The following is a 72089-nucleotide window of genomic DNA, read 5'->3' on the forward strand; positions in this document are numbered from 1 at the left end:
TTGAAGACTGGAAAAATGTTGCCTGGTCTGATGAGTCTCGATTTCTGTTGAGACATTCAGATGGTAGAGTCAGAATTTGGCGTAAACAGAATGAGAACATGGATCCATCATGCCTTGTTACCACTGTGCAGGCTGGTGGTGGTGGTGTAATGGTGTGGGGGATGTTTTCTTGGCACACTTTAGGCCCCTTAGTGCCAATTGGGCATCGTTTAAATGCCACGGCCTACCTGAGCATTGTTTCTGACCATGTCCATCCCTTTATGGCCACCATGTACCCATCCTCTGATGGCTACTTCCAGCAGGATAATGCTTCATGTCACAAAGCTCGAATCATTTCAAATTGGTTTCTTGAACATGACAATGAGTTCACTGTACTAAAATGGCCCCCACAGTCACCAGATCTCAACCCAATAGAGCATCTTTGGGATGTGGTGGAACGTGAGCTTCGTGCCCTGGATGTGCATCCCACAAATCTCCATCAACTGCAAGATGCATCCTATCAATATGGGCCAACATTTCTAAAGAATGCTTTCAGCACCTTGTTGAATCAATGCCACGTAGAATTAAGGCAGTTCTGAAGGCGAAAGGGGGTCAAACACAGTATTAGTATGGTGTTCCTAATAATCCTTTAGGTGAGTGTGTGTGTGTGTGTATATATATATATATATATATATATATATATATATATATATATATATACAGTATATATATATATATATATATATATATATATATATATATATATATATATATATATATATATATATATATATTAAATCAAATAGAGGAAATAATTATGGAATTACTCAATGTTTAGGAAAAACATTGGAATTGGTGATATGGAATCACCTTATAATTTGCATTTCTAAAACAAATACCGATACAAGTCTAAAAATGCAAATTCGTGCTTACAGACCTTAACAAGCTGTTGGACTTAGCTAAGTGAAAGGAAACATGGCCCAAACAAGAGTTGTCAATTGAAACAATGTAAAGTATTATAAACCTTCTTCAAGAAGCAAAAGAAGTTGGTTGTTCCCAGTCAGCTGTGTCTAAAATTTGGTGCAAGTATAAACAAAATGGGAAGGTTATAAAAGGAAAACATAAAGGTAGACCAAGGAAGACATCAAAGCGTCAGGATAGAAAACTCAAAGCAGTATGCCTTGAAAATAGAAAATGCACAAAAAAGAAAAACAAATGGGTGGAAACAGGAGTCAATGTTTGTGACAGAATTGTAAGAAATAGGCTGAATGAAATGGGATTTACATATAGAAAACCAGCACTAACACCTAAACATAAGAAAACCAGGCAACAGTTGACTAAAGAGAAGTAAACATGGAGTGTGGATGATTGGATGAATGTGATATTCAGTGATGAATCATGAATCTGCATTGGCCAAGTCGATGATGCTGGAACTTTTGTCTAGTGCTGTTCTATTGAAACATATAAAGATGACTGCCTGATGAAAACAATCACATTTCCACAATTGTTTATGATATGGGGTTGCATGTCAGGTAAAGGACCAGCGGAGATGGCAATCATTACCTCAACAGTCAATGCACAGGTGCACATTGAAATTTTGGATACTTTTCTCATTCCATCTATAGAAAATAGGTTTGGTAATGACCTGGCCTGCAAACAGTCTGGATCTGTTTGCAATCTGATTGAAAATTTATGGTGGAAATTGAAATAAATTGGTCCATGACAAGGCTCCATCCTGCAAAGCTGATCTGTCAACCGCTATTAGAGAAAGTTGGAACCAGTTTGATGGAAAATATTGTTTTTCATTAGTGAAGTCCATGCCTCAAAGAATTCAGGCTGTCATAAAAGCCAGAGGAGAACAAAGAATTGATGATTCCATAATTGTTTCCTCAACATTGAGTGATTCCATAATTTTCTCCTCTACTTGATCTGAAAAAATTATGCCATAAATTAAAATAATGTCATTTTATTTGTTTGAGGGATGCTTCACGAAACTAGAATGTTCAGCTTTTAAACAAAAATTGTTTTGTGTCTGTAATGGGTAAGGGATGGTCAAGTAGGAGGCAGGAATCAGCAGAACAGTCAACATAACTTTAATGACAAACTCAACTTAAAACAAACAATAAACTCAGTGGCCACGTGTGTCTCTCTCTCTACATGGCGTCTCCGGCTTCCCTTTATCTCACTCCCGCTGATGAGTTGACTCAGTGCCGGCCATGCATCCTCACGCCCTGGCCATGCCCTCCTCGTCACAGTGTCGTATCTGTGATTTGTTTATTTGCTACGAAGTAAAAAAACTGGGTGAACGTCTTCCAAGTGTGGTGATTCCTTAATTTTTCCAGGGGTTGTAGACAAAACAAAACTCAATTAAATATTTATTATTTAACACAACATGTTATTTGTAGAAAAGTATACTGTATATCACAGTTGCAGTTTTTATTTTTTAAAGCTGAAAAAGAGTTGGGTAAAATCAATGATTCAAATTGTTATTTTAATGTTTGGAAAGTACCTCTTTGAAACAGAGTGAAGAAAAAAATTGCATTTTCTTTCAGCTTCTTGTCACATTTTGATGAATAATGAAAAGTTCTGGATTACATTTTTGGTACTATGCCTGCATTGATCAGTCATTTTCTGTATACTTTGTGATAAATTAAAAATATGTCAAACATTTGAATTATATATTTAAAATATCCACAAATATAAATCAATTGTGATACTACAGGAGCAATGTTAATATACTGAATAAAGTAGCTCACCCAAAAATCTAAATTGTCATATTTTATTTACCCATGAGTCATTTCAAACCAGTATGACATTTTTCATTCATGAAATACAAGGATGACGGATAAGAGGATTATGAATGTGTCTCTCAACCTCCTAAAGCACCATAATATATTCACCATAAAAGTCATCCATATCACATTTGCACTATGTTTCAAATCTTCTGAAACGCTATGATAGCGTTGTGTTTAAGTCTTAATTAACTGAAAATCTTCCCTTTCACCCATCTGAATCTGACACGCATGCGAGAACATCGTTTACATGAATGCAGCACAGTGAACACAAATATAACCAAATAAGGAGAAAAGGGTAGAGAAGCAATTGCGCACAAACTTAATTGGTTCTTGCATATAATGACACAGCTGCAAATTGAAATGTGTAAAAGGGAACAAGATTTGAGAACGGGGTGTTTGATCATGCCCACACTCTGAGAAACACTAAGTAAAATGATGGGTAGCCAGGAGCTACACACAGCCAATGGGGCATGTGAATGTCAGGGATGTACCTTTGTCTGTGGTCCACACTACAAGTAGCTCATTTAACACAAAGCCCTTTATCTATCTTGTTCTTCTGAGCAAGTTTTTACATTTTGATGAAAGATCACAAAGGCAAACTTTTTCTTTAGTTTTCTGTGTTCTGATGAATTGCACACAATAAGATCAGCAACTTGTATTAGGAAACTAAGTATGGATGATTTTGATTTCATGACTCAACCTGCGCCCAAGTGCAGTGCTTCTCAAGCATTAGTTACATAGAACAAGGCTGCTTAAATGCATGCAGGCTATTACATCTATTTCTGGAAATAATCAGTCATGTCTACTTTTGCATGAATGTCTGTGCTGGTAATATCACAATTATACAGGGAAGCGTAGGGATTTCACAGGCAGATGTATATGAATGTTATGCAAATGCTTGCAGTTTCAGCACCTTGAGTAGGTGTAAGGTCCTGTTTACCAGTCTTCCCTCACGGCCAGACTTCTATATGACAAAAAGTTTTGAAAAATAAATGCATAGTCTTCCAGATTGTGATCACCCTCGTTTATTTAAAAAAAAAAAGTTGTGATTGTGGTTACAGTAAGGCGGGCCGGTCAATAAATATTAAAATATACACTGCTTTTAATGTGGTTCTTGCTTACTAATCTTATCTTTGTCAAGTTTTACCAATATTAAAATTATGCTGGTGAACCCTGCAATCTGGTAAACAGCATAATACTAGTAAAACCCTAATTTGATAACACTGACTTCATGTAAATTCACATATAATGTTTATGACTTGTGTCTATACTTTTAAAACAATGTGTATTTTAATGTTTATTTATTGGCCCCATTAACTTCCATTGTAAGTGCTTTATTGGAACTGCGATTTTTGCATTTTTAAATAAAGCGGGCAAGTTGAAATAATGTTTTGTGCTAATCAACATTATGCCACAAATGCTGCCGATGGCATTTAACTTTTATTGAGCCAGAATTATTCCTTTAAAAGGGTTTAGAAACCAAATTATATTTTACAGTGTAAAAGTGCAGCCACAACAGGTTTGAGCATGAAAACTTACTATAACGAATATATGCAACAGGATAGGATGTAAAGCTGCGAGCTTCTGTTTTAATCAATTATAAGTAAAAAGCACAATATTCAAAATGCGCAATCAATTCGATTAAAATGTTCTGCAGCACTGCAAACCATGCAGCTTTGAAGTTGCCATTTTTTGTATTAAGCTGAGACATCAATGTATGTGATGTTTTGATTCTTAAGACAAAACTTATTTGCATGTTTACTCATTTGCATATATATCAATTGAAGAGAATGGAGCAAAAAGCCTACTGTGACCACAACCTAAAGGAATGCGTGTGGGTAATCCAGTTTGCCGTCCGATATTCCTGTCTAAAATCAGTCAAATCACTGTACTGGAGAGAAAGGATCAGTGCAAGACCTTTTATTTAACTAGGCATCCCACAGAGAAGAGTTGATCCGGTAACACCTTACATTAGTGCTCCCTTTGTTAAGTGTTTATAAAGGGGTTCATTAATGACTAATAAGCCAATTACAAATGCTTTATAAATCATAATGTTGAATAAGGGGGGCCTTGGTAGCTCATCGGGTAAAGTCGCGAGTTCGAATCCAGGGTGTGCCGAGTGACTCCAGCCAGGTTTCCTAAGCAACTAAATTGGCCCGGTTGCTAGGGAGGGTAGAGTCACATGGGGTAACCTTCTCGAGGTCCTTATAAAGTGGTTCTCGCTCTTGGTGGGGCGTGTGGTGAGTTGTGTGTGGATGCCGTGGAGAATAGCGTGGAGGCTCCACGTACTCTACATCTCCACGGTAATGCGCACAACAAGACATGGAGGCAACTGAGATTCGTCCTCCGACACCCGGATTGAGGCGAGTCACTATGCCACCACGAGGACTTAGAGCACATTGGGAATTGGGCTTTCCAAATTGGGGAGAATTTTTTTTTTTTATAAAATATTATTATGTTGAATAAGCGGCATTATGCCTTTATGATATGTGGGGTAAAACAGCTCAATATTTGGCAAGTATTGCATGAAAGTCATCCTTTTCATTCACGTTATTAGAACTGCATTTATTTTTAATGCATTTGTCCAGTAAATTAATTATTAGTCATTAATGAACCCCTTTATAAAACCCTTAACAAAAGGAACATACATGTAAAGCGTTAACGCTGATCTATGTCCAGCCAACGATGTAAATATAAAACCCAATAACTGATAATAAAAAAGTGGATATTATCATGATTTTACATCAATGACAAAACACATAAATACATGCATGGCAATTTGAATAGTTTTTAGCAGAAGAAAAGCAAACTAAAACATAAAAATGTATGCGTATTACAGTTTGTTCGGACATTGCGAGCAGATTTAACATATGACTTGCATTCTTCAGAAAAGAGATCCCTTCCGCAGTCCCATCAAAAAAAGAGAAAATTAATTCTAACTTCTCTACATATGTGCTTGATTCATGTTTCACGGGACAACATTATTGCAAGACATCAGCATATATGAAAGCTGCAGCGAGCAAAACAAGGCTGACACCTGCAGAATCCAGTTATTGTCCTGTGTGATGAGAAATGAGGCATGTCACAGACCTTTATATATATATATAAATGTAGATACACTCGTGAAAAGCTAGAGTGAAGTCATTACATGCCAGTTGTGCAGACATTCCACGTCTCCTCACACATCTGAGTTCAGACTGAGGTTGGCAAGCCGTGGCTCGGAGTTGATCTCATATCTATAATGGTACCCCTCCATATGGTCTCTGCAAGCATCACGGATATTGTACATCCACTTCTTGATCCCTTTCCTGTTGAGGTAAAGAACAAGCAGGAAGATGACCCCGATGAGGGCAAGAACCATTCCCAGGAAGACATAGGAGGTCTCCAGAACACCATTCAGATCTCCAGTGTAGGTGCATGGAAGCTGTGATTGCTCCAGGTGTAGGAGCGGGCTGTTTTTCAGCCCTATTGGGTCGGTACAGGTCATGTTTAATTTGTCTACCGCAAAGTCATGCTTCTTCAACCAGATCAACATGTCTTCAATATTGCAATCACAGCGCCAGGGGTTTCCTGCAAGACTGACTCGCAAATCAGGGATGGAACTGAGCTCTGCCAGTGTTGAGTTTGGCAGCACTTTTAACGCATTGTCCCGCAAGTCCAACTCTTGAAGTGCCCGGCTCCGAAAAGTGCCAGTGCTAATTTCAACAAGGGAGTTGTTCCTCAAATCCAAAATGGTGAGTTCCGACAAACCTGTAAACATGCCCTCTGGAAGGAGCACCAGGTCATTGTTGGACAAATCGAGATGGGAGACCTTAGGTAAGCTGTGTTTGAAAAGATTTGCAAACATATGTACATATGAGCGATTATAAAAGGATCTGCTGAGGTTCAGAACATCAACCATGTTGTCTTGAGGGAAAGCCTCAATGTTAAAATGCATGATCTTATTGTTGCTGAGGTCAAGTAAACGAAGACTTGGCAAGTTGTCAAACACCCCAGAGTCTAATTGCTCCACTTGACTTCCAGACACAAAAAGGTTTGTTAAATGGTCCAGCAGCCAGGGGAAAGACTTGTTGTTTAGAGACCTTATATTGTTACCACTGATGTTAAGTGTGGTGATAATTTCTGGAAGGTTTTGGGGGACTGATTTTAAGTCTTGGTTTACACAGTTCACTGTTGTGGCTTCGCACGAGCATTGGACAGGACATGAAGATGAAGGTGAGCAAAAACACGTCAGGAAGAGTAAAACACAGAGTGTCAAGTTACAAATGCTCATTTGTTTTCTCTCAAGTTTAAGCAAACGCGATAATCCGAGCTGGCACATTTTCGCGCTTTAAAGCAAACGGCGGAAAAGTAATTATCGTCCACAGCAATTAAAGAAACGTTCGTGCTTGCCAGAGGACACTTTCACAGGAAATCTTACATCTTTCTTTGCCTTTGTTCTTTCATTTCTTCCCGGGAAATCTCCCTGGACACTTATCTGTTCCGTTACAGTCGAAAACAAAACAATCAAGAAAAGATGTGTCTGTTCCAAGCGCGTCAAATCCACACATTTATATGATCACTTTAATTTTTTATCAAGTCCTCTTAAGGATACGAAATGTTTCTTGCTATGAGTTTCACCAAAAGTGGCGTTGAATCCCAAGAATAAATCGTGTCCAAAATGATCCAGTAGTTAATAACGTTCTTGGTATTTTTAAATGAAAATGAGATCCACAAACTTGCCGTGTTTCATCTGTAATGTTCAGAACTCCTCTGCACTGATCACTGAAAGAGATTCTGTCGCCGCCGCTCCCTGAACACTATGGACTGGACCGTACCATTATGAACGTACAGGGCGGCATCGAGGAGCACACAAGTTTAACTAAACCAACGGGGCAGTAAAGTTTTACGAGTGGTACATTCTTTTACAGTATTTTCATCAGTAAATCAACTATTGGTTGCACATTTCTGCTGGAAACATTATGAAACACTAATGCATTTAAATTACTATTTAAAAAACTGAATTATTGTTTTTGGTACTACAGGTAAATACTGAAAAAGTTGAATGTTTTCCTAAAATGCAAGATGCTTTGAGTAGCCTATTTTAATTAGTCAGTTGACTATGAAAGGCGTTCTTTAAATGCGTAATAAAACTTATATTAGCCTATATTATAATAGGTTATATTATAATAATTTGGCACTATTACCACAAATATATTTGTGTATTTTTGACTTTCCCCTCCTTTTCTTGAATATTTATTGTAAATATGGGCTACGTTGAGGTACTTACAATGGAAGTGAATGACCAATCCATAAAGGTTAACATACTATTTAAAAAGTATAACCACAAGACATAAACAATATGTTTAAACATGATTTTAGTGTGATAAAAAGTGTTACTAAGCTTTTCTTTGTAAAGATATAGCCAATTGTTAAGTTATAGCCATGACAATGTAATGTCAACAAACCCGAAAATGACTGTAAAAATATCAAATCTTAAATAATACATGCATTTTAACAGAATAATTAATGTTAGTGCTTTAATGAAATTATAAGATTGACATTTCTGCCTTTAAACCCTCCAAAAATTAGCACCATTCATGTCCATTGTATGTGCTTCATAGCTTTGTTTTTATTTATATACAGTATCTCACAAAAGTGAGTACACCCCACCACATTTTTGTAAATATTTAATTATATCTTTTCATGTGACAACACTTAAGAAATTACAATTTGCTTCAGTGTAAAGTAGTGAGTGTACAGCTTGTATAACAGTGTAAATTTGCTGTCCCCTCAAAATAACTCAACACACAGCCATTAATGTCTAAACCGCTGGCAACAAAAGTGAGTACACCCCTATGTGAAAATGTCCAATTTGGGCCCAATTAGCCATTTTCCCTCCCCGGTGTCATGTGACTCGTTAGTGTTACAAGGTCTCAGGTGTGAATGTTGAGCAGGTGTGTTAAATTTGGTGTCATCGCTCTCACACTCCCTCATACTGGTCACTGGAAGTTCAACATGGCATCTCATGGCAAAGAACTCTCTGAGGATCTGAAAAAAAGAATTGTTGCTCTACATAAAGATGGCCTAGTCTATAAGAAGATTGCCAAGACCCTGACACTGAGCTGCAGCATGGTGGCCAAGACCATACAGCGGTTTAACAGGATAGGTTCCACTCAGAACAGGCCTCGCCATGGTCGACCAAAGAAGTTGAGTGCACGTGCTCAGCATCATATCCAGAGGTTGTCTTTGGAAAATAGACGTATGAGTGCTGCCAGCATTGCTGCAGAGGTTGAAGGGGTTGGGGGTCAGCCTGTCAGTGCTCAGACCATGTCATCCCAGAAGGAAGCCTCTTCTAAAGATGATGCACAAGAAAGCCCACAAACAGTTTGCTGAAGACAAGCAGACTAAGGCCATTGATTACTGGAACCATGTCCTGTGGTCTGATGAGAGTTCAGATTGTGTCAAGCGTGTGTGGTGGAAACCAGGTGAGGAGTACAAAGACAAGTGTGTCTTGCCTACAGTCAAGCATGGTGGTGGGAGTGTCATGTCTGGGGCTGCATGAGTGCTGCCAGCACTGGGGAGCTACAGTTCATTGAGGGAACCATGAATGCCAACATGTACTGTGACATACTGAAGCAGAGCATGATCCCCTCCCTTTGGAGACTGGGCCACAGGGCAGTATTACAGCATGATAACGACCCCAAACACACCTCCAAGACGACCACTGCCTTGCTAAAGAAGCTGAGGGTGAAGATGATGGACTGGCCAGCGTGTCTCCAGACCTAAACCATATTGAGCATCTGTGGAGCATCCTCAAACAGAAGGTGGAGGAGCGCAAGGTCTCTAACATCCACCAGCTCTGTGATGTTGTCATGGAGGAGTGGAAGAGGACTCCAGTGGCAACCTGTGAAGCTCTGGTTAACTCCATGCCCAAGAGGGTTAAAGCAGTGCTGGAAAATAATGGTGGCCACACAAAATATTGACACTTTGGGCCCAATTTGGACATTTTCACATAGGGGTGTACTCACTTTAGTTGCCAGCGGTTTAGACATTAATGGCTGTGTGTTGAGTTATTTTGAGGGGACAGCAAATTTACAGTGTTATACAAGCTGTACACTCACTACTTTACAATGTAGCAAAGTGTCATTTCTTCAGTGTTGTCACATGAAAAGATATAATCAAATATTTACAAAAATGTGAGGGGTGTACTCACTTTTGTGAGATACTGTATATAGAAAAGAAGTTTATTATTTAAACTTATTAAAATAATTTATTGTGGTAATCAACTTTATACCACACATTATGTAGATTGAGTTTAATTTGTATTGAACCCAGAATATACAATTTATATAAATATATATAAATATTTAATTTCAGATTAAGAATGATGCTGTTAAAAAAATCCACAAAGCATTGGCATTATTGTTATGTTTACAATATAGATAAGAATTAATATTGTAACATTAGTCGGTTCTGATACAGTAAAGTATAGCCTATATTTAACATAACAGGAGTTACGTCAGTCATGTGACTCATGGGTAAGGCATTCCTCATAAGCCCCGCCCCAATTGTGCTGACGCAAGAGTGGGGACACACTTGCCAACTCGTCCCGCCGCTTGTAACCAGCATATGCAAAGACCGTCAAACAACCCATCTGTGCAAATAAATAACTTGAATTTTTCCATTAAATAAGAGTTATTCTATTTGTGTCACAGGCGCAAGAAGTTTATAAACTATTAAGACCTTTACGTGCTGTACCGTCCAATAGAATATAGAGATACAAGTAAGTGTTTTCAACCGTCCAATGAAATGTAAGAATACTAGTCTATTGAACCAATCAGAAATTGTTTTACTACGGCGCACCTCCACTTCTAGATATTACTAAACCGACCAACTCTGCTGCAACATATTTACTGCAAAACATCCAGCTGTCCTTTAAATATGTTCATCTGCTGCATAGGGGAGAACACAAACATGTCCTGTTCTTTCATCTAGCGTCAGGTGAGAGACATTCTGTCGCTGTGTGTTTTAATCTGGCAGTTGTTCAGTGCATAGTTCAGCCCAATATGGTTCATAATGATAATGATGATGATGTGTCAGTCACTTACTCACTCAAAGCAGTTCATGACATATCCGAACCTGTATTATATAATGTACACGATCCATGAAGTAAGGGTTTATATCTAACAATTACTAAGTAAAGCTTATATTAAAACTCCATACAGCTTGATTGCAAATTAAATGCTACTGATTGCATTACATTGCTTTAATGAAAGGGGTTGCAGTCTAAAAATCTAAATATCACCGTATTTGACGAATATTTGCTAGTTTAATGGTTCAAAGTCTTGAAATATGTGCCTAAAAGATGTTGGTGCTCTAAATGGCCAGAAATATCTAGAGATTGATGCATTAATACCAAAAGCTAAAACCATTTTAGGGTGTTTCTTTAACTACTTTTTTTGTCCAAACGTTTTTATGTCCCACAGATTGATTTTTATTAATACTAACAAATTTCTACTTTTTTCTTTTTGCAATATTAAGGTCATATTAAAACTGTATTGGAAACTTCAACCACACCTTCATTTATTTTTGTTACTTTAACAATACCTTGAAATCTTTATAATTTTACCATTTTCCCAGACATTCCCCATTGTGTGTGACTCATCATACAGTACAGGGTTCCCACATGGTCATGCAAAAACCGGGAAATATCAGGGGTTTTCAAATGGTGTTTTCCATGCTTGGAAAAGTCATGGAAATGAATGCATTCTCAAAAGTCATGGAAAGTGTAAAGTAAATATATATTTGTTTTAGTTTAAACCACATGAGAAAATTTCTCTTGTGTAGAGCAAAACTTGCAAGCCATTGTTATGCTCGATTTGTTGGTGAATTATTCACAAATTATTGGAAGGATCATGGAGAAGTCATGGACATTCATGAGTAAAAGGTCGGGAACCTTGATCCTAAAAATATAATTACATTTTGAAATCAAATAGTAATCTAAAAAAAGAGAAGAAAAACCCCTAATCATTAAAATGTTTATAATCGAAGTATGATTCATCAATACCCCTATTACGAAATACCCCTGTGACAGTGGTGCAGTAGTGTCTGAAGAGGTGAGCATACTGTGAATTTGTGAATTTTACTTGATTGTAAAATTCATAGGTTTACATTTATAAACAGTACGTAAAATGTGTAAAGAAAAATAAATTGTCTGTTGTAATTATAGTCACATTTGAATTTACAAAATGTTATCAGGGTAAGTTTCTTGCGTATGGTAACTTGATGTTAAATATATGTCTTATGTTCCTTACATTAGGCCACTATGAAAATTACTAATACATACATGATATGCAAAAACTGTTGAGTGTGAAAAAATATGAGTGTAGGAATGTTCACGTTAACACGTTATCTTGTATTACCATATATAGCCTACACCTTAATGTTTATTGGTTTTATTTGTGTACTATAATGTAGGTATAGTGAAATTGTTTTCCTATTTAGAAATATACATTTCAATTATTTGATATCACACACACAAAAAAGACATTTGATATAATTACGTTACTCAGTTGTCCAGCATCTGCAAAGAGCATCAAATACTAGTACTGGTGCAATAACATGCAGTATTTTCACAAAGTTAAATTTAAATGTATATATTTACGTTTAGCAGAGAAATGCAGCACAAATGATGGTTACTCCAGGGATGCTTGAGCATCAGAATTAGACACTGGAAATGTCCCTCCCCTTACTGAAATGGAAAATATGATCGGTTAGCAAATATCCAATCCCATCTGAAATAAACATTCTGATTGGTGGATCAGCTTAGTCCAACTGTCTGTCTTGCCTGTGCCATCAGTTGCACTCCCGCAGCTCCGTGCACATTTAGAGAGAAGCTCTGTACACTTTTTTTTAAATAATAATAAAATACACTAATGATTGACTCAACGGTGCTGCTGCATCGCTTTAGTAGATTAAAAGTTCAGAGTCAAAAGGCTACTCGTTGATCTGGCAGCCATATATATCAATTATTTTAGGTGGGCATTCACTGCGTAAGTCTTGGACTACACTACTGCCTTGTGATGACATAATGTAGTATCAACCGTTCTTCTTCAGACAACAAAAACACTGATGGAGGACACTAGGATTGGAGATATGCTTTTGTTTGGGTTAATAATGGCCATGTGTAGGGTTGGGCATTTTTGAGTAATTTTGTAGTCGATTACACCAACCCTCAAAAAACGAGTAATTGATTTCTCACAAATTAGTTAAATATAACAAGTATGACATGCACGTGAAATGTATATTTTGTTTTATTCACAAATGTTGCAAAGAATTAGTTTTAAAATATGAAAACTTACAAACTATTCTTTTCTTTTGGGTGGGAAAAAATGAAATGAACAATATGCATTAATAATGATTATTTGGTTATTAATAAATTATAGAGCATGGCTTTCAATGGGTGTAATGTGACCAAAAAAATCACAACAGAATTATTTTCATGATTTTGTAAATTCTGCAGTTGTAGTTTAATTGTCATTTGGTGGGATTGTTGTTTAATGAAGTTAATGTTCATTTTAAAAGCCATTCTTTCTTTTCAGGTACCATTTGCAATTATGGAGGCTTAAACAGTGGAGAGTTTTGGGGGGGAAGGAGTCTTTCCCCTCAAAGTAGATGGACTTTTTGGATGGACAGTACACAGAACTGAAGTATTAAACTAAAAGTTAATTTATTTTTGAGACAACTGGAATATATTTGTATGATTTTGTACAGAAATAGTATTTTCTTTAATGCTAGTGTTTGTTCAAAAGGTTTTTTCGAGTGTGTTGCTGACATGGTGGGCTGAGATGAAGTAGATCTTCACTCTGGGGTCACTAGGGTGCCGTGGAATCTCAACACATGCACAATCCTAGCACCCCGAATTCACCTGACAGCGAGAGATGCCTTGAATGTATTCCCTGTTTTCATTTGCAGCTTTGTTTCTAGCAGTCATTTTTCAAGTTTTACAAATTTAAGCACAGACTTGGTATATTTTTGTGGGTGGAGGTGGGTTGTTTTGTGTGTGACTGTGAGGATATAACTTGGTGGTAGGGTAGATAAAATGAGTCTGGGAGACCCAGACTGCACTCCGAAGTGCCGTTCCCTGCGGCATGCGGAAGAGGTGACTGCTGCATTGACCAGCGGTTCAGAGGGGCGACTGCAGGGCTACCTGACTGCCCACTGTCACAATGCAGCAACTCTGAGGGATGCATTCGGACGCACAGCTCTCCACCTCGCTGCCTCTCTTGGTAAGCGTGACCTGCTTCAGTGGCTCCTGGACCTCAAACACGCCGACCTGCTGGTGAAGGATAAAGAGTCGGGGTGGACCGCTCTGCATCGCAGCGCCTTCTATGGGCAAATTCACTGCCTCATGACCCTTGTCAAGGTGAGAATTAGTGCAAATGGTTGCAGAGTGTAACATTGAAACCCTGTGGACTATTACAATTAATTTAGCATACCTTCTTTTTCACCACATTCAATGTTCATTAGTTTGCATAGTTGTCTTTCGTTGATAAGAACTCTACGTATTACAGTTGGGTCCAAACGTCAGAGACCACATCTGGAATTTGTTTTTGTTTTTTTTTTCATTTAAACCTGGAAATTAACAGCAAATTATAGGATTTTGAAAGGTTTTGACATTAAATAAAAATTTACATTTTAGACTCTGCACTGTTTCTATGTCACTAATCAAATTTAAGCAAATTTTTGACACTGACCATGTTAACTCATTTGTGCAAAGGACAGTTTTCCTTTCTTTCATTGAAGCAAAAAAGATGCTCTGAGCGTTCTCAAATCATACTGGATAACATGATCATTGGGTTTTGTGCAAACCTGTTGGGTCTGTGTCAGCTTGAGTGCATACTGTCATTAAAACATGAATGTAAAATTCATGTAGATTTTTAAGTTCAATTTGAGTATTTAATGGAAAATGAATCTTTGTGTTGAAGCATGGTGGATCACTGTCCATTCAGGACAAGGAGGGACTTTCTGTTCTAGACCTCACCATGAAGGACCGCCCAGCCCATGTTGTGTTCCGAAACACTGGTAAGTAAAAACGAGATGAGTAAAACATGTACAGAATCCAGTCAGAAAAACATAATTAACTATAAAATGATGAATGTCAGTTAGTTGTACGTATTTAGGATAAAATGAAAGTATAAATGAACAAATTATCAAATTAAAATTGTGAAATTTTTCTAGTGTGATGATTAAACAACAGATGTCTGAGATGTAATTAAAACAAATATGGCCTGCATGTGCTGCGTGTTTCAAAATGAATAAAACCGGCCACTTATATAACAGAAAGTAGAGTGCATATTCACTGTGAAGTGCCGAGCACGTGCAGACTATATGTTCGAGTTAAAGCACAGCCTTTTGCTGTTTAATAAGCACAGTAAGCCATATAGCGAACTGTTTATCCAGAGGTGAGAAGCTGATGACTGAGAAGGGTTAATTTAGTTTTCCGCTGAAGTAAAAACTAAATTTAACTAGATGCGTGAAATTCAAAAACAAACATGACAGAAATATATATATATATATATTCAATATAGTGGTGATGGTAAGTTATAATAAATTATGTTAATTATAATTAATATATGTGTGTATATATATATATATATATATATATATGTATATATGTGTGTCTGTGTGTGTGTGTGTGTGTGTGTATATATATATTTATATTAATTACATAATATTTATGCAATATCTCACAAGCAAATATGCTGTTGTACAGAATAACATTTTTCATTGATGCTTTCATTAATGCTGTGATACACTGCTGTTCAACACTGTATTTGACGCACACAAAAGAAAGTCCAATGTTGTGCTTCAGATTGTGCTGTTAGGATTTGTATAGAAGCTCTTCATTTGAAAAAATAATCATGTAATGTTATGTTGAAAAGTAGTAAATGTTTTTGAAATAAAATGGCATACTTATTTGTCTTGCTAAGGCTAATTTCACAGCTAGCTATTTTATGTATCATAAATAAAATTAAATAATATTTTCACACTTTTTGTGTAATTTAACAAAAACACACTTTTTGACTTAATTAAACCATGTTTGGAAATGACCGTCATTAAAAATAATCTGCTCACAATCTTATGGTAATTGTCTTTCCTTTTTAGCCAATTTATGCTGTCATTGTACTAAAAAGAGCAGCATGTACATTTTGTAAATTAAATAATTAGTATTTTTGGGTGAACTATTCCTTTAATGAATGCATCTGAAATGGAGCTTAACAATAACTGACTTGCTACTTTAGAAGTTTAAAAAAAATAAAAATAATAATTTCGATCTGATCTCCTTGTAGATCCTACTGAGGTGTACACCTGGGGACGTAACACAAATTTTAGTCTGGGACATGGCAACCAGGAGAGCAGACACCATCCTGAGATTGTGGACCTGTTTTCAAGGTCTGGAGTCTATGTGAAACAGGTACATTTGGTCACTCTCTAACTTTATTTTCTTCTATTAGAATCAGATTCAGGCATGATTCATTCTTGCTGATCAGGCACATAGTGTTACGAAATCCTCCTGTATAAAGCAGCTCCCCAGGGTTTATACAAGGTAGCATGGACTAAAACTCCCCAGGGTTATGTGTGACAACAAGAGAGGATGGTAAAAACAGGGGACTCACGAGTGTTGCCTTGATAACAGGCTCCTCACATGGCACCTCCTTCAAAACAAAGATCTCCAAGGATCCTTACAACCATCTGTGGAAACTTGTCAACCTTTTTGGTTCCCTGTAAATTGTTCTCAAAAATGCTTTCGGAGATGAAAACGATGTTCCTGCTGTGTTGGGAACTCGCAACTAGTGTGTGTTGCAGATTTTCATGAGCCTTTGCTCTGTCCACACTGGCGCTGAAAAATCCTGCTCAAAATGCGGGTGACACTTGACTTGATTTTGTTATCTAATGCAATGAAATTCAAAAATGTTTAAGTGTGACTTTTCCTAAAGACTTAAGTTTCAAGTGTCTAAATGCTTTTTGGGCCCACTATATATACAGTGCATGATTACGTTTAGATGAAATGTGAACTTTATTTGTGAATGCCCAAAGAATGCATACGGTGTGACTTTAAGACACGTTTGTTAATCTAGCCAAAATCTAGCAACAATGAAAGTGTTGAAACTCGGTCCCATAAACTATGCACTGCGAAATTCCTCTTTGCAAAATCCAGTCACCTGAACAGGAATCCACACAATCAGGAATTTTGTCTCATGGACGTCCTGTAGCAAATAAGTTTCCTACACTAATATCACATGTTCAAGTTTGGTGAACTTTGACATGCAAAATCGCAGTGTTGACCAATAAGAAGCTGCTTGTTTTGACTGCGACCTTTGTGTGGCCATAGCTTTGTACATCGCTACGCTATTCACAATGGACTAGGAAATAATTAAGCAGTGATTTTCTTTAAAAAAAAGGCTGCTTGACAATTAGTTTGTGCAGGCATCACACTCTCTTGACATCCGCTCACACCTTTGTCTCTGTGAAAAAGTAAATGTGACCGAGCCTAAGTGATAAGTGTCACTACCGTCACTTCACAGTGATTGGTTGCCACAAGGCATTTCTCAACTCCTCGATGCTCTCACCACTTGCTCTGCTCGACTGTTAATCCCACAATCTTCTGCATGAGCTTGTCATTAAATTAAAAAGTCCACTCACTCTGCACCAGTGGACAGATACTGTAAGATGACCTTAAAGGCATTGACAGACCTCAACCTGAAAGCCGAACTCACGCCAACATCATGCTTTTATCGCTGTATAAATTTCCCTTCTCTCTCTGGTCATATCGGGGGCTCATTTGCATTTTGGACAGATAATCAACGTGCTCATGTGGATGCGAAATGTGATCCAGTAGTGTGGCATAATCCCATTGTCAGCCTTTCACTTGGTATTTTGGGCATTTTTCAAAGGATAAGTCACCTCTAATCTTAGAGGTTGAGATGGACGTTCAAAGTGAAAGTAGTACGTCAACTCTGACAAATTTAGGACGATAGAAAAGACACTTAAATTTTAGTTTTTATGTGTAGTTAGTGTAAAAATGAAATTAACAACTAAATGAAAATACATTTAATTGACTTCAAAACTAACTAAAATGAAATGGATTTAAAAGATCCTTTATATAGGTTTTTACTATATTACTATTTTCTTTTCCCAATATATTACACTTACAGTATACCTGGCTTTCGCCATGATGACTGGATTGGTATTAAATCACAAACTAAAAAAACTCCTAGTCATATTGATATTAGTTGATTTTAAGTTTTTTAGGGCTACTTTAGTAGCAAAAAAAAAAAAGTAAAATACTAAAACTAAGGTGCAAATTGAAAACACTGAAAAACTATAATAGAGACAAAATTAACAAAACAAATTGAAAATAAAATGGAAATAAGTAATAAATGTAAATATTAAAAACTATATTAATCCTTACTTAAAGTTGGCTATTTAATTTCTGAAGTGCAGGGTGGTCCTTTAATTTTATAATACTCATTGTGATGGCAGGGATCCTATTTCCCGACCCTTTCAATGGCCCACCGATGCCCTCTTACATGGAAAGAGAGAGCATTGTGACCTGCCATGCTGTTCTGCAGCTGCTTTCAGTTAAATATTAAAATATTCATTCAGGGATAACATGAGCAGATTAAATAAGTGCTGCGAATGCGTGCGTACGACAGCGAGTGAGCGCATGTGCCAGTCAGGTCTTTTAGCGCATGGTTTGGATGCTTTACAGGACATCTCTTGCGTCTGTTTAGGACTTGAGGAGTGCATTAAATTAGTGATGATTTTGACCTTCGCACCCCTCCTCCGCTGTACTTGATTCTGAGCCAATCCAGTGCTGGCGTTCTCTGTGGAGAAAGGGCAGCGCTGTCATGGCTAAAAGTCAAGCCCACATGATGAACAGAACACAGCTGGTTCATTCTGTCCTGCCGTTTTTATGTCAAGATCTCAATGCTGAAGCTGTCCATGTGGATTTGGCTATTGTTTGACTTGCAGTGGCCCACAAAAGTATTCTGATGCTTAAGCAACGCTAAATGTATGAAATTATTGCATTTCTCAGAACTGACTTTACTTTTCAGTTTTTGCAATGTCTTAAAATGTACTGTATCCAAAGTTTGGTGGATGTATTTAGGCAATAGTTCGCCCAGATATGAAAATTCTATTATTATTTACTCATATTAATGTCACACCAAATCTATATGATGCTCTTTGTTTCCTCCATGGAAAGCAAAAGAAAAAAATATGAAAAATCTTCAAATAGCTTTTTTCCATATAGGGTGTTGGGATTGGCAGTGTTGGGTGTAATCTGATCACCAAGTATTTATTGTATTATTAATATAATTCCACCTTATATTTAAAATTCTTGTAATCAGATAGGTGTTTTTGACTTTCAATCAAGGTAATTACTTTTAAGTACATTACTTGGGTTACAGAGTTTAATGCATTTATGAGTTCATATGTTCATATGTTCTGTGACAACAACAATCAATGAGGAAATATAGACATTTTTAATCGGTAAAAACAAATCGTTTCTGTGAATAAGTAATGTGATTGTTTGAAGTAAATAGGTAAATTAATCGGATTACAATTCCAGAGAAGTTTAGTGGGTTATTTTTTGGGTAACACACCTAACACTGAATAATGATTTTGGGCTGTCAAGCTCCAAAAAGCACAAACCACCCCATAAAACTACTGTAAAAGTAGGCTAGTCTGTATAATTTGTGCATATACATACACAGATGAGCCAAAACATTATGACCACTAACTGGTGAAGCAAATAACGTTGATCATTCTAACAAGGCCACATGTCAAGGTCTGGGTATATTAGATGTAAGCAAACAATCAGCCAATGTGTTGAATGCAGGAGAAATAGTGCAGAGTAAACACCTGAGTGACTTTGCCATGGGACAAATTCTTCTGGCCAGACAACTGGGTCAGAGCATCTCTGAAATGGCAAGACTTGTGGGGTGCTCCCGGTCAGCAGTGGTAAGTACCTACAAACCGGTGACTGTGTTGGGCACCCAAGTCTCATCGTTGTGTGAGGGCAATGAAAGCTATCCCCATTTGGACAGAAGGAAGACCCGAACGGACAGAAGGTCTACTGTGGCATAAGTCACAGAACATTTTAATGATGATTATGGGAGGAATAGGAATGTTTCACAACACACAGTGTATCGCACCCTGCGGCGTATGGGGCTGCGTAGCCGTAAACTGGTCAGAATGCCTATGATGACCCCTGTCCACTGTCAAAAGTGCCTTTGAGCAGTGAAAGAACGTCACCTCGTCGGAGGAGTCCCGTTTTCTTTTACATCACATGGACAGCCGTGTACATGTGCGCTGTTTACCTGGGGAAGTGATGGCATCTTGATGCACTGTGGAAAGCGACAAGCCAGTGGAGGTAGTGTGATGCTCTGGGCAATGTTCTGCTGGGAAACCCTGGGTCCGGCCATTCTTGTGGATGTCAATTTGACACGTGCTACCTACCTAAACATTGTTGCATACCAGGTACACCCCTTCATGGCAATGGCATTCCCTGATGGAAGTGGGCTCTTTCAGCAGTATAATGCGCCCTGCCACACTGCACACATTGTCCGGATATAGTTTGAGGAACATGATTAGGAGTTCAAGGTGTTGCCCTGGCAAATTCCCCAGATCTCAATCCGATTGAGCATATGTGGGATGTGCTGGAGCAACAAGTCCTATCCCCAGTGGCTCCACCTCGCAACTTACAGGACTTGAAGTATCTGCTGCTAATGATGCCAGATACCGTAGGACACCTACATGGGTCTTGTAGAGGCCATGCCTTGGCAGGTCGGCGCTATTTTGGCAGCACTTGGGAGGATCAACAGCATATTAGGCAAGTGGTCTTAATGTTTTGGTCATAATCAGTGTATATCGAGTCTTTTGAAACCTTGCAATCACTTTGTGATTACAGAATGATTTCAGCATGCATTTACATAAAACTGCTCGGATACGATGTGTATTGTGAAAAGCACTGTACAAATAAAAATGACAGAAATTTGGACGTCATTGGTGACAAAACATTGGTTCTTGTATGTCTTGTGACTTATTACTACATCAAAGGCAAAGTTTAAAACGCTTGTTTTAGCTCAATTGTTGATTCATAGGTAAAGAGGCTTTTATGTTGTTGGGGATGCATTAATGTTTACTCTACAAATGTGAGGTCAGATGTGTTTTGGACTACCTCCAAGTGTTGTTTGAGTGGTCGTTTCACAAAATGTTTGCAACTGTATTTAGCTCTGTCTATTTGTGATCAGATCAGGTGCAAATGAGGCCTGTGTGAAAGTCATCTTGAATGATGATGGCAATGCTGTTGTGTTCATTCAGGTGGTGTTGTGCACATTCCACTCTATCTTCCTGTCCCAGAAGGGTCAGGTGTACACTTGTGGACATGGACTGGGGGGACGACTCGGGCATGGTGATGAACAGACATATCTGGTGAGACATTTAGGTTTTGTGTTTCTGGTGGTGTGGCAACTGTATTTCTGCATCTGCTGTCTTTGTAAGATTTTGGTGTCTTTGTTTATAGGTACCCCGGATGGTGGATGGGCTTTTGTCCCATCACTGCTCACAAATCGCAGCGGCCCGAGATCACACTGTAGTTCTGACAGAGGAGGGGTATGTCTACACATTTGGGATCAACACCCACCATCAGCTGGGTCTGGCACCTCCACCTGCATCCAGCCCAGTACCCAAACAGGTCAGAGTCTTGCAACCTGTGCTCAGTGTGTTACAAATAAATAGTTACCTTCAAAGGTTTGTTAATGCAAAACGTCTGTTATTCAAGAAAGTTGCTATAAATAGTGTTTTAAACCTACTGGTTCAGCAAAATTCTCCTCCAACTCTGGCTCCACCATGACACTTGTTGACTTGAAAGAGAAAATTCTCCATAGAATTAGATGGTTCTCACAAATGATCTATATTGTACCTCTTGTGTGAAACATTGAGAATGCAACGCGTACTTGCGAGCTTGCCTAGTTAGAAACGTCTGCATTTAGGTGTTTGTATAGAGTATGTCTATGGGGCAAGTGTACTGTTCTCTAAGCAATATTTATAATTTGAGCTGTAAAAGTGTCAATGTAAATCACCCTTTTTGATGTGGGACATTTTCTAGGTGGATAAAGTTCTGGTTATTTATTACCTAATTCCTGTGGGTGGAGTTTGCTCCATGTAAACAGTGCTTTTGAGATGTAAGAGGCACTACATTACATCCCTATCTGGTATCAATGCACATTGTGAGAAAGGGATTGGCTTTATCTGTATTAAATGATCATGACAAGAGTTAAGTTTAGATATAGGGCTGCATTAGTTAACCTGTACTAACAATGAACAATACTTTACAACACTTATTAGGCTAATCTTGGTTGATGTTAATTTCAACATTGACCAATTGATTTTTCAAATTAAAAGTCATATACATTAACATTAGTTAATGCAATACAAACTAACATAATGTTACTTCTCTTCTTGGGGTAAGGACATAACATAGATGTGATGCCACAAACAGAGTAAACTGTAAACCTGAATTTATTGAAATTGTACATCAAAAAGACTTCGAAATTGAGAATCACCAAAACATTCATGAAGAAAAGAACATTCTTTATGCTGCACAATACGTAGGGGACCTAACAATTAATCAGAAGATTTCAGAATCAGCTTTATTGCCAAGTATGCTTACACATACAAGGAATTTGTCTAGGTGACAGGAGCTTCCAGTCAACAACAATACAAACAATACCAAAAACAGCAGCAAGACATAGGTAATTAAAAACAAAAAAGAACACAAAATAAATAATTATACATATACGTACATACACTCACCTTCATACATACCCACATACACACACGTAGTGCAAATCTAATACAATCTGTTATATAAAGAACAAAAAACTGTATATTATGTACAGAGCAATGTAAGTAATGGCAGAAGTGGATAAGTTGGATAATATAAATTAAAATTAAAATTAAACTGTGTATTGCACATAATTATTGCTCAATGGGGCAATTTAATTGTTCATTAGATGGATGGCCTGAGGGAAAAAACTGTTCCTGTGTCTGACGTTTCTGGTGTTCAGAGCTCTGAAGCGCCGGCCAGAAGGCAACAGTTCAAAAATGTAGTGGGCTGGGTGAGTGGGGTCCAGAGTGATTTTACCAGCCTTTTTCCTCACTCTGGAAGTGTATAGTTCTTGAAGGGGGGCAGGGGGAAACCAGTAATCCTCTCAGCAGACCGAACTGTCCTTTTGTAGTCTTCTGATGTCTGATTTTGTAGCTGCACCAAACCAGACAGTTATTGAAGTGCAGAGGACAGACTCAATGACTGCTGAGTAGAACTGTTTCAGCAGCACTGGTGGCAGGTTGAACTTCCTCAGCTGGCGAAGGAAGTACAACCTCTGCTGGGTCTTTTTCACAATTGAGTCTATGTGTATCTCCCACTTCAGGTCCTGTGAGATGGTAGTGCCCAGGAACCTGAATGACTCCACTGCTGCCACAGTGCTGTTTAGAATGGTGAGGGGGGGACAATGTTGGGGTGTTCCGGCTATGTCTCTGGAGAAACATTCAAAACATCTTATTAAAAACTGTTTCTTTCAGTTAAGGAACATTTCGAAGATAAGAGCCTTAGTGTCAAAAGCCGAGCTAGAGATGATCATTCATGCTTTTATCTCGTCTCGCTTGGACTATTGTAACAGTCTTTTTATCTGCCTTAATAAGAAGGATCTTGGTCGTCTTCAGACTGTCCAAAATTCTGCTGCTAGGCTTTTAACCCACACGCAGTAAAAGGGCACATATTACTCCAGTTTTAGCTTCACTCCATTGGTTACCAGTGCTATTCAGAATGCACTTTAAAATTCTGGTCCTAACTTTTAGAGCCCTACAAGGACAGGCACCCTCATACATCTCTGACCTGATACAGCTGCGTACATCCTCACGTAGTCTGAGATCAACAGGTCAGAGACTATTAGTTGCCCCTTTGCACATTTTAAAACTAGGGGACCGTTCATTCCAAGTTGTTGCACCCAGGTTGTGGAACGCTTTGCCTCCTTCAATACGCTGCTTGGATTGTGTGGAAAAATTTAAAAGTCAGCTAAAAACTTTGCTTTTTAAAGAGGCTTTTGATTAGTTTGGAGGATGGTTGACGCCGGTCTATTGTGTATGTGTTTGAGTGTTGCTTATTTTACTTATATTTTATTTTATTTTGTTTTGTGATTGAGATGTACTTATGAGAGCTGCTTATGCTTTCTTTTGTTGTGAAGCACTTTGTGATCTTCATCTGAGAAAAGTGCTATACAAATAAATTTTACTTACTTACTTACTTACTTCCTCCTAAAGTCCACAATCATCTCCACTGTTTTGAGCGTGTTCAGCTCCAGGTTGTTTTGACTGCACCAGAAAGCCAGCCGTTCAACCTCCTTTCTATATGCAGACTCATCATCATCTCGGATGAGGCCGATGACAGTGGTGTCGTCTGCAAACTTCAGGAGCCTGACAGAGGGGTCCTTGGTGGTGCAGTCATTGGTGTACAGGGAGAAGAGTAGTGGGAGAGCACACATCCCTGGGGGCACCAGTGCTGATTGTACAGGTGGTGGAAGTGAATTTTCCCTGCCTCACAAGCTGCTGCCTGTCCGTCAGAAAGCTGGTAATCCACTGACAGGTAGAGGTGGGAACAGGAAGTTGGTTTAACTTAGTCCGGAGTATATCTGGTATGATTGTGTTGAAAGCCGAGCTGAAGTCCACAAAAAGGATCCTTACGTATGTCCCCGGTCTGTCCAGATGTTGCAGGATATGATGCAAACCCATGTTGACTGCATCATCCACAGACCTGTTTGCTCGGTAAGCAAATTGAAGGGGGTCCAGAAAGGGTCCAGTGATGTCCTTCAGGTGGGCCAACACCAGTCTCTCAAATGACTTCATGACCACAGATGTCAGGGCGACAGGTCTGTAGTCATTAAGTCCTGTGATTTTAGGTTTCTTAGGGACGGGGATGATAACTGAGCGTTTGAAGCAGCATGGGACATCACACTGCTCCAGTGATCTATTGAAGATCTGAGTGAAGATGGGGGCCAGTTGGTTAGCACAGGAATGAAGGCAAGCTGGTGAGATGCCATCTGGTCCTGGAGCCTTCCTTGTCCTTTGCTTCCGAAAGACACGGCACACATCGTGCCGTGTCTTTCGGCAAGATGTGCGCCGTGCAGAGTAATTTAATAATTTTACAAATATTATGTTTAATAATTAGCTATTTATTGACGTAATTTTTTTTTTCTTTGCAATGGACATGACCGTTCGTTAGGCTACTTTGGACATCATTTTAAATCAAAAAGGTACTTTCATTATTTTTTCAGAATATTGAAATTGCCTCTCATCAAAATGTGAAGTGTATATTGTTATTACATTTCGATGTATTCATTTAGCAGATGCATTTGATATAAAATAATAATTTTGATCCTATCACCCACCCCTTAATTAGATATACAGTGGCTAGAAAAAGTATGTGAACCCTTTGGAATTTTCGGGTTTTCTGCATTAATTCATAAAATGTAATCTCATCAAAGTCACTATCACAATGTGCTTACGGTAACAACACAAACAATTATAAACTTTCATGTCTTCATTAAACACATCCCATTAAACATTCACAGTGCTGTGGAAAAAGTGTGAAAGTGAACCCTTTGATTTAATAACTGGTCGACCCTCCTTTGGCAGCAATAACCTCAACCAAGTGTCTCCGGTAGCTGCAGATTAGACCGAACGACGTTCAGAAGGAATTTTGGACCATTATTCCTTACAGAACTGCTTCAGCCATATTATTAGGATGTCTGGAGTGAACGGCTCTCTTGAGGTCATTCTACAGCAGAGATGCCCAAACTAGGCCCCGTGAAATAAAATGCTATTGATGCAGCTTTGCATTGCATTTATTTAGCAGATTGCTGTGCGTGTGCGCGCGCGCGCGTGCGTGCGTGCGTGCGTGCGTGCGTGCGTGCGTGTGTGTGTGTGAGAGAGTGAGTGAGATGAAATTATAAAGGAGGGGAACCAGGACAACTTTAAAATTTATATAAAACAGTTTGCAGAGCCTGAAATTCGGAACGGGATTGCGGCTATTGCGCTCAATTTGATTAATTATCGCAATTTCCACGTTCATGATACGGGAAATTCACGCCCACTTTAAAGTGCAGCTGCAAATTAGACTCCATTTTAGTAAAACAATAGATACAGATGATCAAATCAATAAACTTGTTTTTGTATCGAACAGTAATTCCAGAAGCTGCATGAGTAAATCTGCTCTGTCTCTCTCACTCTCGTGCAGCTGTCAGAAGTGTGAGTGCGCGAAGTGAGAGTGCTTTGTCACATAGTTATTTAACTTAGGTTTATACAACTGTAACATCTTTTCTAACCCTGTTAATTCGACATGCAAATAGCGTTATACCACGTCTCCGTAAGCGAGCGAAGTGATAAAACTATATAGTTTCTGTTTATAATCAACAAAGCTGTTAACATTGCAAGTGCGTGATGAGGAACGCAGCACATTTGCAAGAAAGGCAGAAATAGCAAAAGTACTTTGTGTAATGTACCAGCTATATGATGAAGAGAGATGCTTAAACACCTGTTACATCTCTCATCTCCATCTCTATTTCCATCCAGGGTCAGAAATTAACGGAGGCTCTGGGCGAAATAACATTCCTCTGGAATCTGCTATAGTTCCAAATGAATATATCCATCGCATTCTTCATTTGAATTTTCACTGTACATTATTTGTTTTGTGCCGTCCATTGTGCATATTATGCCGAGTCCGTGGCGAATGCTCACACCATAAACACGCACAGACGGGCACTCCACTTTTCACACTTTGCATCAGTTCGGTGTTATGCTCACATGCTAAAATTATCAAATGCTACAATGTAGTTAATAATAATATTAACAAAAATAATATCTTGATGTGCTAAATAGCATTGATGTTAATTAAACCTTTATTAATGATACAATAATAATTTTACAGAACAATAACCACTTCATATCTCATTGTTTTATTAAATTGGCTTGGAGTTGCTGCTTTTTATTTATTAAAAAAAAATAATAATTTAATAAGCTCCTCATTCCAAATCTGGAGAAATGCTGTCATCTGCATCTGTGTCTGTGCATTTGTTTTGTGGGCTATTAATTTAATAGCCGAAATATGTGAAAGAGAAATTAAAATAGTTTTACTAACAATGCACGTTATGCAATGCCCCACATCTGTAAGTTCTGGGCTCTGACTGGGCCACTCCAAAAGGTGGATTTTCTTTTTTTGAAGCCATTCTGTAGTGGATTTGCTTCTATGTTTAAGGCGATTGTTCTGCTGCATCACCGGACTTCTACTGAGCTTCAGCCAGCACTTCAGCTGGCGCCCAAACAATTTAATCAGTCCACAAAACATTTTCCCAGTAGCGTTGTGGGGTGTCATGTTGGTCTTTGGCGAACTTCAGGTATACAGCAATGTTTTTGATGGAAAGCAGCGGCTTTCTTTGTGGTGTCTTGCCATGGACACCATGCCTGTTTAATTGATTATGTTTAGTACACTCATGAACAGAGATGTTAACCAGTTCCAATGATTCCTTCAAATCTTTAGCTGCCACTCTATGGTTATTTTTTTTTTTTTACATCTTTAGCCCACACCTTAATGTAATTTAATTAATTGGATGCCAGTTTGGCCAACTCCTATTTAGTTTTTGTTGACATCATCAGCCTAGGGGTTTCACATACTTTTCCAAACTACACTGTGAATGTTTGAATGATGTGTTCGGTATGTACAAGAGCAATACATTAGATTGTGATATTAGTTTGTTCGTCATTGTAACAGATGATCAAACCAGATATTACGATTTTTTTTTACAGAAATGCAGGTAATTACAAAGAGTTCACATTCAGTATTTACTGTGTGGACCCCTTGTATTTCCATAGTTCATTACTAAAGCATTTTTGAGGTTACAATTTATTTTTAATCTGAAGGATGAGTAATTATTTTATTTTTTTCAGTTTTCTGTTGTAATCAACATTATGCCATGAATGCTGTTGATTATTGTATTGAACTTTTATTATTAAAGTAATTTCCTATTGACCACAGGTGACATCTAAGTCCCTAAAAGGGAGGTCTGTGATTGGTGTTGCAGCCGGCAGGTTCCACACTGTTCTTTGGACCAGAGATGCAGTTTTTACCATGGGATTAAACGGAGGCCAGCTGGGTAAGACACTTAAGCACTTGTGTCAGATCTTTAGTGGAGCTTGCTAAGGTAATGCATTAATAATATTACACTTATAAGATTAGTTCACCCATGAAAATTCTGTCATTTACTCACTACTAAGCTGCAAGTTGCGCTCTTACATGCAGTTTACAAGAACGAGTAGACCATATGACTTTTATTTAAAGTCTTCTGAAGTCATACGATAGTTTTGCCTGCAAAACAAAAAAAAATTGTAGTCGTTGTTAACTGATATTCATTCAAAATATAATTGATTGTTTCTGATTTAAATGTATAGGGTACAAACTTAATTTGAATTAATAAATTGGACTGGTTTTGTGACTAGATCAACCAATTCATTAAAAATATCAGACTGGATATCAAGATGTATTTTTTAATAATTACTTTCTATGGCATCAGAAGACAAAAAAATATAGCAAACAAGTTGTACTTATATGAAACTTTAATGGTGCTTTTGCATCCTTGTTTAAACTTAAAAGCTCCACATACTTGTCGGAAGAAAGAGTCATTTGAGTTTGGAGCACCATGAGGGAGAGTAAATGGGTAAACCTTTCTTGGGTAAACTAATACTTTAACTGATCTAAAAATTCTCAGGTGTTACTAAAATCCTCTCCATCTAGTTTCATGACATTGAATGAGTTTGTAAATCAGCCTTTGGTTCATTTACCTCTCCCCATATAAAAAGGTTACTTGCTGGAGCCCAACGGAGAGAAGTGTGTGACTGTCCCTCGACAGGTGTCTGCTCTGCACCACAAGGATGTGACCATCGCTATGGTCGCAGCCAGCAATGGGGCGACTGTGTGTGTGACCGAAAAGGGTGATGTGTACCTGCTGACAGATTATCAGTGCAAAAAAATGGCCTCTAAGTGAGTGAAGTTCAGGGACTGCCCTTCAGAGCTGTAGTGGTTTTTGTCAGAATGTTTTCTCTGAAGTGTAAATATTAGAGCTGTCAGAATTAACGCGTTAACACATAATATTATTTAAAGTTTAACGCTTTTTCTTAATCGCGATTAACGCGTTGACCTTTAATGGCGGAACCTTTTGTAATGTGTCTTCCGGAGTGATTACACTGACACACACACACCACAAACAACAAGAGCCCTTCTACCAAGATGAGCCTTCAAGCTTAGCATATAATAGCATAATGTGGGCAGTACTGTCATAATAATGGAGCTCTAAAATACTGTAACATGCTAGTTGATAGTTATGTTCTCTCCTATGAGAGCCATGGAGGTTTTTATCTCAGTAAATAAAAGAATCTCTGACAGCGCTTCCCTGTCATAAAATGATGGCGAAAAGAACTCCTAGCCCTTTTTGATGTACAAAACAAGCCCAGAAGGGACTTTTGATAGAAATCAAGTATTTTCAGCCTATGTGAGGCGCATGGTGAGTTCAGAGTGGCCCTCGACGCTTACGTTGATGCTCTGACGCGAATCATGTACGCAGCTTCACAATTGATGTGGGAAAGTGGGTTGCCACAGTCTGCTGGTAGATTCATATTGTGGAGGATGAGAGATTTAGTGCCTATTGGAATGAATATTAAACCTATTTGAAGACTTATTTTTAAATTACTCAAACTCCCACTTACAGACATAAATTGTGTGTTTCGCAAAGTTTTCTGCCTCAGTTGTTGTGGTGTTGATTCACATTGTTTCTAACTTATTGTACAGAGTGATCAGAAGCATTTTAAATAATTGCAAAAAGCTTCATTGGCCAAAAAAATTAACTTTATCATAAAAACCCAAATTTCACTGTTTTTTGACCCTGGCACAAAATGACCAGCTAACATCATTTCACTAATCATATCAGCAGCACCTGGGAAAGTGTGAACGAGTACTAGTCAGGTGAAATCACTTTCATTCTGATTGTATTATAAGACCAGACTGATCGCTATAAAAGGAGGGAAGAAGCGCTTCCAATCATTGTGTTCTTGTTAGCAATGTTTACCTCTAAAGAAAGATGTGCAGCCATCGTCCCTTTGCATCACAATGGAATATTGCACCTGATAGAACCATTTACTGGATCATCAAGAACTTCAAGGAGAGAGGTTCAACTGCAGTGATGAAGGCTTCAGGACGTCCCAGTGTGTCCAGCAAACGCCAGGACCATCTCCTCCTGAGTCATCTACAGAATCGTGTCACCACCAGTGCAGAGCTTGCTCAATATTGGCAGCAGGTTGGTGTAAGTTCATCTGCACGCACAGTGAGGCGAAGACTTTTTGACAATGTCCTGGTGTTTCTCTCTTGAAAAACATCAAGGACAGTCTGAAATTCTGCAGGAAGTACAAGGATTGGACAGCTATTTTCTCTGATGAAGCCCCCTTCCGACTGTTTGGGACATCTGGAAATAGATAGTCCGGAGAAGAAAAGGTGAATGCTACCATGAGTCCTGTGTCGTGCCAACAGTGAAGCATCCAAGGGAGTGGGCTCTCACAATTCTACCCAAAAACACTGCCATGATTAAAGAATGGTATCAAAACGTCCTGCAAGAGCAACTTATCCTAACGATCCAGGAGCAATTTGGTGATCATTTACATTTATGCATTTGGCATACGCTTTTATCCAAAGCGACTTACAGTGCACTTATTACAGGGACAATTCCCCCGGAGCAACCTGGAGTTAAGTGCCTTGCTCAAGGTCACAATGGTGGTGGCTGTGAGGATCGAACCAGCGACCTTCTGATTAACAGTTCTGTGCTTAGACCACTACACCGCCACCACCACTCCGATGATTCGTGCATTTTCCAGCATAATGGAGCACCATGTCACAAGGCAAGAGTGATAATGAAGTGGCTCGGAGATCATTACATTTAAATTTTTGATCCGTGGCCAGGCAACTCCCCGGATCTTAATCTCATGGAGAACCTGTGGTAGCGGAAGCCCACAAATTGTGATCAACTCCGAGCACTAATAAGGCAAGAATGGATCACCATCAGTCAGGATTTGGCCAAGAAGCTGATATCCAGCATGCCAGAGGTTATGAAGAACAAGGGTCAACACTTTAAATATTGACACTCTGCATATATTGAATGTTTTTGCCAATCAAAGCCTTTAAAACTCAGGAAATGCTTATCATTGTTTTCCATTATACTATAGAAACATGTGAAAAAATAATCTACAAATACTGAAGCAGCAAACTTTGCAAAACACACAATTTATGTCACTGCCAATACTTTTGGCCACGGCTGTAGACTTTGGGGAACGTTTAGTTACTTGAATTAGTGATATTTGAGTGCATTTCTGTTTATACTGTGGAAGGCTTTGTTTGGAATATGTTAAAGCATTAAATTGTTACATATTATTTTGTTTTCTTTCCTAAGATGTAAATGAAAAAAAATGTATAAGAAAAGTATATATGGTGTCAAATTTCACCACTTTCAAAATCTGCGATTAATCGTGATTAACTACAGAAAATGATGCGATTAATCACGACTGACAGCACTAGTAAATATACTGGTCAAGATTTTCATCCAGATTTGATTGTTCTGTTTTAGAGTTTGAAATGTAATTAACAACATGCACTACATTTATCTTTGTGTTGACAATGTCAAAAAAGTTCAGCTGTAAACCCTGTTGTTGTTTCAACTTTCAGACAGTTGAACCTGAAAAAGGTTCTTGTGAGTGGTGGTAGTTTGGATCATCGTGTTGATGCGCAGCTCCTGCATGATGGTGGAGGAGAGAAGCTGGTGATTCTGGCCTTAGATGAAGCTGGCAGGGTGAGTGAGATGAGATGGAAATTCACTTCAGTGTCTGATGTACTCATGTACAGCTAAGGTATTTAGTTACAAACCTGGTCCAAACAACATCCATATGTGGTTTGAAATCTGAAAAAAAAAAAAAATCATTTGAAAAACTATGCATGCATAACGTCGGCGAGATATCATGATAGACATGGTCAGATGGTAAATGTCCAGTTTTTCTTCTCTTTCCACACTGACAGCTACTTTCAGATGTTGTATGATAATTTCTTGGCATTGTGCTGATGCCTACATCATTACTCTACAATTGAGATGCATGACATTTAAAAACACTGTCTAAACAAATGGATCTGAATTTAACACTTCATATTCAGACAGTCATTGCTTGCTTTCTGTCCAAAATATTTATTTTATAGCTGTAAAAGCTCATTTATAGAAGCATGTGTTCCAAGTACTTCTGATTTAATTAATCAAATTCCTTAATGTCATTAATGCAAAATACCAACACCAATCACAATCTGTGAAATTTCTTCTGGTCTGAATGCATAGAACTGTGTGTTGTCAGCATAACAATGACTGTTACTGCAATAGTAATAATATCAACTAAAGGTAGCATGTATAAGCAAAAAACAAAGGGCATAAGATAGAGTCTTGTGGCACACCATCATTTTCCACAGTTGGGTTGAATAGCTTATTTACACAAAGTGGTAGCAGTCAGACAGGTGGGCTCTAAACCAGAGTAATAGTGAATCTTGTTTCCGCAAACACCACTAAAAAAAACATATGAGTTAGGGCTGCACGGCAGTCGTGAAAACTGACGATTACAGCATTCAATTTAAGTCAAAAAGAAATCATGGTATGCATGACACATATTCCACCATCACAGTCTTTGTGGCCCAGATTTTCTTGACACAAGGACAGTCCTGTGCATGCGTCAAACGCATTCTTATTAGCACTCAAGAAAAGTATACTTTGAAAGGCAACACAATCGACCGGGCGCGATACGATCCGGAATGCAGAGTAATGACATATACCACCCCAGGGCTTTAGAGGTGTGCTCTTATGACCTGGACCACTAAGCAACCACCTAGTAATACCCTAGCAACCACAAGAACACCCTAGCAACCTGAAATATTTATAAACATTTAGGTGGTAGAATTGCTCTGCCACCACTCACAAGTTCATGTGTAAAAATAAAGTCTGCACGATACAATAAAGAGAGAGGAGACATTCCTAGTTTGTAGTCCCTTATTTTGTCCTTTCATCTCAATCTTTTTTTTTTTTATGTTGTTCTTTCAGGTGTTTTGTTGGCGCTCTATGGGCACGTCAGTGAAACAGTGTCGCTGGGCGTACGGGCGACAGGTCTTCATGTCAGACATCGCCCTGAGTAAAAACAGCATGATGTTTGTCACTCAAGATGGAGAGGGCTTCAGTGGACAGTGGCGGGGCCAGTACAAGAAAACAGTAGACAAAAAAGGTACAGAAAAAGTCATAATACATGTAACAGTAAATATGTTGGGCACAATATCCATAAAAGAACATTTAAAACAGCATTTTACTAATACTTTTATAATTATTGTGATTGCAGGTTTTAAGTGCTCATATTAATTATGAGACTAAAATTTATTTGTCACATTGCAGGTCTATTTAAAAACTAGTGAAGGCAAAAAGATTGAAAATGTTGAAATGGTGACCATTTACTATTTTAGATATGTTGACCAGTTACAGTACTTCTATATATATATATATATATATATATATATATATATATATATATATATATATATATATATATATATACATATACACAGTGGGTACGGAAAGTATTCAGACCCCCTTAGATTTTTCACTCTTGCAGCCATTTGCTAAAATCATTTAAGTTCATTTTTTTTCCTCATTATTGTACACACAGCACCCCATATTGACAGAAAAACACAGAATTGTTGACATTTTTGCACATTTATTAAAAAAGAAAAACTGAAATATCACATGGCCCTAAGTATTCAGACCCTTTGCTGTGACACTCATATATTTAAGTCAGGTGCTGTCCATTTCTTCTGATCATCCTTGAGATGGTTCTACACCTTCAATTGAGTCCAGCTGTGTTTGATTACTGATTGGACTTGATTAGGAAAGCCACACACCTGTCTATATAAGACCTTACAGCTCACAGTGCATGTCAGAGCAAATGAGAATCATGAGGTCAAAGGAACTGCCTGAAGAGCTCAGAGACAGAATTGTGGCAAGGCACAGATCTGGCCAAGGTTACAAAAAAAATTCTGCTGCCCTTAAGGTTCATAAGAGCACAGTGGCCTCCATAATCCTTAAATGGAAGACGTTTGGGATGACCAGAACCCTTCCTAGAGCTGGCCGTCCGGCCAAACTGAGCTATCGGGGGAGAAGAGCCTTGGTGAGAGAGGTAAAGAAGAACCCAAAGATCACTGTGGCTGAGCTCCAGAGATGCAGTCGGGAGATGGGAGAAAGTTGTAGTAAGTCAACCATCACTGCAGCCACCAGTTCAGGGCTTTATGGCAGAGTGGCCCGACGGAAGCCTCTCCTCAGTGCAAGACACATGAAAGCCCGCATGGAGTTTGCTAAAAAACACCTGAAGGACTCCAAGATGGTGATAAATAAGATTCTCTGGTCTGATGAGACCAAGATAGAACTTTTTGGCCTTAATTCTAAGCGGTATGTGTGGAGAAAACCAGGCACTGCTCATCACCTGTCCAATACAGTCTCAACAGTGAAGCATGGTGGTGGCAGCATCATGCTGTGGGGGTGTTTTTCAGCTGCAGGGACCGGACGACTGGTTGCAATCGAGGGAAAGATGAATGCGGCCAAGTACAGGGATATCCTGTACTGAAAACCTTCTCCAGAGTGCTCTGGACCTCAGACTGGGCGAAGGTTCACCTTCCAACAAGACAATGACCCTAAGCACACCGCTAAAATAACGAAGGAGTGGCTTCACGACAACTCCGTGACTGTTCTTGAATGGCCCAGCCAGAGCCCTGACTTAAACCCAATTGAGCATCTCTGGAGAGACCTGAAAATGGCTGTCCACCAACGTTTACCATCCAACCTGACAGAACTGGAGAGGATCTGCAAGGAGGAATGGCAGAGCATACCCAAATCCAGATGTGAAAAACTTGTTGCATCTTTCCCAAAAAGATTCATGGCTGTATTAGATCAAAAGGGTGCTTCTACTAAATACTGAACAAAGGGTCTGAATACTTAGGACCATGTGATATTTCAGTTTTTCTTTTTTAATAAATGTGCAAAAATGTCAACAATTCTGTGTTTTTCTGTCAATATGGGGTGCTGTGTGTACAATAATGAGGAAAAAAAATGAACTTAAATGATTTTAGCAAATGGCTGCAATATAACAAAGAGTGAAAAATTTAAGGGGGTCTGAATACTTTCCGTACCCACTGTATGTATGTATGTATGTATGTGTATATATATACAGGTCCTTCTCAAAAAATTAGCATATTGTGATAAAGTTCATTATTTTCCATAATGTAATGATAAAAATTAAACTTTCATATATTTTAGATTCATTGCACACCAACTGAAATATTTCAGGTCTTTTATTGTTATAATACTGATGATTTTGGCATACAGCTCATGAAAACCCAAAATTCCTATCTCAAAAAATTAGCATATCATGAAAAGGGTCTCTAAACGAGCTATTTACCTAATCATCTGAATCAACTAATTAACTCTAAACACCTGCAAAAGATTCCTGAGGCTTTTAAAAACTCCCAGCCTGTTTCATTACTCAAAACCGGAATCATGGGTAAGACTGCCGACCTGACTGCTGTCCAGAAGGCCATCATTGACACCCTCAAGCAAGAGGGTAAGACACAGAAAGAAATTTCTGAACAAATAGGCTGTTCCCAGAGTGCTGTATCAAGGCACCTCAGTGGGAAGTCTGTGGGAAGGAAAAAGTGTGGCAAAAACGCTGCACAACGAGAAGAGGTGACCGGAACCTGAGGAAGATTGTGGAGAAGGACCCGATTCCAGACCTTGGGGACCTCGTGGAAGCAGTGGACTGAGTCTGGAGTAGAAACATCCAGAGCCACCGTGCACAGGCGTGTGCAGGAAATGGGCTACAGGTGCCGCATTCACCAGGTCAAGCCACTTTTGAACCAGTGGCTACAGAGAAGCAGCACTGGACTGTTGCTCAGTGGTCCAAAGTACTTTTTTCGGATGAAAGCAAATTTTGCATGTCATTCGAAATCAAGGTGCCAGAGTCTGGAGGAAGACTGGGGAGAAGGAAATGCCAAAATGCCTGAAGTCCAGTGTCAAGTACCCACAGTCAGTGATGGTCTGGGGTGCCATGTCAGCTGCTGGTGTTGGTCCACTGTGTTTTATCAAGGGCAGGGTCAATGCAGTTAGCTATCAGGAGATTTTGGAGCACTTCATGCTTCCATCTGCTGAAAAGCTTTATGGAGATGAAGATTTCATTTTTCAGCACGACCTGGCACCTGCTCACAGTGCCAAAACCACTGGTAAATGGTTTACTGACCATGGTATTACTGTGCTCAATTGGCCTGCCAACTCTCCTGACCTGAACCCCATAGAGAATCTGTGGGATATTGTGAAGAGAAAGTTGAGAGATGCAACACCCAACACTCTGGATGAGCTTAAGGCCGCTATTGAAGCATCCTGGGCCTCCATAACACCTCAGCAGTGCCACAGGCTGATTGCCTCCATGCCACGCCGCATTGAAGCAGTCATTTCTGCAAAAGGATTCCCGGCCAAGTATTGAGTGCATAACTGAACATAATTATTTGAAGGTTGATTTTTTTTTTTTTGTATTAAAAACACTTCTTTTATTGGTCGGATGAAATATGCTAATTTTTTGAGATAGGAATTTTGGGTTTTCATGAGCTGTATGCCAAAATCATCAGTATTAAAACAATAAAAGCCCTGAAATATTTCAGTTGGTGTGCAATGAATCTAAAATATATGAAAGTTTAATTTTTATCATTACATTATGGAAAATAATGACCTTTATCACAATATGCTAATTTTTTGAGAAGGACCTGTATGTATGTATATATATACATACATACATACATACATGCATACATACATACAGTATTAACTTTTATTTTGTATTTTCATTTTAACATAAAATCAATTTTTGACTCAACTGACAATGAATACAGCATCTTAAAAGGCCTTATGATCAATGCTCTGTTACGTCAGATGGCTTGGAGGTGTGCGGTCACTCAGACCGGTCACAGACCGGTGTCTATGAACGGATCCGTCTTGAGAAGCTTCATTACATCCACAGAGCCGTCAGCATTACCATGGATTCCAAAGGCCGGAATTTTGGGGTGCTGCAGGCCGATCCCAAAACCAGGTGCACATAATAATGATTACTAAGGTCACAGCTGTGGACCGCAAAACTAAAACCATGTCTTGGAATGTGAATTGTAAATATTTTAACGATTCTGGTTCCCATTAAAATTCCACTCAATGATTCTGTTTCCATAATGATTCCATTAAAAATTCTTAGTACGTTTAAAGAAGCCCACATTTTTTTACCAAATCTATATTATACCATGTACTTTGTTTATTTTATATATATATATATATATATATATATATATATATATATATATATATATATATATATATATATAAAACTTAATTGGATATCATTTATTACAATACATGTTTGTTCAAAATTTTATTTTTGTCTTCTGAACCAGTTAGTAATTACACTGATTAAGTGTCAAGAACCTTTACAACAAGATTCCTGCACAGAATAAAGGTTCTTCGTTAATTTCTAGTCAAAAATGACTTGCAGTTCCGTGAGTGAGTCAGATGTTAATTCAGTAACTGCTCTGACTGATTCAATGAGTGAGTGTGCCATTTTAGACTGATTAGTCTGTCTGTGACTCATTAGTGCCCGAGCACCTATTGTTCTTCTAGGCGTTTATAATTTTTTTTCCCCAAATAATCGCATTTTTGAGGGCCTAAACATACTCGAAAACTCATGAAACTTTGCACACGCATCAGAAGTGGTGAACTGGGTTTCAGATGGGTTTCAGAATTAGGTGTGGCAAAATGGCACGATAGGGCCACCTACAAACATTCAATGATGTGCGCTTTACGCTACGTTTCACCTACACATATGAAAATCGGTACACCTGTGTAACATGCCAATACCTACAAAAAGGTATCTTGGACCCATGCCCGTAACTCAATAGGAAGTCAGCCATTTAGATTTTTCTCTTCCAATTTTTGCTCCGTTTTGGCCAGTTCCAGGCCTCGTACTTTTAACAAACTCCTCCTAGAGATTTCATCAGATTTACTTCATATTTGATTATTATAATCTAAAGGCCATGGCGATGCTAAATGGCAAAGCTTTTGAGTTTCCACTGCATGGCGTGGCCGTTACAGTCTGACAAATTCCGATGTTTCACCATTAAACAGGAAGTTGTTGTAACTCAAACATACAATGCCTAATCTGCCCAAAACTTCACATGTTTGATAACAGTCCCAGCCTGAACACTTCTATATGCCAATATTCAGTTATAGTCATAGCACCACCTACTGGGAACAGGAAATGACATGTTTTACACTGTGATACACTAAACATTTAAGTGCTAAAAAATGCAAAGAAAATTAGAGTGACAGTCCCCTGGCACAGCAGCCCCAACATGCACCATGCTTGCAGATTTAGTGAGTTGTAATTGCTTCATGCACTAAAAAGAACCTGATCATATGAAAGTTATGAGCAGGTTCTTTTTAGTGCATGAAGCAATTACAACTCAACAACTCAAAGTGAGTTGCTCTCCTTATACATGCTCCCTTTTGGTGATACTTGTTTACTCTCCTCATATGACAATCACTATGTTATGAATGGTGAAGGAGTAAATGAGCCAGCAGTTTTGGACACAGCATATACTTGGATGTGCAAAATGCCATTTGTTCAGCATTGTGGCATGATGGATGTGATTATATGGCTAAATTGAAATATTCTGACATTTTGACAAAATTTGGTCGTCTTTACAGATTCCTTTCATCAGGCTTCTTCTAATTAAACTACAGCCATGTCTTGGAATTTCTGATGGAAAACAAAACAACTTACATTTTCCTACAATCATTACAACGAAACACATTTTATGCAGTTGGAAAACTGATATCTTGGTTCATAATTATGAAAATGCGCCATAGTTCTTCCATAGTATCCATAGTTTTACCAATTATATTTTTAATGGTTCACAGTAACCATGTAAAACCAGGCATGTCTCCTCATTATTATGATTAGTAACTATGGTTTTTCTATAAAGAACTGTAATTTTTGTTATCAAAAATACAGCAGTCTAAATAATTTTTTTCTGAAAGTTTTTCTGCCACAACTACCATAGTTAATACCGTACAGTTTGTGTTACTGCAGTAAATCCATGGTAAAGTTTTTAAGGGTTGTGATCTGAGAAATGAAAAGCCTTCTAATTTATGTTTTCTCCTGTTTTCTTTTGTCAGTGCCATTTAGAATGTGTTTGTTTTAAACTAGTTTCATCACCGAGACATAAGAGTTTTGCAACAGACAGTTCTGTACTGCATTCAAATTCGTTTCGCAATCCCTGCAGTGCATCTCACTAGTTCACAACGCATTTAAAATAGTCCGTGCGGTTGAGACCAGTCCGTGAATTACCGCTCCTGCTCTGCCGTCGTGTGTGGTGCAGCGCCGCTGCAAAATGCATATAGGGGAAACACTGTCATTAATGCAAAACATCAACACCAATCACAAACTGTGAAATTTCTTCTGGTCTGAGGAAATATAAAGCTGTGTGTTGCCAGCATAACAATGACTGTTACTGCAATACTCACTAATAATATAAACTATACTGGGCATGCACAAGGCAAACAACAAAGGGCCTAAGACAAATCCTTGTGGCACACCATATTTTACCATAGTTCGGTTGAATAGCTTATTTACACACAGTGCTAGCAATCAGACAAGTGGGCTCATATACAGAGTAAAAGCTAATCTTTGCTCTGCAAACACCACTAAATAAACATACAAGTGATAATCTGTAAAGTGATTAAAAAGCAACCTAGCACATGTGCAGATAATTATATTAATGTTATGAGCAAACCAGATCACTTTCGCTTTAAATATATTGCTTTAAATATGGATAAGCCAATTGTCTAAACAGCACTTTAGGTGATATTATGATATGCTGACGACACAACTCTATATTTCCTCCAGACTTGATGCAGTCCAGACCATAAGAAATGCATTACGAACATTTTGGCTGAGAAACAGACCAAAATTTAAGCCTTACTCGCTTAAAACTTGACATACAATTGTTTCGTTCACACGTCATTTAGCATTTTTGGGTGAACTATTCCTTTAATGGATTTAAACCACATGAAAATCATTCTGGTATTTGTTTTTTTTAAATGGAACCAATCTTCTCTGAATGTATTCTGAACGCTTGCATTAACTCTCTTCTCTTTCTTCAGCCTGTATGAAGTGCCCACTGTGTCTCCTTCGTCATTCTCTCAACACTTCCAGCGTTTGCTGACCGAAGCCGACGAGACTGACAGCATCCATGACGTGACCCTGCAGGCTGGCGATCGCACTTTCCCAGCTCACAAATTTATCCTATCCATGCGGTCAGAGTTCTTCCGCAAAGTGCTTCTCCCAGAGGGCTGCAATGAATATGCAGCAGATGGAGAGGTTAAGAAAGGAGAAGACGCGGTGGGATGTGACCTGCTGGTGCTGGAGAAGGTACCTCCAGAGATGCTGGAGCATGCTCTTCAGTTCATCTACACTGACTCATGTGAGATGCTGGTCCACAGGGCCCGACCCAGCATCCCGCGCTCCAAACAGTGCTCTGATCCTGAATCGCAGCTGATCCACAGTCTGCAGGCTCTGGGGCTGAAGAACCACTCAGCTCTGGAGGTGTACCATTCCCTTCCTGCTAAGGCCAGCGAGGAAGCAGATAAATCCAAGAGCAAGAGCACCAAATCTGGAAAAAAGTGCAAGAGTGGTAGTGTTGGTGAATTTGGGCATAACCCAGTGAAGATGCTGCAGGGTGTCGCCAGAAAACTGGGCTTGGGAAGTCTCTCATCACGGTGAGATTTAGAGCTGTATTTACTTTTGCAATTATTTTGCATTTTATTATTTTCCTGAAGTCACTTAGTCGCATCATTTGAGCTTCTCATGAGCTTTTTCATGGTTCCTTAAAATTTGAAGTAATAAAAAGTCTTAATTATCATTTTAAAAGGGTCTTACATTTGGGGCGGAAAGACAGGAATTACAAAATGGCCTAATGTGAATAATGAACTTTAAAACACTACAATTTAATCAAATATATGCATGTGCTGTGTAGTGATGGGCGCTTTCGAAGCACTGCTTCATGAAGCTTTGAAACCTTTACAAACCAGCTGTTTCGAACCAATGCTTCAGAGTGCATATCAAACTAAGCATTTCCGCTTTGTCCGTCATACCACTTCAAAACATTTTGAAATGTTCCGCAGTTAGATGCCAGGGGGCATTGATTCAGGGTTTCACTCTGGGATCACTGTTAAATGCAGACTAACTGATGATCTTGAGTCAGTTTAGCAGTAACTTAGGTCCATTAAATCAGACTGATTCAAACAAGAGCTGCTGATTTGAATTCAGTTGTTTTACATTTCCTGTTGATCACCTTGAGGTGTGTTCCCCCCGGAAATATTTCTAAATGTTGTGTTTATGAAAACGACATTTCAGAGAGAGAGAGAAATAGATATTTTGTGATATTTAAAGAGATTTAAAATTGTCTAAAAATCCTTAAAACAAGATGCATTTAATTGAGAAGCAACATATCAGACTTGCTTAAAGAGAATGTATCTTAAATATATGCATCTCTTTTAGGCCCTTTGTTGTTTGCCTTAGTATGATATGATTATACATCACCATTATGTCATTTATATTAAATCAGAACAGTTAATCTCGGTCACAAAACTGAGAAATTAGGATTTCAGTTAGGGTGACAGCATTAAACTTGAACTGATACATTTATCTGAAAACATCTGAACTCTTGTGCTACTGAAAAATGACTAAGTTCGGGCATAAAATTCTGAATGGCGCAAGCTGATTCTTTTTCAATCATATCCATTAGCCAAGCAGCTTGCTGTGATAAGCCAATCAGCTCACATGGTGTAAGCTTTGGTTTGTTTCGAGTAACCAATTAACTTGCGTACTACTCTCTTTGAGTTTTCTCTGAAATCCTCCTCACCAGCTCTAATTGTGCAGCAGCATGCCCACATGATTCACTCAATATGTCTGTGTATTTTCTAGCAGTAGCAAATCTCCTTACTTGCTCTGCAGCAGCAGCGTTAGCAGATCTAGTCCTCCAAGACCAATATCCCATCAATATGTCATACACACTTTAACATGCTAAATCTTTCAGAGTATTGTCATGACTAAAATGTTGTTAAGCTAGGAGTGTCACTACTTTCACCAGCACTCAGCAAAACATTGTAGTTCACACAACCATGCAAGGCATGCAAGCTGATGAATGCTGAATTGAAGTGTTTTCTGAATGATTAGGCTTGATGGGGTGAAGTATGAGAATCAGAAGATCAGTGTGGGGCAGAAGAAGACGGGCAACAAGCCACGATTTAATCAGAAGAAATGGTATGTGTTGATTAATTGGGAAATTTCAATCATACACACTTTACATTGGCTGCAAGTTAAACCCTGCTCTTTATTTATTATGTGGGGTCAGCTTGTACCTCTGTGATGTCACATTGCGGTCGGAGGATGGCAAAGAGTTTCCCTGTCACAAATGTGTTTTGTGCGCTCGGCTGGGTAAGAGAAACTACTTTTATGAGTCAGACTACATGAGTTGTGAAAAGACATGTTTTAATATGCGAGACTTATTGAATTGACTGTATGTTTATCCCTCACCATAGTTAAATCAATGGGTAAGCGTAGACGTGGCCTTTTTTCCCCAAACCTGAATGACTTTCACCTGTTATGATATTCTGCAGATTGTCTAATCTGCTCTTTTCCATACAATGAAAATGGATGGGGCTGTTGAACTCCAAAAACAAACACGCACAAAATAAAAACCCAACTATAATAATATCAAAAGCAGTCCATACAACTTTAGCACTATGTTCCAGGTTTTCCGAAAGTCATACGATCGGACCGATTAATGCTACTTGCTGAAAATCCTTACCCATTTCAAATGTATGGGAAAAGGGGTCTTACATTCTGCAAACTATCATGGTTGCACTGAAGGAAGAAAATCAGATCATGAGCAAATGGCCAAACTATTTCTTTTTTGAAAGGAGTGTGAATTATCATATTGTCATGTTTTTGTTTTGTTTTGTTTTTTACATAGATGGTGTATTTTAATGTTGAATTTTATGCTCTCCTTATTACTTCAGAATATTTTAACAGTATGCTGGGCAACCCCTGGATAGAGGTATGGTTTCACCGTATTCAAACAAACAGCATCATGCTTTACAATGTCTCGGAACTGTAGTGTTTTTCTGTGCTGTTATTTTGATGTATGGTACATGTAGTGATCTCTTCTGCCCACTTCAGGCCACCAGCTGCACTGCACTAGACCTGCCCACCACCTCTGATATCCTGCAGGTTATTCTGGAGTACATCTACACTGACGAGTCCCCGACTGTCAGAGGTTTTACCTTTTATTATATGTTCATTGACGCATTGCTGTTATTTCCTCATTTCTTATTTCGGGATGGGAATCATAGGGATAAATATTGAACAATATTTGGTATATATTACAACTTTCCTAATCCGGTGTTGTTGATCATTCAATACAGAGTCTTTGAATGTGGAGTTTGTGTGTAACGTGCTGGTGGTGGCCGATCAGTTGTTAATCACGAGACTGAAGGAGATCTGTGAGGTTGCCATCACCGAGAAGTGTAAGTGAACACTCTCTGTAGCCCTTAAGAGAAAACAACCTCTGATGGTTAAAGGAAAATTACAATTCTGTCATCATTTATGCACTTTCTTGTCACTCAGAGAATTTTTATTATTTATATATTGACAGGAATAGCCAAACTATTCCTTTAATGCTCCAGTAGGAGTGTTTTGTGGGTGGATGTTGTTCAGAGTGCTGTATTCTGTGCAGTGACATTGAAGAATGCAGCAGAATTACTGGAGTTTGCCACCGTGTACAACGCCGGGCAGCTCAAACTGTCCTGCCTGCAGTTCATTGGCCTCAACATGGTCGCTCTGCTGGAGTCCAAGTAAGATCAAAACCATATATTCTAGATGAAAATGTATGGCGACTTAGAGCTTTTTGCGTTTTGTTTTTTAACAATAACCTAGAGGACACCATTTTTTTTGTAACTAAAATATACTGTTGATGAAAATATGACAGAAAATAATACTTCAAGCTATTAACAGTGCACAAATAGAAGAATAAACATCTAGAGAAACTTCTGTTTTAGAAGAAACCTCTAAAAGGAAATTTAAGGGCCAATACAGGTCACCGGTATTTTAACACCGTGATCGGCCGATATCGATCCTGTCACCAGCGTTTAGTTTTAAGACCGCCACACTTTTACAAATTCTATGCTGCAGTAATATGTTTATGCCCCTCACAGTAAACTTGCATTGAATTTATATTAATTGTAAATGCTAACATTTATTTGAATTGAAAACGGTTATAAATAGTTTCTGTTGTCACTAACAAAGATCAGCCAATAAACACCATGAGAGCATCACACACAGTAGAAATATGTTCAAAAATAAGAGAGATATACAAACTCCAAAACGGCTCCATTTGTTTACCTGCTTTGGCGTTTTGTTGTAACACAAATCGCTAATCAAGCAACTGCTAGAAGACACGCTGCTGTTATTGAAGGTTAACTGTTATTATTGATGAGAGATTGAGAGCACGGCATAATTGCTCAAACTGTCTCTTTCGCTTCATACACCGTCCGACCGTTGCGTCTCATATATGTGCATAACAGATACCCAGATTTGTATTTGCATCTTTATTTGGTGTTCAATTAGTTTTTACATTCATTTGCCGTATCTTTGTCCTCTCTGTCTTTTAACTGTACAGCGAGTCAGAATTATTACCGGAATGACTCTTGAAAATGGGCATCTTTTAAAAATGTATGTTTTTATTCCTCTGTGTTACTCTTGGCCTTTGTTCCTCTGGAAGAGCCTACAGTTCAAACTACTTTCTTCTACAGTGTAACAGAGGTCAAATAAAAACATAATTTTGAAATGTCACTGATTGACAATATTCATCCATAATTTTTATCTTCACTTCAATGCAAATGTGGTTATTTTGATTAGATGAATCAAGTGCTCTAAATTGAAGCGAGGGTATGAGAAGAAAAATGCCACCATATGGAAACATGGTTTGTCAGCACATACATTGTGTCTCCAACACACACATATATGTATATGTGTATATATACTTTCTGAATTCATTTTATATATATATATATGTAGTGAATTCAGAAATAATTCAGACCCCTTCATTTTTAACACAGAAAAATAAAGCATGAAGAATTCAGAAAACAGTAACTTGAAAAGTAGCCAATACTTCAGAAAATTATTTAGAGTGAAACTAAATTATTTAGAGTGAAACTGTATTATTTGAATTGACTAAAATGGCATGATGAAATATTGACAATATTTAAAGGACATTTTCGTCAATAGACTTAAACTATAACTAAAACGAAACACTGTAAAAATGTACTCTGATATGAAAAAGATAAGAAATGATGGTGAGAACATAAATCAGTATTTTTAATTGGTTAATGGGGGAAGATTCATTTGGACCTTGTTTTACATTTAAAAATAACTTCATGTTTTCAGAAGTTTATGAATCTCCTTTCTGTAAAAATGTGTATATAGTGTGATATTCTTTGCTAGCAAACACAATATTTTTGTGTGATCACAAAACTTGTCTTGGACTAATGAAATTCCTTTGTTGTGTTACTGTAGTGATTGTTATTCAGTAGCTTCCTTCCTTACTTTCCAATTCATGGCTTGTGAATTGAATTGTGAATTAAAAAGCAGTCAATTCTCAGATTTTTGTCCCCAACCTTGATATAAACCTCTCCTGTCTATCAGAGCATTGGAGATCCTGAGTGATGATATTCTACTGGAGTTAACTGCAGCTTACAGGAGAATGGTGAGTTGAAATCAACACTGATCTCTGGTTTCTTAAAGCTGCTTCTGACATCAAACTCCTCTGACAGATCCCAGCCATGCAGAGACGTCTCATCACACCATACTCCAGCGCTCCTGATCTCAGTGCTTATGAGGACAGACAGTGGGACTCTGCTGTGGACTGTAAGAGCGGCTCTGAACCCGATCACTCCAGGTATGGCCTCTGCCCCACTGAACATATGAAACAAAGAAATATGCATATGAAAGGAGTTTTCAACATAAAAGAATAGTTTTCTTGTGTTCTCCTCATTTACTCAACCTCATATCATTCGACTTTTACAATATCCAGCTAGTTTGTTTTTTTATTCCATGAAACACAAACATAGATGGTGATTTATATTGTCAAGCTCCAATAAGAACAGAAAACTACCATAGAAATGCAATTGAAGTATATCAATAGTCCAAGTCTTCATACAATAGCATTCTGTGTTGAACCGAAATTCACTGATAATCTTCCCGTTCACTGCAGCTACCAACTCTCATTTGCGCTTGTGTTCAGTTAAAATACGGTTCCTGTTAGGTTTAGCGTCATTGACGGCAAACTCCTTTAGTTCTCTAGACTTCCTTTAGACTTTATTGTACATTTAGAGTGCTTTGTTAGTATAAATCACCATCCGCTTTTGTTGTACAAAGAACAAAAGCTTTCACATTCTGCCAATGATTTGTGTTTTGTAGAACGGTTGGAATATAATTTGTTTTTAGGTTAACCATTCCATCCAATTTTAACTATAATGAGTTATCACTGCGTTTAATCTAGTGACAGTCTGATAAAGAAGGCCAAGATGAGGGTAAAGAGGAAACCACGCAGACGCTCTGACAGCTCCGGTGGATACAACCTGTCTGATGTCATCCAGAGCCCGCCCACACCAGGTCAACTTACTGACCTTACATATAAACCACACTAATTAATATGTATGTGCAAAATTACATGCAAGATGTGTTCTTGTGTTCAAAATTGAAGAAACAAAGTGTTCTCTGCGCCTTTTTTAAAAAACAATTTTCACTTCATGCATTAAATATACAACAATGCAATCAAGGAAGTGAATATTACCTGGAGATGTCTGTCTGTTAGCATTCCCTAAGGTAGTTAATATCAGTCATCTAAATGGAGAATAAGCACAACGGCACACTTAACATTTTGCAATCACAATGGAAATTATAGAGGCTCATTTTAATCATACTTCTTTAATCATACATTGGCTCTTCTGATTTTAAAACTGTGTTTTAAACGGTTCAGGTTTGGGTAATTCAGTTAAGGCCAGTTCAGTGGAGTCTTTGCAGGAGCTCATCGCTTCTGATTCAGAGGGCAGTTATTTGGGAGTGGGCAGCCCCCGAGACCTGCAGTCTCCTGTGTTCCAGGACAGACCTGACACACAGGTAATACCACAACATTTGGATACTATGACAATTCTAATCTCAAACACCACAGCATAGAGGAGCATTCCACACTGTTTGTGATATAAAACAGTGGGTAAAATGTCATCCTCATTTCATTTTCCTACAGTAACAGGCCGGGCTCCACAGGTGGGCCTGGCCCACCGATTCAAAACAAAGCTCAAATAGCAAAGCATCATAATGGTTGTACATCTGGCTTTCTATATTCCAAGTCAGCCACACGATAACTTTATGTGAGGAATGGGACAACATTTTTTTTTATCGTTATTTGTTGAAAATTTTCCCTTCCACTGCAGCTCTCAAATCTAAATAGGATTTCATTTTTGGCTGAACTATTTCTATAGTCTGTAGTAACTATAATTGTTGTTTCCAGGAGGAGAGGCATGGACCATTAGAATTAAAGACTCCACCTGGGACCCCTGTTTTGAAGAATGGTCCTGTGCCAACTCAAGCTTCTACCCCTGAACCCATCCCTAGTGTCAGAGCAAAGTGAGTTGAATGCTTTGTCACTGCAAGCTTCTCCATTGGAGATGCAATAGATATTCTCAATATATGTCAGTGTAATCTTGAATGGATGTTGATCTCACCAGACCAACTGCTGTCCTGGACCTCAGGGCCATCATGGAGATGGAGGCTAACTCCCTGAACCAGGGCACCACATCCAAAAGTCCCAACTCGTAAGTCTTCCATCATGGTAGACCACTTGGATTAAGTGGAAGCAAACATGTTCCATTGCTATGTCACATTTAGACAGACATTACATAATAAATAGGGCTGTGTGAATGAGAAAATCTCAAAACTTTTCAATCTTTTGATGGTATACAACATATATCTTGATATATATATCAAATATATATATTTGCTCTGAAATCATTTTAAAGGCTGTTTTTTTGTTATTGTGGTTTTTTGAAGAGGATCCTTCATGTAAACCAAAATAGCCATTGTTGCCAATTAGATTTTAATCACACAATCATGTTAACACGTATAATCTTTCCGTATGTTTTTTTTTAACTAAAGGATGTCGAAATAATTTTTGTGGTAATCAACAAATGCTGTCGATTGAGCTTTGTGGTGAACACGGAATATTCCTATTATGCTTTCATACTTTCTAGACAAGGATGAATCTCGAAATAAGTTTAAAACGGTCTCTAGAAAACTTTTGACTAAAAATCATTTGAAAATCGCATTAAAATATTTGCTATATTTACAATGTTGTTTCATTGTATGCCTGCAGCATAATCGTCTACAAAAACTGTATATCACACAGTCTCCTCTTCATAAACATTTGCTCTCTTTTTGCACTCATTCTCTGTTTATTGTTGTTTGCAAATGACCGATTGGGCGGCGGCAGCAAAGTGGTGGTGATCTCCGGTAAGCTGTCTCAGAAGCAAAGGAAGATGATGGCATCTCTGGCCTCCAGAGAGAGCACCACAGAGAACACCTCTGCTAAATCACCCCCCTCTGTTACTCCAGTGAAACCTGTGAAGACCTGGTGAGAATCTGATGTCCTGGTCACTTTCCGAGTGATCCGATCACTAGTGGACCGCAGAGACAGATAGGGGAACTGGCTCCCCCAGCATAGCCATACAAAAATTCTCCACTAACTAAAATCTTATAGAGCTTTGGGTTCCTTGCCACAGTCGCCTTTGGCTTCCTCACTGGGTGCTTAAAGACAAATCATTTTTAAAAGCATGATTTTCAATCACGTTTTTTAATTCAACTTCTCAATGAGGACTTTAAGACATTGTGCTGTTTCCCCTTGGGACTGCATTTTTAGGTGAGGGTCTCTGATTTTCATTATATACATGTCTCAGTACACACAAAAATAGCTCTCTGGCTAAACTCGATTCAGTCTTAGACAGTGGTTCCACATGTTTGAAATTCGTTTTCTTAACTTAAAATTACTCTGTAATCTCAACAAACACTTGTGTAGAAGAACCTTGTAGTAGAACTGGGTAAAACCATCAATTAGACATGTCAGTGTAACTCCAATAAATGTCTTTTATATTTGTATGTAAAGTTAGCATGCTAAACACATGCTGGTTGAAAGCACTATAGAGTGTAGTTGAGTAATTATGTTATGGGTTAGCACAACATTTGCTCAACAAAGCGAGCGATCGATTTCATGTGCAACATCTATCTGTCCTCATTGTATAAACACAAACAAGTGTCCCCTTTTATATTCATCTTTCACAAAAACACATCAAATAACACTAAATTCTAACATTTACTCTCCCTATTGATTCCCATGCAGAGAGCATGCTGGGAAATGGAAATCCCCTGTACAGCTTCATCAATGCTACATTAACACCACAATATGTATTCATGTAGTCCCAACTCCAATGGATTAAGTAAACATCCTTTTTAGAAATGTAAACGGATAGAATACAATGGAATCAAGTAATGTTAATAATATTGTTATTGTAGTTATTATTACTAAGAAGATTACTTTTATATAGAACTTTTCCTGTGCTTTAAAAAACCAAAACATATGTACATCTAAACAAAACAAGCCATGATAGGCGTTGCTAGACCCTATGACATGGTGCTTAAGTCCCTCATTTCTTCAACTCCGCTGAATTAGTACACAATTCATGGGGTAACTTTACCCTGTGACTGTGCTTGTTGTGTATTTGTCCGTAGAACATGTTCTCATGCGGAGCTAAAGATTTACATTTAGATAAAACGTTTAGCGATTTTAAATTCAGTAAACATCTCCACTTTCTGGTTTTATTAATCGTTTAAGTATAGGAGAACTTCAAAAAAAAAAAAAGGTTTAGTAAGACAAATGCTGATGGAGAACAAAATGGCTTGTCAGTTCATCAGTGTCAGAAGAAGCTCATTTGAAAATGCCATAACCACAAGAGTCCCTCCCACCAACTGAACAATAATATCAAACATGTCAGATGTAGTTGACAGGGTCATTAACACGGTCTCATTTGTAAACGGTGATTGGCTGATCACATTTGCTCAACTATTGTTTTTTTTTATTATTTAATTTGTTTAACAATCTCCTGAACTATCATTTTGTTTTCAGGTCGACAGCAGTTCAGTCCTCGACCTCTTCCTGTTCCTTCCGGGATCTTCTAGTAGAGGAGGAACACCGTGGGAAACCTCTCCAGTTTCTCCAGTGACTGGTCGGAGTCCAGTGGCTTCTGCAGGACCGGCAACATGTGCCAAAAGAGTTACTTTTAAATGTGCCGAGATCAGCGACCCGGACAAACCAGCAGGGTGAGGAACACATACACAGCAGGTGTTAGCATTACACAATGATAATCGTTTCAAACAGGAGTATGCTCATTTTAGCATGCGAATACTGTTCATTGTACATTGGGCAGTCTTTAAGCCTTTTTGTTTTCATGAGCAATATCTTATTTGCACACAAATGTATTTATAACATTCATAAATGCTCCAACTGTACTCACTTCACATGCTAATATATTTTATACCTGATAGGAATCAACCGTTGAAACCTACTTCTAAGTTTAACTTTAAGAATTCATAAATAATACAAATTTGTGAGGGCTGTTGTTACTATAGTTGTCATTTGGTTGTATTTTCCACTAGGTGGCGCTCTAATACTTTTATCTAACATGACACATGAGTGAACAGTCTTATTTGACCATCTATGGGCTGCTGTAGTTAATGGTGACTGTTAAAGCCACAGCAGGTGTCAGAAATGCAATGTGCATGACCATTTCATCCCTTTTTTTGTACTTAAGGCAGGGTGCTCTATTGAATAGATTTGCTATGCATTTGCTGATGATATATATTTAGGCCTCATGAACTAATACTTTTAATTTGAATGCGCATTAATTTAGTTACGTTTATACCTCTCATCCACACTAAAACAGCGTTTTCCTCCACCGAAAATGGAGAATTTCGAAAATGCTCTCCAGTACCGCATACTTTGGAATACGATAATGTATGTAAACATGGCCTTAGATGTACAGTTTTTCTGCCATTTAAATATTATGTTGACAACCACTGATGTAGGCTGTTATAATGATATTCAGGGAAAATCATAGAAAATCTGGAAAAGTCAGGGAAATTTCAGTAGTGGATATAGTTTTTCCTAGTTATGATCTGCTGTAAAATATTAAATCGGTTAGAAATTGCTTTCTGTGATTTGCAATCTCAATAAAATGGCTTTTAAAAATCCTTATCAGTAGTTATGAGCGACTTAAAAAATAATGGAATTTCATTTGTGAAAAGTGTGTATGTATTTCTTGTATTTTCTGCTCTTCAGGATGTTTACTTACAGGTTCTTACTGTAATCAGTAATAATGTGTTATTACTGATCTGACCAGAGCCTGCAGTATCTCTCTCTCTCTCTCTCTTTCTGCCTGCTGGGGCTGGTTTTTATGACTGCAGTGTTGAAGCAAAGCTTTGAATATTTATCCGCTGCCCATCTGTCATTGTAATCTCTATTAATAAGGGAAAACGTAGTCACAATCGCGCTCTCGTCCCTAGCTCTTGGCGTCATGTGTATTTAGCGGTGCACACTAAGAGGAAGTAGCAGGTTGTACAGGCTAGACAGTCTCACCATGTGTCCCTGCTCTCAGGCATAGACTGATTGTGTCAAGATTGTTTTATTTTATTGTTCATTAAATGTGAGTTGTGTCATTTCTGCACCACTATCATCACCAAAAAGAATTGCAAAAATAATTCTTGTTTTTAAATGGGTTTCTTGAAAACTCCCTCCACATTTAATTGATTGCACAAAAAGATAATCTCACACATACTCACTCCAGTTGTTGAGACAATGTTGTTTCAGGCTGGTCGGGATGCTCAAATAAACGGAACAATATTTTGAAAGCTCAACAGTTACAAGCATATGCATCCGTAAACCATGTTCTCTCTCGTTTTTTTTCTCCCATCAGCCCTTGGGTTTTGAGAGCAGCGAGCAGCCCTCCCTCCACCACTACGGTCACGTTTGCTTCCATAGTGGAGGAGGAAAGGAAACAGGAAGCTGCACTTATCCGCAGCCGCGAGAAACCACTTGCACTCATACAGGTAACAGAGTTTGGTTTCATGTGTATGTGGCATTGGGTCTATACCTGTCAATGCGAGGCATGTTAAAATATGTTAATCACAAATCGAAGCATTACAATATCAGAATGGAAGCACAATTGTTACTGCTCAAAACCATTTCTGAAATGTTTCTGATTAATGCATGTCAACCAAAGCAGATCCCACCATTTGAGCAATTTAAGTTTGAAGTACCTTCTAAATTCAAAGCATGTTTTTGCACGCTTTCGTTTGAAAAAATATCCTTTTTTTTTTATGATTTGAGATACCAAGGTTAGTTCAAGTTCATGTCAAATGGTATAACCACAAGAAACACCATGATATTCATGATTCAGATGTGATTTTACAATATATATATATATATATATATATATATATATATATATATATATATATATATACTGTATAGATATATATATATATATATATACTGTATAGGTATATATTTAATTGTTAAAAAAAACCCTACGGTTTCAACTTTTTTGTAAACGATTGAGATGTGTACACTTGCACGTATTCAAGGTGCAAGGCAAATACGTTATTACTTTTTACTTGCTTACACAATATTAAATCAAATCTTTTGTTGAAAAGGGTATAAAAGTTTATAAAAATGTTTGAAACTAACATGAGTCCAAATAATAATTCTGAGAACTTGGCACATGTGCTTTAAAATTAGTGTTTGCTAAATAAATTTCTCCTTGTCGTTGGACAGCCTTATTTGTAACGAAGCCTTACCGTCTGTTCTTCTCATCTTTGCTGCAGATTGAAGAAAGAGCCATTCAAGACCTGTTACTCCATTACAAGGCTGTTAATAACCCAGAGGAGCTGATACTGGTGGAGAGATCACCACAAGGCCCAATTGCCATCCCCACCTGGAACAAACACTGAAACAACACACTCGTGGCATCACACTCGTGCTCCAGTTTAAGGCTGTATTGAGATGCATTACAAGCAGTGTTCTGTTTTCATCAGCTTTTTATGCAGTATGCATATTTAAAATCATTATTTTATTTCACTGCTTGTTTCGTATCAGCTTTTTTTTCCTTCGATTTATTCTGATTTCTCTTAACAGGAATAAAAGACTGGAATCTGGGGTAGAATCTATTGTTTTTAGCCCCAAAGAGTCTGTCGCAACATGTGCTAGTGTGAGTGTACTTGCCAAAGGATATTTGTAAAGTTTTTTTTTTTTAGTTTTTTTTTAGTTTTTTTTTTTCCCCGTTTATTTGTTTCATGAAATCCAGAGTTGCAATGATCTGCATATCCCAGTTGTGTGTGTGTGTGTGTGTGTGTGTGTGTGTGTGTGTGTGTGTGTGTGTGTGTGTGTGTGTGCACGCTGCAGTGACCAAACAGATCTGTTTGTCTATAACTCAAATTATATAACGTTGTGCAAAGCAGACTCCTCTCACACATTGTAACAATATGAAGAAAATATGATCAGCCTTGAAAAGCAATAAACATTTTATTATGTTGCTCACAAGGGCTGTTTGAAGGAGCTGCTTTTAAAAGATTCATTAACTTCCTCTGCACAAGAGGAGCTGAAATGTGCAAATCGGCTTTTTATGTACTTTTGCTTCCTCATGCAACCTCCATAAATATTGATACATGCTCATTTTTGGGTCTGGATGTAATGGTCTTTACTGCCAGAACATGACTGGTTGTACAGAAAGACATTTTTTTTTTTTTGGTTATATCTCTTTCATTTTATTTTATTTTATTTTACTAAATGTAGAAGATCATCTTTGCAGTAGCAATAAAGATTTGAATTTGTGCATCAGAACCTGTATTGTGTATATTTTATCTCTTAGACTGAGTTTAAGTGTTTAATAGATGGCACCATTGCCCACCCACTTTTTTAGCCATCTGGGTCCCAAGTATTTTTCTCATACATTAAAGATTTAATAAAATCCTTGAGAAAAAATGTAAGCCATGAACCAAACCAACCAGTTCCGAGGTGAATCACAACATTACAAACGTTGATTTGAAGCAAAAAAGTATTTGAAAATCAGACAAAAGTTCAAGACTGTACTTCACGTCTTTAATGGAGGGATGCATTACAATCCCATTGATCATTGTGAATGACTTCATTGAATTAAAAACTATGGAAAAATATAAAACTGTTGATTTGAAGTTATCAGTATAGAATCAATATATTTTACTGTAAAATACTCTGATATTTCAGAGTATTGATGATTGCGTCATTCACAATGTTATTGAAGCAGGTGGCCGCTTCAGAGAAGCTGCAGAGACATTCCTCCTTTGGCCATTTGGGCCAAGACCATTACAGTATATTATTAGTGTCTTGTTTTTAAATTCAACGCATTGGTTCAAAAATTGCATCCCCAGTTTGCCAAATGCTGAAGCTGTAATTGTCATTACTAATCTTTGCCCAATTTAGATGCTGATTCATTGAGTTCATGGCATAAGAAAATGAGTTAATTGTGCCAATACCATGCTCAAGATTGCCCTTACAAGTCTCGCAAAACATCCTCCGTGACTGTGTCTGCCTGTTGTTGCAGATGAGTTGACTGGTTTTACAGTTGTCTGACAGAGAAGATTTTGTCTCGAGTGATGTCACCCTTTCATTTGTCAAATTTGCGCTCATGCAGTCATCTCAAGCTCAATCTAATGAATTTGATGTTTGGTGTGATTTGATTAAGCAGAGAGCCCTTTCCTTGCCAGCAAACCCCTCTCTTTGCATTCGTTAGTGTCATCAGGACATTCAAAAACAGTCATTAACATAGTGCATCAGTTCACCTCTCCATAAATAAGTGCATGACTGTTAAGGGTCCTAATGTACAGTAATTAATGTGACCGTTTAGTTCAAGTATCTGGCAGACTCACAGTGAGGTGAATGATAATCATCTGTTTATCTAAATTGGTCAGATGACATAGAAACCTGCAGGGACCCTTTTGACATCCAAGTATGAGAAAGACTCACTGTGAATCAGGATGGACACATTTATCCTGAGAAAAATAAAAAAGGACAAATTCTCTGGTGCTCCGAGGTTAAGCTATGCAGAATGGGAAATACAATGCCAGTCAAAAGTTTGACACTTGACAATTTATTTCTCATGATCTTTAAAACCTTAAAAGCTTGATTATAGTTGTAGGCAAATTGTTCCAAGTACACATTTCTAGAAAGTTCAAATATAATGAACTGATGTCTTCATCACCATATGTCTCATATAGTACCATTCTCAGCATTCATTTGTATGGACTTACAGAAAGGCCAATTTAATTGCCCTTGCAAAATGCTGATAAACTCACTCCTGTGTCTACGCATTCTATATTAATTTGCCTATTTATTTGCGACATTTCTTGGCAAATGCAAACAGCCTATGACAGGAACTACATTAAGCTGTTTTTCACTATTTGGCTAAAAATTCCATGATTCCATCTCTATTGGGTTAAGATCTGGGCTCTGACTGGGCCACTCCAAAAGGTGAATTAAATTTTTTTGATTTAATTTTTTGCCATTCTGAAGTGAATTTACTTTGATGTTTATGGTCATTGTCCTGCTGCATCACCCAACATCTACTGAGCTTCAGCTGGCACAAAGCCGACCTGAAATTATCCTGTATGATATCTTGATAATATTGGCAACTAATTTTTCCTCGATGATGGCATGCTTTCCAAACCCTGAAGCAGCAAAGCAACCACAAATCATGATGTTACTTCCACTTTTACCTCATTGAGCATTCTGTGGTGTGCCCATGAAGTCATCTTGACTGGACAGCCTCTTCTAGAGAGAGTAGCCACAGTACTAAGTTGTCTCTGTGGACAGATGAATATCTAAACTCATGTAGATAGCTTTTCAACCCTTTCCAGCTTTATGCAAAGCAACAATTCTTGATCGTAAGTTTTCTGAGATCTCTTTTTTGAGAGGCATGGTCCATGTCAGCAGATGCTTCTTGTGGATAGCAAACTCAAAATGTTTGAGTGCTTTTTATAAGTTAAAGTAGCTCAAACCTGGGGGACACGTGACGCCATGCGAGAAGCAGAAGTGTGAGCTACAGCTCTGTGCACTTTGCTAGTTTTTTTATTATTTTTATGTTATAATCCGGTGAGATTTGATACAGCCAGTTACATACTTGCTCTTTGAGGTAAACATGGTAAAGAAGTCAAAATCCTCAGACTCTGTAGACATTAATAGACATTTACATGTCCAAGCTGAGGCCTCTGGCAGCCCTGCGAGCCGGGGACTTTATTTGGAAGGCATGTCGGGAGAAGAAATACAGCGTCAACTGTCCAACATCTCAGAGATGCTGACAAAGGTTGTTGCTGACTTGGAGGATCTCGCTGTAATACGTCGGTCGATTACGGCGAATGAAACAAAATTCTCTGAGTTGGTCATAAGAGTGACAGATATTGAGAAATGGATCGATTATCTGGAGTCATTGGAAAGGGAATTATCCGCTAATCCACCTGTGTCCAAAACAGACTTGGAACGCATTTTGGGAAAAAGCTTTCTTGGAAGAATCACAATATTTTCTTGTTCCCGAACTTTGCGAATTTGACAAGATTGTAACGTGATCAGTTAGTGGAATGTAAGAAACTCTTACATCAACGGAAGATCGCTTTTGCAAAAAAAGCCGGCCAAGATCCAAACCCGGCCAAACTGGGAATAAATACCATAGACGGCATCAAAGCACTTACATGTCCCAAACTGACACTCTCTTTCATAAATACATTGGAGTGAGGAAGCCATTTGATGTTTCTTATATTAGTGGACTGATTCGCTGTTCAGTGACTTGATTGTCTGAGGAAGCTGGGCGCCATTTTTGTTTCTTTTTGCATTTGCTTCGCCTAGCGGCTGGAGTTTGTTTTGTGGAATGACACTTCCTTTGAGAAACTTTTGCATTGACGGAAGATCGCTTATACACTGAAGTTCCGGCCAGATTAATAATGGGCACAATACATGGTAGCTCTGCCGTCATTGGTGTGTGAGTGTGTGTGTGAATGGGACACATTGTAAAGCGATTTGGTAACCGCTAATGTTAAAAAAGGCACTATGTAAGTGCAGACCATTTACCATTTACAATGGATGAGTGCAAAATATCTACATGCTCACATAAAGGACATCTTTTATAAAGTTGACAGACAGAGTAAGTCATGATATATTTTTTCATGTGGCCTCTGAGTGAGTTTGGCTCTTGATCATCCGAGGAACCGGGATGCCTGTTTTGTTTCTTTCCGTGCTGGAGTTTGTTTTGTGGAATTACGCTGCTTAGGGACAGTTGTGGATCATTCCGTTCGATCTTTGTGCTTATGCCTCCTGTTGGCTGGAGTTTGTTTTTGTGGAATATTTTTAAGGGACGTAAGAATGATTACGTCATCTGCTGCACTCATTACAACTGGCTCACTGAACAATTGTTTGTCTGTCCAAGGAAACTGAACAGCTTTATATTAGCTGTAATTTATTTTGTGGAGGAACAGACCTTCAAGACAGTTCTGTGAATGAATCTGCATGTTCTTTGTGTTTATTCTGCCTGTTGAAATTATTTTCTGTTATGTAATTTTGCATCAATTTTACACAATTTGTGCAGAAGCACCGTACTTGAGCAATCCAATGGCAAAGTTGTCACGGGGCTCTCGTAGCCATTCGTGGACCTTTTGAGTTTAGAGGGATGGACGCCGGTTGGTTCTGTCGTGCACATGGTTAATGCGCACATTTTTCTTTTTTCTGTTTGTTTTTTTCGTCGGGGAGGTTCGGGGTTTGTTTTTTGCACTAATGGGGAATGTGGTCTGTATAATATTGTTTTTGACTCACAATTTATTTATTTTTATTATTCAATGTATCAAATGATAATATGAGTAGGTTATCTTTCTCCACGTGGAATGTGAATGGGTTGGGGCACCCCATAAAAAGAAGGAAGGTTATTTCTGTTCTTAAGCATTAGAAATATGATATAGTGTTTCTTCAAGAAACTTTGAAAAAAAATTGGTAAGATATGGGGTGGACATGTTTTCTACTCTCGAGTAAGAGTAGGGGAGTCATTATACTGATAAATAAATATCTACAATTCAAATATCTTAAAGAGATTAAAGATAATTTAGCAAGAGTCATTGTTGTTTTAGGAGACTTTTGAGTTGGGACTATATGTTTTTTCATCAGTTCATAAGATTTATTCTAGAATAGATTTTTTATATCTAAATCCCTAATTTCATCTGTTGTGGATTGCTCAATTGGAAACATCTTTTACAAGCAAGGCTCCGGGGCCAGATGATTTTGCGCAGAATTTTTTAGACCTTATGCTACAGAATTGGCTCCACTTTTGTTAGAAGATTATACGGAATCATTAAAGAATGGAAAGCTTCCGCCAACCATGACACAAGCCCGGATCAGACATAGATCCAAAGCAATCCAAAGGACACAGATCCAAAGGACAAAGCGAGTGTAAAAGTTACCATCCAATTTCCCTGATCCAGCTAGATGTAAAACTTTTGTCAAAAATTTTGGCTAACCGATTAAGTAAAGTTATGACATCTCTTATACATATAGATCTGGTGGGGTATATTCGGGGCCGTAGCTCTTCTGATAACATTTGTCGCTTTCATCAATATCATGTGGTCATTAGTGAATGATCAGTCTGCGGTCGCTACCATCTCACTTGGTGCCGAAAAGGTATATGATATGGTAGAATGGGATTATCTTTTTAAGATTTTGGAAATATATGGGTTCGTGAGTACATTCATTGGTTGGATTAAGTTACTTTATAGACACCCGGTAGCAGCAGCACAAATGAATGGATTAATTTCAGATTATTTTACTCTGCATAAGGGAACTCAGCAGGGTTGCCTCTCTTTCCCCATTATTGTTCTGTCTGGAAACATTAGCAGCTACGATAAGAAAGGAGGATGATTATCCAGGGGTGGAGGCGGGAGGTGAGGCGCATAAGCTTCTGCTTTACACAGTTGATATTTTATTATTTGTCTCTGACCCTACTAGATCTATACCTTGCCTCCACAGAATTTTGAATTCCTTTTCTAAGTTCTCAGGATACAAAGTCAATAGGTCTAAATCCGAAGCTTTGGCTCTGACAGCATACTGCCCAGAAACAGCCTTCCAGCCGGGTGCTTTCCAGTGGCCCAAACAGGCATTAAGTATTTGGGTATTTTATTACCAGCAAATTTGTTTGATTTAGTTAGAGTTAATTTTGACCCTTTAATTAAAAGATTTTCAAGTGATGTGCACAGATGGGCTTCATTACATTTATTGATTATTGGGAAGGTTAATGTTATTAAAATGAATTGTATTCCAAAATTCAACAACTTGCTACATTCACTCCCTATAGATGTCCCCCTCTCTTATTTTAAGCAATTTGATAGCACAGCGAAGTCCTTCATTTAAAATGGTAAACGTCCCAGACTACAGTTCAACAAATTACATAGACCGATTGACAAAGTTGGGCTAGGCCTACCTTTTTTTGTCATCTTTAGCCTAGAGATTCAATTGCTTTTTCCAAAGCACTGTTCATGTTTAATGAATCAATTTTAGCTGTTCTAACTTCCACGAGACTGAGCCATTGATGCAACACCCCCTCTCTCCAAAACAAGTCATTTTTATTTGTATAGCACTATTCACAACACACATCATTTCAAGGCAGCTTTGCTAAATACATTATGCTTCTAAAGAAAAAGCAGTATTATAGAAATGTCTTTGAGTCATAATATTGTGATTTAAAAAAAAGCATGATTGTAAATTGTGCCTGAAAATTATTTTATTTATATTTAGAACCCAAGTGAGCAAGCCGAAGGCGACTGTGGCAAGGAACACAAAACTCCATAAGTTGCTGGTTAATGGAGAAAAATAATCTTGGGGAAACCAGGTTCCCTGTGGGGAACAGTTCATCTCTGACTAACAGCATGAATATCATGCCAATATTAGTTATTTATATGTAGTACAAGTCATGATTTAAAATTAGCAATGTTAGGGGCCAATGTTTAAACAAAATGTATTGTATTAATTGTAAGATTAATGACTAAAGTCTTACAATTGACATTCTTAATTACCTGCAGAAGTGCAAACAGTTGGATTGTCTATTGTTATTTGGCTGATGAAGTCTGCAATTAATTAATTATCTACATATTACATTTTAAGAGTATAGTCCATCCTTTGACCAAGGTGATGCAGGAAGAGGTCAGTAAGGTGCACTGCATTTCGTCTGTATGTTTGTGGCAGATTCATTTCCAGTGCAATACATCTTAAATCCAAGTTTCGGGCAGTGTCCAGTGAAGGATCCCATGTCTGATGGTTGGAGATGGCATCAGTTCATCCACTGTGAAGTCCATCATAGTAGACTGAAGTGATATCTGGCTGGCACAGGCTGCAGTTAGTCATCACCACTCAGCATCACGTAGTAGTGTGAGTCAGACATCAGCAGGAACGGAGTCGGACATCATGCAGTACCAGAGCTGGATCTGGCAGGCTCTTGTAATCTCAGGATATGTATCCCGAGGTTAAGACAGGGCAACAAATAGAATAATATTATTGTAGATGCCATTCACCTTAAAACAGGATTATAGAATATGAGATGTGTTTCCGGTTCCTGCAGCATAACTATGAGTTGATAGATAAATTAGGTGTACGTCTGGCTGAAAAGATTAATCTTTAGTCTAGACTAAAACTGAGAGAGTGTGTCTGAGTCCCAAACCATCTTCGTAAGACTATTCCATAGTTTAGGAACCAAATAGGAAAAGGATCCTCCTCCTTTTGTGGATTTTGACATTCTATGTATTATTAACAGGCCAGAATTTTGCTATCTTAGTGAATGTAATGGAATATGGCGTGATAGAAGGTCACATAAGTACTGTGGAGCTTGAACATTCAAGGCTTTATAAGTAGTTAGAATTGTTTTAAATGAATATAGAAATTTAACAGGTAGATAATGTGGTGACTCTAAGATTGGGCTGATGTGAACATATTTCTTGGTTCTAGTCAGCACTCTTGCTGCTGCATTTTGAACTAACTGACGTTTATTTATAGACCTTGCAGGACATCCTCCCAGTAATGCATTACAATAATCTAGTTTTGAGGTCATGACCGCATTAATTAGTTTTTTGGCATTAGAAACAGAAAGCATGTGTTGTATCTTAGCAATAATTCTGAGATGGAAGAATGCTGTTCAAAAACATTGGAAAAGTGTTTTTGAAAGAAAAGATTGCTATCAAATATAACACCTAAGTTCTTTGCTGTGGAAGATGACGTGACATTACATCCAACAAACACCGCACCAATACCGCTGAAACCAACACAAAGTAAATGGTCTGCACTTATATAGCGCATTTTTAACATTAACGGTATTCAAAGCGCTTTACACTGTGACTCATTCACCCATTAATACACACATTCACACACCAATGGTGGCAGAGCTGCCATGCAAGGTGCTAGCCTGCCATTGGGAGCAACTTGGGGTTCAGTGTCTTGCCCAAGGACACTTCAGCATGTGGAGTCTAAACAGACACTTTGGCATGTGGAGTCGTGTGGGCCGGGGATTCGGGATACATTATGTTTGTTGCATTTTTTTTTATTTGTATTCTTTGTGTGTTTGTATTGTACATTTATTTCCTTTGTATCTGGAAATCGATGTTTATTAGAATTATTAGAAGTACCAATACCAGTTAAATTTCACAATTCATTATAATAATTTAAACTAGTTAAATATCTAAAAGAACACACAAATTACAACAATGTCCTTGTTGCATGTTACCTTCAAGTATTTCTTAATTAAAGGTGTTGTAAGCATTTTTTTTCATGGAAAGGAATGCAAAACATTTTCTTTATGAAATAAGTGTCATGAGTTATTTCACCGATCTCTGTGACGGCACTAGACTCTGTAAACAGCAAACAAAAATGTGTATGCAGGCTACGGTCTCTGATGCTTTCTGCCTGTCAATCATTGTGCACGTTCTCATCGTCATGTAGTTGCAGCGAACTATTGATGCTAAATGCCATTTTTATGCCATGTTGCTCACAACAGTTGTCAGTTGAGGGCGCTATTTTGCTGCTGTTGATTTTGACAACCATTTCTACTCGATGTCGGACTCTGTAAAGCTCATTTGGTATCTTTGGTGTGCGGGGTTTTGGAAAGAGGGGGTGTGGGTAATCCAAATGGCTCAGCTTGTGGAAATATGGCTAAAATCAATTACAGCCCCTTTTATTAGACATAGCATCAAGTATCATTCAGGTAAATGAATAATTCAAAACGAAAGGTAACCTTTCATGTTAACACTCCCTTTGTTAAGGGTTATAAAGGGCTTAATTAATGATTAATAAATCATTTACAAATGCATTATAAATCACTGATATGCAGTTATAACAACTTTTATAAAAAGGGCAACCTTCATGCAATACATGGCAATAAGTGAGCAGGTTAGGTAACACTTTACAAGAAGGTTCCATTTGTTAACATTAGTTTAAATGAACTAACAATTAACAATAGCTTTTTGAATATCTCTTGTGGTGTCACTTTTCTTGTCTAATTGATGTCAAAAACATTATGCTACACAAAGTTCTGTATCAACTTCCTAGTCCTAGTTAACTAAAGTCCTCTGCAAAAACTTTTTTTTAAGGTCTTCATTCTCATTCACAGTATTTATCATATAATAAAACCTGATGACCATTAAACCATATTGAACTTTCTGTATATAAGTTTCTAATGTCGGTATCTTAATAAATGCTTTATATATGTCCACTTTACATTAAGGTACGTTTTCATAGTTTAAAAGTTTAAACATTTATAACATGTGATGTAAAATGGCTCACTATTTAGCAGGTATTGTATAAAAGTTACCCTTTTTTATGCATCTTCTTATAACTGCATATTAATGATGTATAATACAATCGTAAATTAATCATGAGCCATTAATGAGTCCCTTTATACGCTTTTAACAAAGGGAACATTAATGTAAAGTGTTACCAAACTCAGTATAGAGTAAATTGAGAACAAAGTTATCATGAGAAAAGAAATAAATTAAGATCAGTGTTTTTTTATTATTATTATTATTATTTTCTTATGAATATTGTTCTTTGAGTACTATTAACAACATAATAGACAGTGACATTTATTAGTCTATTAGGCTGCGTTTACAGTGCAAATTCTAACGCATACAATACAGCTATCTGATTTATTTTCATTTGATATTTTTGTCCTGCCTGTTTACATTCATTTTAGACATAACTGAATGTGTTGACATGAGAAGATGGGCATTTTGGCCCCAAAGTGCATTTGACGGTGGATATAAATGCTTTTGGCAGCATAATGGTATATAGTAACTGTACGTCATACATCATGTATAGCAGCAGTGCAAACCAGCTAAACCCTCTCTTTACACTGAAATCATTTGATGGTCAGACAGCCATGCAAGGACCACACTTACATCATCTAGAATAAACTACCTAATTTCCGATAGATCTATCATGGGAAATGGACCTTCACATGTGATGGATTGGTCCAATTCATCTAGTCTGTCATTAGCTATTACAACGCCATGAGAAAAGAGCAGTTGTGGTATTAACAGCAGCTAACAGGAATATTACATTCCTTCTTTCTGCGAATCATCATCAAAAGTCCTCCAGGGTTCATTTCCACACCATTTGATCATTACAATATCTATTCCTTGAATTTCAGTTGTTTGAGATAACTTGATAAAGATGTTTAAGAAATTATAGTAATTGCGCTCAAAACAAAATGCAATTTCTAGAGCTGGGCACTACTAGAATATCTTATATTCACTATTAAAATTTTCATGACTTTTTTATGATTTGATTGACTTTTCAAAACCTGGAAAGCACTAAACGTGTTAGCGTTTTAACAACAGTTGTTTCCAAGCACTCCCGGGACTAGCCCCACAGTGATCAAGCACGAAGCAATAATAACCAGGAAATCTTCCTTGAGAGAGCACATTGAAAACTTTGAGAAGAACCAAAACAAAGAGGAAACCCATCCCTGATTACCATAAGTGCAATGCCAGCTCCACACAAATGACTCAGTTCAGACAGCAGGCAACCACTTGTCTAGATTTCATCATCAGTTCAAGTGTGAAGACACACTAGATTAACCAGCAGTGGCAATTACTCAGGGCCAGCAAAACCTGCCTAATGCCTAATAAATAAATATTTGTTTCATCCTTTCATTCATTTACCTTTTTGCAATGTATTTTCAATCGCTTTCCACTAATTTATCTACAAGCGAATAGCAAACAACAAAATTTTATCCAATCAGAATTTATTTCTCGATTCTTAAGGGTGCACTATGCTTGGTGCGAAGTGGAGTTCATTTGACACCAGAGCTCGGGATAGTTTGGTTGGTGTAAACGTGTTTTTTTTTAACATGGGTGCACACCAGTGAACCGCGCACAAGTACACTTGAAAAGGTGTTCTGGAGTACGGTTCATGTGCCCTACTGTACTTTTCGCAGTTGGTATGAAAGCAATACATCCTACATCACAGAGGTGATACAAATAATACAATGTGAAAACAGACCTCCAAAATTTGTGCCAAGAACCGAGTACACATGTGCACAGATCCCAGCATGCAGGTTGTGTACTTCCAGGGGATCATGTGCAAGCCGAGCAACTGCCATTGAGATGAATAGGAATGCAAACAGATGGCTTTCTCCAGGTATTATAGACCTTGTTGGATGACATAACCAACCAAATCCCAAAACGAATTCTTATGTGGTGATAACAGTTATCTTAATTGAAATTAAAGGAGCAATAAAGTTGTCATAAAAGGTCAACATGTGTTCAATACATTTCCCTTGGACAGTAATGGTGGAAATGTTCAAAGGCTTTTTTTTTTGTACTGTAACTTTATGTGCCTATAAAAAATGTACTTTACAAAATAAACCTACCCTGATAAATACAGTATTCACTGGAGTTAAAAAAAAAGTGACAACAAGCCCTGGTCTCCCCTATCCTCTAATTAATTACCGAGTCAGTGGCACTTGACAGGCCATTTTAAATAGACTGTGACCAAACCCAACAAGAGTTCAACAGTAAACACATTTGCACATTCATTTGATTTGCCGGCATGTTGTCAATCTCTACTCTACTTTGTTTCATAGTCGATCCAAGTGTTTCATTGCAGTGACTCAGAGATGTGACCTGTAACAGTGAATGAGCTGTTTACTGCTGGAGACTCACAGTCCTTATCTAGACACATCAGACTTCCCATAGTCAGTTATTGAACATTACAGCACAATTTCACATGAGCTTATTGCTTTATTACTGTTAACAGACTGAGGCTACAGTAAATATGGACAGGTGGTTGGACCCCTATGAGGGTTTTTCTACCATGGTAATACCATGGTATTCTTAGAAGTACCTTAAGAGTACCATATAAAATAAATTTGTATACACTACCTGTCACAGTTGAACACACTTCAATTTAACCTCCTGAGACCGAACATGACTTGCTTTACATTTTAAATAATACCAAGCTATAGAAAGTCAGATTTTTTAATCAAATTGCTTATTGTGTTTCCAGGAGTGTTGGTTGTTTGTGTTTTTGAGGCGTTACAGACATAATGGCTGATTTTCTGTATGGCTGCTTTGGAATAATGTGATTTGGGGAAGCACTAATAAAAAAAACCTATACAAATAATAAATATGTTTTATGTTTTTTTTTTCTACTTTGGAAACCATATCTCAGTGTTCTCTCTTTGCACTGTCAAACAAACAAGTGATAGCCAGTACTGAATCATTTTACAAATCAGAAATATGCATAATTAATTCTGATTTAAAGTAATGGCCAGCATCATCCGATCACTGCCAACCATGTTAAAATAAATGTATTCATTATACATTCTGAATCTTAATTACTGATTACCATTGTCTTACGTTAATTTTGATTAATTTGGCTTTCCATATGGAACTACCACAGTATAGAAAAAAAAAATGTTCTTTCAAAAGGAAATCTAACTTTTTATATTAAAGTTAGATTAAAAGCGTTTAATTTACAATCTATTCTGACTATTTAAAATACATCTTGAATATCTGTACTAGATCTACTTGAGGCTAAACCATGATAATATAAAAATCTTTTTTTTTTTCTCAAGTCAGAAACACCTATGCACAATAAATAAAATACATGCATTTATTTATTTGTTGGACAATTACAATTTGAATATATAGCTGCAAGCAGCAGTTCAAGCTATAAAAGTCCATTAAGCACATATACAACCAATATTAAGAATTAAATGGACAGTCCATTAGCATCCAAATCAATGATAAAGTGCCTTAGTTTTTCAGAACCATCATGTTAGCTAGCAACACGAATGGCATTTTTTACATTCATGACTGTTATAGTGCCACTAAGAGGCAGAGGTGCGAATTTTTCCGCCAGAGGTGAGAATGATGTCCTACATAAATGTCCAAAATTTGGTGATAATATCACCAATATTTCCTTCAAGAGTTATAAACATGTAAGTAAATGAAGAGAGATTATCTGGAGTCTCAATATCAATAATTATCAAAAAAAGTTTGAACTTTCGATTCATCGTCACAATGGTACGCCAAAACGTTCAAAGTGGACAGATAATCTTTCCTCTCTGGTTTGGTTCTGATCGGGTGAATGGCCTAGGACTAGTTTAAAATTATAATTTTTTTTCTTTTTTAAATCATCATAAATATTTAACAAATGATTTGATTCACACCAATGCGTCATGAGGCAAAATTGTTCAGAATGAGGAAATCTATCGTATGGCATGAAGAACTAATGTCTGAGTGAAACATAGCAGTATATACAATGATTTACATACACACCTCCCGGTGGCAATTTTTTTTACATTTTGCACAGACCTCTTGGGCCAAGTTACAAATAGGCCTACCACGTTTGGTTCCGATCTGCCTTTTCCAACCCTATCTAATAGTTGCCAAAATTTGATTGGTTAATGGCGGCCAAGTTTTTCATGATAAGAGAATGCCCTCATAAACCTTGATGGCACCTTGGACAAAGACACAGTATGCAAAATTTCAGAATGACCCCCATACATATGTGTACCAAATTTGGTGATAACATCTTATTCCGTTCAGAAGTTATAACTGTTTTAGTAAAAGTGGCCAAGCCCACTATATATGTTTTGGCTTACCATTTGACAGTGAATCAAAAGTTCAAAATTCCTTTCATAAGTTTTCATAGTGGGACTCTGCTGAATCTTTCTGCAGTGGTCGGACAAACGACCTAGAACTAGTTAATTTTTATCTATTTTCTAACAATCCAAAATTGTGGGAAAACAAAAGGGTGGATCAAATATTTAATTCCAAAAGGCCATACAGTTCAAGAGTTATGGCCCAAAATGTAAATTTTGTTTAATTTTGTTCACTGTAGTGCCCCCCCTTTGGCCGATCAGAGTGCATCCATGTGTATGGCTAGCAAGCCAGGGTACTACTATTTCCCAAGGTCTCAAGTCTGTAGGCCTTCTGGTTTGGTGTGCACAATCAGTTTTAGGGAATAATAATAATAATAAATAAAGCTGCAAGCAGCAAAACTGGGCCAAGCCCACCAACATATGTCATGCATGAAAGTGTCACTGGGCAACACTGATTAGACTTTAAGAAAAGGAGCTTAAAAAAGGTAGAATTGCAAAAATTATAAATGATAAAATTTTGACCAATAGGTGGCACAGTTACCAAATTTATATAGTGCGGTCAATGTGTGGTCATTATAAAACACAACGTTTCATAAAAATACAGTAATGTGTTGCAGAGATATATCCACAGATGTTTTTCGGCGACTTGCCATCAAATTCGTTGGTGCACTATTCGAGAACCATTTTGTCTATCGAAAAGCTTTTGAGAAATTTTTGCCGTGCGTGTACATAGATGATAGGTCAAATCTATCAAATATTATAAGCATTTATAAACATTTCATACATTTTTTATCACAAACTTTAAAAGTACCCTCAGGGCACAATGCTGATGTTGCATACCAAGTTTTGTAACCGTATGCCAATGCGTTTGTAAAATACAGCCTTTTACAACAAAATTCTGATTGCCCAAAATGGCCGACACAGAAAAATTGGGTATCATTTCACTTATTATGCCACAAAGAATCTAAAGAGACCTCAAGTCATTATAGCAAGTTTGGTATCAATAAGAATTGGCATGGTGAAGTTACAGCCTCACGTCCATTTTGGCGTGCTCCCCGTCAAAGTCTTTGAAGCATCATTCGAGAACAGTTTAGTCTATCAAAAAGCTTTTAATAACTTTTTGTCCCCAGTGTCCCTAGATGATACACAACAAATTTTGTGTGAATCAGAGTTATGGTCTAGGAGGAGTTCGAAAAAATCTAGTTAGATTTAAATGTAAATGTAAATTAGACTCGGCATGAGCCAAGGAATCAGAGACAATTTTTATTATGGCCCAAAAGGTATGAGCATAAACATAAGTGCAGTTTTGAACAGTTGGTGGCACTAGAGCTTTGGAGATACAAACCACAAATTTGGGTCAGTTACAGTTCAGAGTGTCCTCTATCAGTGTGCCAAATTTAATAACTTTCCTATGTACAGTTCTATGGTCTGCCATAGACTTCAACGGCAGAAGAAGATGAATAATAAGAACACTAATGAAGACAATAGGTGTCTTTGCACTTTCAGTGCTTGGCCCCTAATGGCACTTTTCCACTGCACGCTACAGTTTGACTCGATTCTACTCACTTTACTTTTCTGAGTTTTCTTTTCCACTGCTGTTTAGTGCCGCCTCAACGTGGGTGGGATTATAGGCTGATCGTCATAGTTGCGCCGCCTCTACTGCCGTGAAATCATCTTAAATGCGATCTTAAACAATAAACAATAACACAACCGCTAGCTGTTAGCTACTAGCTTATTGTGCTGCATAAAGCAGTTGTTGCATGATGATTTTACACAAGTGTAACAGTTAAATTGGCCTGGTTGTTTTAGAAGCAAGCTTCTAGTAGCTGGTCAACTAAATAAAGGGAAGCTTTGAAGCAGAGTATAGATTTAACGTAACAAAATGTACTAACCTCCATTGTGGAGTCCAGGGCACTCTCCCTCCCATTGCTCGCCGGTCTAGATAGTGTCCATTTGGTCGAACCACTTCCACTTATACTTGATGGTTCTGTAGTCACTTTAAAAAAAGTTTTTTTTTAACTTTTCCCTACACTGTTGGTCTGGTGGTAGCCGTGTGCGGCCAACAGCTGAGACACTTTGTGAAAGACTTTTTCATTTCGTTCATCGCTAACGAGAGGAACGTCAGCACCTCGTTTATAAACCACGGCATGGTTTTACACACAGCCATTTATTTTTACAATTCGAAAGTCGCATGAACAAATGATACTGCTAACAGTTGTAGCTAACTTTAAAACTTCCAGTGACGCTGGTAGTGACGATTCTCTCAGACCAATCAGTAATCTGCACATTTAGTATCGGCTCGGCTCACTTGGAACCTCGACCGAGGTGGTACTCAAAAAAGTATCAGGTACAAGGTTCTATCCACAGTGGAAAACCCCAAAAAGCGAGCAAAGTCGAGTTGTACCATTCAGTGGAAAAGCCCCAAAATAATCCTTACAAATACAATAGAGTTTCAACCCTTCGGGCTTGAACCCCTAATTATTTAGTGAGGCCTTTCTTACATGAGGCTGAATACAGATATGAATATGTTAGAGGTCAGTTATAGGATATGTATAATTACTGTCATCTCTTCTGCTGCAGGTAGACCGGTCTTGCTTGCGAGGTTTAGCCTGTGTTAACTTAAATGGGATCAAACAGATTTAAAGGGCTGGGTGACTGCAGTGACGCAGGGATTTGTGTGCAATGACATATCCTGTGTGACAGCTGTCCCACTTTGACACTGAGCCTGGCCTCAGCCTCAACTAACTTGAGCATCCACTTTTTTCTTTTTGGCTTATGAATTTTGGACATGCCAGTTGTGTTTTTAAAACTGAATGCTCAGTAAACAGTGCACAGATGTCCTGTCTTTATATTAGATCAGTTTAATAGGAACTGTTTAAGACCATGGTTTTACTACAGTAATATTAATAGTAACCATGACTGTAATAACCATAAATGTCTTGTGGTTAGTATGATTTTACTCCAAATACCATGGTTAAACTATGGTTACTTATGTAAAACCATAGTTGTTTTTCACAACGGTCAAGCATGATTTTACTACAGTAACTACAGCTGAATACGGTATTTGAAGTAAAACCATATTAACCTCAAAATAAAAAAAATGATTACCATAGTTTTGGTTTTCCTTTATTATTACTATAGTTTCACTAGGAATATCATGGTGAAAATATGGTTACTGTATTAAAACCATGGTTTCTATCTGGCACCAAGACATTAGTAGCAGATCCTTCAAGTCCTGTAAGTTGTGAGGTGGAGCTGCCGTGTATCAGACTTGTTGTTTCAGCACATCCCATAGATGCTTAATGCGATTAAGATCTGGGGAATTTGGTGGCCAGGGCAACACCTTGAACTCTTCATCGTGTTCCTCAAACCATTCCCGAACAATGTTTGCAGTGTGTCATGGCGCATTATCCTGCTGAAAGAGATTTAGGAATGTGGCAAATTGACGTCCACATGAACAGCCGGACCCAGGGTTTCCCAGCAGAACTTTGCCCAAAGCTTCACATCACTACCAGCTTGTTGTCTTCACAGTGCATCCTGGTGCCATCACTTCCCCAGGTATACCGCCACACGTACAAAGCTGTCCACGTGATGTAAAAGAAACAGGGATTCATCAGACAAGTTGAGCTTCTTCCACTGCTCCAAGGTCCAGCTCCTACACTGCAGCTATGCAGCCCCATACACAGCTGGGTGCGATGCATTGTGTGTTGTGACACATTCCTCCTGTAACCATCATTAACATTTTCAGTGACTTGTGCCACAGTAGACCTTCAATCGGTTCTGACCAAACGGGATAGCCTTTGTTGCCCTCGTGCATCAATGAGCCTTGGGCGCCAAACATCCTGTCACCGGTTTGTGGTTTTTCCCTCCTCGGACCATTAGGTACTCACCACTGCTGACGGGGTCATCACACAAGCCTTGCAGTTTCAGCGATGTTCTGACACAGTCATCTGGCCATAACAATTTGGCCCTTGGCAAAGTCACTTAGTTCTTTACTCCTGCTCATTTCTTCTGCATTCAGCATGTTAACTACGAGAACTGATTGTTCATTTACCATCTAATCTACTCAGACTTTGACATGTGGCCTTGTTAGGAGATGATTAATGTTATTCGCGTCACCTGGGCTGTGAGTGGTCATAATGTTTAAGCTAAAGCTAAAATCTCTATGAATTTGTAATAATATCTAATTAAATGCCCCGATATGTTCCTTTTGACCAAACAAAGATGCTCAAATTATTCAAGCAAGGGTTTATGGGTATTCCCCATAAGCTCATAAATGTTCTTTATTGTTTGAGTATCTATCTATCTATCTATCTATCTATCTATCTATCTATCTATCTATCTATCTATCTATCTATCTATCTATCTATCTATCTATCTATCTATCTATCTATCTATCTATCTCGCTGTCTGTCTGTCTCTCTGTCTGTCTCTCTCTCTGTCTGTCTGTCATGAAGTGTGAATGCACGTCAGTGATGTGCTCTCATTGGGTTGCTCATGTAACAGTGGAGTGTGTAATAGTCGTATAGTGATAGGCGTGCCCTATGAGGCAGTACTGCCATATTACTGTCATGATAATATACTCTCAACCACTGCATGGATTTGTGACACTCTTCAAATCCGACAGAGATACACC

General features: G+C 38.0%; 3 protein-coding genes across 3 annotated transcripts in view; 2 read left to right on the top strand and 1 right to left on the bottom strand.

Annotated features, from left to right (window-relative positions):
* Positions 1-2160: 2160 nt before the first annotated feature.
* Positions 2161-7553, bottom strand: LOC127656509 (trophoblast glycoprotein-like). Its single transcript, XM_052144892.1, has 2 exons — positions 5923-7553; positions 2161-5832 (listed from the first exon to the last, which is right to left on the bottom strand). Exon 1 carries the CDS (start codon positions 7093-7095, stop codon positions 5953-5955), a length of 1143 nt encoding a protein of 380 aa, XP_052000852.1. The 5' UTR covers positions 7096-7553; the 3' UTR covers positions 2161-5832; positions 5923-5952.
* Positions 7554-10402: 2849 nt separating this feature from the next.
* Positions 10403-54234, top strand: ibtk (inhibitor of Bruton agammaglobulinemia tyrosine kinase). The gene is given in 29 exon segments (XM_052144466.1): positions 10403-10757; positions 13358-14181; positions 14744-14840; positions 16109-16233; positions 21147-21257; positions 21349-21519; positions 27913-28030; positions 28734-28914; positions 31639-31762; positions 33044-33221; positions 36959-37115; positions 40235-40849; positions 42309-42395; positions 42487-42569; positions 43154-43191; positions 43314-43410; positions 43559-43660; positions 43870-43987; positions 45837-45897; positions 45965-46089; positions 46693-46805; positions 47173-47312; positions 47704-47819; positions 47921-48007; positions 48682-48822; positions 50368-50441; positions 50444-50561; positions 52214-52346; positions 53124-54234. Coding segments are annotated over 28 exon segments (3960 nt in total). The 5' UTR covers positions 10403-10757; positions 13358-13857; the 3' UTR covers positions 53250-54234.
* A 17803-nt stretch (positions 54235-72037) lies between these two features.
* tent5aa (terminal nucleotidyltransferase 5Aa) overlaps positions 72038-72089 on the top strand; it is a 4533-nt gene continuing 4481 nt past the window's right edge. Inside the window, exon 1 of the mRNA XM_052144184.1 lies at positions 72038-72089. This exon is cut by the window's right edge and continues 574 nt beyond it. The gene's annotated coding sequence lies outside the window, so the exon portion shown is untranslated.

Source organism: Xyrauchen texanus, chromosome 15 (genome assembly GCF_025860055.1).
Source record: "Xyrauchen texanus isolate HMW12.3.18 chromosome 15, RBS_HiC_50CHRs, whole genome shotgun sequence".
NCBI classification, from domain to species: domain Eukaryota; kingdom Metazoa; phylum Chordata; class Actinopteri; order Cypriniformes; family Catostomidae; genus Xyrauchen; species Xyrauchen texanus.

Bases quoted from the DNA above. Each gene is read 5' to 3' on its own strand.
- LOC127656509 (XM_052144892.1), bottom strand. From the start codon at position 7,095: ATGTGCCAGCTCGGATTATCGCGTTTGCTTAAACTTGAGAGAAAACAA.